We start from the raw sequence: 60948 nt of genomic DNA on the forward strand, positions 1-60948 counted from the left end.
ATGTTGGTCTTGTCAGAGAGGAGAAGAAAGGGTCTCAGTAGCATCAGTACCATTCCCTCAGGTGTCCTCTAGGTGTCTGCTGTGTGATAGGTGGGCAACCGCGGTGTGACCACTGTATGAGCAGCTGTGTGACTGGCTGTGTCCAGCTGTGCGACCACTGTTCAACTTCTGTGTGACCACTGTGTGCCCAGTGTGAGACCTCCATCTGTTAATTACCCTCCACAGTCTCACATCTGCTCATCCCTACAGATGAACACAGGCTCTTCGGTATCAGACTGTCGCCTATTGATAGATCTGGGTGTTTTTTCTCTCGCCACCAAGATGACTTTCTGAACATGAACTTGAGACTCTTTACACTGTGAATTTAGCTGAAAGTTCCTAAACAAAAGATTGCTGTGCTCTTCCACCTGGGGGGGGGGTCGTCCCATACTGTGCCGCACCTCCACTGCAGAAATGAGTTCTCACATCATTTCTGAACGTTTCTGCTCCAGCTCCTCGGTGTAACGTGTCGAGGGGGCGAGGAGAGGAGGAGGAGGCACCAAACACCATGAAACGTCTTCAGTTTGACGTCCTCAGTTCTCTGGAGGAGACACTCGGGAGACATGTCACTTCCTGCGGTTTTGAAACCGACATGAATATTTGGTCGCTTCTCATCGGTGCTGCTTCAATACAGCCGTGGCGGCGGCTCTGTGGGGGTCCGGGCGAAGAGGCCATCTGAAGCTGTCCGGGAGTCCCTGGGGTACAGTGGTGGACAATGGGGGGTTTGTGCAGGAGACAGCAGGGACGGGGCTGCAGGGTTAATTGACTCCACAGATTAGTGATCTTTCACTTGAGCTGGAGCTCCAGCTCCAAATCCGCAGATCCGCGCCTCATCTGGTGCTGATGACACGGAGACGACACAGAAGCGAAGGGTCCAGCGACCTGTCCCGCCACTGCACCTTTTCCAGCTCTGCCCGGTCCTACAAATGCTACACATCTCTGTAAAGTTGAAAAACAGATTTTTGTAGGATTTTACACAGTACATAATCCTTTATTCCCGTATCTGGTTCCTTAACCACTCTATTTGATGATCAGATGTTATCACAGCATCCAACCATCACTTGCAAAATGTAACTCCTGGATATGCTGCCTGGAAGCGGTCATCAATGTATATTGTACCGGATAACTGACCGAATGGACACTGTCTCTACATTGTGCCGGATAACGGACCGACTGGACACTGTCTCTGCATTATGTTGGATAACCGACCGACTGGACACTGTCGTCTACGTCGTAGTGGACAAGTGAGCGACTGGACATTGTCTCTTTAACGTCAGTTCAGAAATCAAAACACTGCTTGGTGGAAAAAAACACGAGTCCACAGATTCGCTAAATGCTGAGATGTATGTGAACCGTTCAAGGACACGAGGGGAAGATGACTCGCGTTTGGTTGCAGCCCTTGCGTGAACACTTAGTGCCTGACTGCAGCACAGCAGAGAACTCTAACCCCATAGCACATTTCTCCTGGGGTCAACGGTGAGTAGATACAAGTCTCCTGGATGCCAAAGTCAACACATCCACTTGGGGGAGCTCATACCAATGAGGAGAAAATCTTTAGATTTTAAGAACCGGCTTTTCCATCCTTCACTGTTCTTTCAAGTCGAGAGCCTTCAAAACTTCTCATGTGGTCTCAGAAAACGAATGAAACTCAGCGGAGGAACCTTTTCAAGTGTCGCAGAATCACTTCCTCCTGGGTCTTGGTCTTTTTCTTTGCTCTGGCTCAATGTTAAATGGAGACAACAGCCACTGGGGTGTTGAGGGCTGAAGGAAAGCTCACGTCAAGGTGAAGACTTACCGCTCACCTGCTCCATAGGACATGCTCTCGAAACACATTTGTCTCCGTGGTTTCTTTGGAAGACGGAGAGTCGTGAGAAAAGCGCAACGGCTTACAGCAGGGGAAGAGCGGGAGTAGCAGGGCTGGTGAACCTCAAAGGTACAACAGCAAGACCCAACCCAGGATCAGAATCAGCAGTGTGTGGTCTGCAAGAGCCCGATCCAGTTTTTAATCTCAAAACAATGAATGAGAATGACGAACAACGAGGAGCAGCTGGAATCGGAGACATACTGAAAGCACCAGACACAATGAATGAGACAATGAGCTGCTCTCATCTGGTGGCGGTTTTCTCACTCTGTGTGTATGTGTTCGCTTGGGCATTGAGGTGTGAGTGTGTGTCCTGGGCCCGAACCTCACTGCAGTGTGTGGTGTGTGTGTTTCTGTGTGTGTGCACTCCTCTGATGCGTCTGTACACATGTGCACATGTCCATATGAGCTGACCTGTGATCTCCGGTTGCTGTCGGAGACCACGGTGTAATGAGGCTCCTTCACCACTGTAGTGCAGGGACTTTAATGTGGCCTTCCATTGTGGCTCCTCTGGTCCCTCTGGCTCCTCTGGCCCTGAGGGCCTCATTCCTTCTCATAATTTGTTACTCTCCATCTCTCGGCTTTCTGCGCTCCAGCACCTGCCACAACTACTTCAGGGATGTCTTTGTACCATGGTGTGCAAAGAGAGCATTAATTATTTACATGGTCTGGGCTGTTTCAATGAATGTTGAGCTGCAGGTGAAGTTACTGCAGACAACTGAGGAATCTGACTAGTCATCGGTCTAAAGGCTCTACAGTGAGGATCCATCATCACTCATCCTAATATCTTACAGCAGTGAGCAGAGAGCATTAACTCCTTCCAGGTTGATGTTCCATCCATGCAGCGACCAGATGTGCACAGGTAGTGGTGGGCATCCAGGTGACTTTCTTAGAACAGTCCATACGTATAACTTATCAGTAAAAAGGGGGTCAAAGAAGACAAAGAGGAAGAAAACATAAACAAGTGGAATAAAATACCAGAGTTATCACAAGTACCAGTCCCTCTTCAACATTTCAAACCACATATCCACATTCAGAGAAGTTCTTAAAACAGTTCTTTCAAGCACAGACCCCTTTAGACAGCTCTTCCAAGAAGCTCCAGTCTCTAAACTGGCTTCCAAAGTCCACTTCTTTACAAGGAGTTCTGATTTGTTCAGTTGACTGCACCTGCTCTTCGTCTCTTTAAAAGCTGCAGTGTCCCGGTGCAGATGTGTCTGAGGAGCTGGGTGTGATCAGGATCCAGAGTGACAAATTCTCATAGTTCACGATAAAGGTCACACAGCAACGGCCAATCAGCACGAACTCCTCCTTCTTCATTCCGAATGTGTCACAGCAACGGCCAATCAGCGTGAACTCCTCCTTCTTCATTCCGAATATGTCACAGCAACGGCCAATCAGCTTTAACTGCACTTTGTTCACCGTGAGAGCCTGGCACAGGCGAACGGCGTTCTTGAGGAGACCCATTAGTGAGGCAGGACCCATTAGTGGTCCCTCACTCACAGCTCCTTTTCAGTCCCTCTGTCTTCTGCACCGGATGAGCGACAGCGGAGACGAGAGCTGTCTGAGGCATCTCCAGGCCATTAGTGCTCCTTCAGCTTGCAGGTGCACATGCTAACGGGGTCCTGCCTCACATGGCACTAACGGGCCTCATCGATCGCTCTAAGTGCCTCCAGCTAGGAAAAAGCACGGCAAGGACTGGGTCACGACCCGCCTGCTGGGAACACTGCCGATAAACCAGGCTGCAGCTGCGACGCTAGGGGGCTTTGGAACAGCAAATCAAAGTGGGGGCAATCAAGACAGAACTGTTTTGTTAAACGGAGTAATTGTGCTAAAAAGGCACACTGTCTTTAAAGGGTAAAACGTGTCTGTGGCAGCGCCAGTGCGCAGTGCTAATGCGCCCCTCGATCAAATGGATCCAATTATCCCTCCGAGTGGCACGTAGGGCTCAGCGAGGGCTGCAAACAGCGCCCCTGTTCCTCCGGCACCTGCGCCTGCCTCTCATCCAGATCTCGTTCCCGAGCTGCAACAGCACAGTCGAGCCCACAGCCTTTTAATGAAGCCCGTGTCAGGACTGCCTCCTTTCAAGTGGTACAGTAATTAACATGTTGGGTCAGGCAGTTCGCTGGTGAGGGGGATGTGGGGATCATGTGTATTGATTGATTGAAGAGTCAAGTGTATTGACTGGTTGGAGACTCTGTTATTGATTTATTGTGCAATCAAATCGACTGATTGTTCGTGGAGTCAAATGTGTTGATTGGTTGTGGAATCTGATTGCGGACTCAGTTTTATAGATTGACTGGGAGTCAATACTGCTGATTGATTGTTCTTGTACTGACTAATTATGGAGTAAGTTCAGTTGATTAATTTATTGATTTTGGAGCCAGTTCTGTTGACTTTAGCCGATTCATTGTCGAATCACACCTATTGACTGACCGAGGAGTCAGTTCTGTTGGCTGCTTTCACCAGTCTTTCAATGCAACTACTATTTCCCTTTCAGCCACTTCCTCTTCCTCAGCCAGTTTTTACCCCTGAAGTAGTTTATTATAGCAGGTGGAAAGTACGTCTCCAGGATTCCACACCTACATTTCCTCTTATTCTCATATGATAATGTTTGATATCCGTACTTTTGACTGATCACTCCTGGTTCTGCATTTTCTGCTCTTACACTCTCTGGTTTGCATCAGTACATTCATTTTGACTGGAGGAAATTATAAATCTCTGGAATTTGCTAAATTGCCGTTTACAGACTGGTACAATTTTTCAAACCGTGATCTATAACAATGGTTCACTGGCTGCATCGCTGCTGCTGCAGAAAAACATTGAACATGTTGTATGCATCCGGGGCATAAATCACAGAGAGGCACTGGTGGAGGCTGCGGAGGTGGTGGACCACATGGGACGTCATCGAGAAGCACACTGGGAGAAAGAGGGACTGATCAGCACCTGTGTCACCGAAGGGCGGAGGAGTGATTTAGATTAAAATGGCAACTGAGTTAACAGTGGCGATGGATTGCAGATTCCAGGGTGTGGAATCCAGGGGTAGAGAGGACCACACACACACACACGTACAGAGTCATCATACCCCAGAATGGTTCACCTTATTGTACACACAGAGATATTATAGCCTACAAGCAGAGACATCATCACATAGACACAATCCTTTCATAGGTAACTACATATGACACAGATGGAAATATCATATCTGACTACATCATACAGTTATTTCATACTCTATTATGAGACATTACCACACTAACACACACATTCACATGAGTCCCCGAGGTGATTTACATTATCAGAGCAACACACATGCCGACATGCAGACACACACAGTTACATCGCAGCCCAGTGTGTTATCTCACTTTCCTTCCGTTGACTTTCATCTTCAAAGAAAGGCCCCAATATGAGGACGTTTGCACTGTCCTTTATGGAAAGGAAGTTGTATCGCTGTTCTTCCACAGATAACATGACAATGGTTGAAAAGCTTATTTAAAGGTCATCTTCACGGAACTACCCCCTGGCAGAAGGTCACTGAGACTCGTATGTGTTAGTTGAGCCAAGACGAATCTTGACCTTTCTGAGTTTGAACTAATTTAACGCGTTTCATGTGGAGTGAGCTTTAGGTCCTGTAGAGATAAACTCGCAGTGCATTGTTCACAGGTGCGTATGTAGTGAATGCGGCAAACTCAATTAGTGCGACTGCACGACACGACACGGCCCGGCGTGGCTCAGGAGCACACCGGGACAACTCAGCAGAGCACAAACGAGATATTTTTACCACACCGATCGGACTCTGCGCAGGGTTTCCTCACACTAATCCAACACAAGGCCGGGTTTTATTCACTTGTCACAGGGTCCTCAGAACCAAGTTGAGTAGAGAATGTCGAGCTGCCGCAGTCCAACGGCGTTATTATTGTTTCTCCGCAGGATTCCCATCATGCCCTGCTTGGTTTCTGTACCAGAGATACTTAAAAAAAAGTTTGGCTTCACTTTCAGATTGTTTTTCCACAGCGAGCAAGGCGTTCTGTCTCACGGCATCCTGTGGTCCCTGTGGATTCAGTGAGAAATTGATTCTGAAAGGCAGACAATTCCAGGAGCTGCAGCAAAAACACAGCACAGGAGAGTAATGAAAGAGAAATCACTGCTCTGGCAATTTCAGCTCTGCAAACACAAGGGATTTATGTTCTTATGTTTTATGAAATTTATCTTTTTGTTTGATGTGGCCAATGTGTATGTTTACTGCTTGTGTCCATTCATATTTGTCTGCTTCTCTATATCTATGCATGTCCAATTATGAACCCATTTTCCCCCAGTGTGTGTAATAAGATAAATGGCATCATTTGGCAAAAACTTGCTGTTTGAAATTAAAACGGAGTGAAGAAATGTGGATTTAGGGGTCACTTTTACAATCAGCTATAGAATGCTTTGTCAAAGCTTTGCTTTGCTTCAGCAGTCTGTTGTGTTTGCTGGATCTGCTCTCAGGGATGTGATTGCACTTATTCTGTTCATTAATTTCTGGCACACTGACCGCTCAGCAGAGAACAATCTCTTGCAAAAATCAGGGTTAAATATTCCCCCATACGTTCCTTTATTTAAGTATGGAACCTGTAAAGGTTTTTCCATTCAAGGAAGAGAAGATTACAGAATGAAAGTGGGTGTCAATGAGTTTTAAGACAAACCCATTACTTAATAAGAACACATATAGGACACGTTTATGTTCCTATGCTACACACATATTAATCCGATTGCTGGAGGCACCTGTTTACCTTTTCATAAATAAAGAAAGATTTCTGGGCATGTGTGATTTTAACCTACTTCTATTCAGACTCTCACATGCTCCTGTTTTGATAATCTCTAATGGAAGGTTCTGGACAGTTGGTGATGTACTGGTTTACTGGTTTAGGTGCTAGATTTGTGAATAGAACATTAAAAGGAAAAATCCCTGATAGAACCTTTCTAGTGCACCCTTTGATGAAGGGATGTGGCTTAGTTTGATTTCTTACATTAAACAGGGAATGTAGGTACAGCTTGAAAGCTGTAAGTCTCGCGGCTAGCTGCGTGGACTAAACTGACATTCAGGTCAGAAGTGACCATTGATTGTGCCGTCAGGTCACCGGTTCAAGTCCTTAGAGGGGGTCCTGCTGCTGTAACCTTTGCACATGTGACTTAACCTGGATTTTTCCGGTGTAAAATGCTGTTTTATAAATAGGTGAAACTGTCTGATGTTAGAAAAAGCTCAGCTGAAACCGATGATGTGAATCTCCAGAGAGGAGTTTTTGTGTACAGTTGACACAATCAGGGTGGTTAAATGTATGAGGTGCTACAAATCACACCATCGCAGGTACTTTAATGCCAGAGATTCTTTAAAGACATGGATGTGAAGTGTTATCTGCTGACTGCACAATCCATCTCAGGAGCTGCACACATAGCCTGTTTGGAGCCAACAGCTCCTCAATGATCTTACTGCCTTTCTGTCTGCAGGTCGCAATACCAAACAAGCTGCCTGGTCAGATCTTTTTATTTCATTCTTCTTTTTAATTAAATTTGTGCTATTCCTTCAAGAGACTGACTTATTTCACATGAATAACGTCTTATTAATATTTAACTGACACTTTAATCCACGGTTTGCGAAGGAATGATTTGTAAGTGGTCATCAAACAATTTACAAATGGTTTCTAAGACAGCAGACATTGAGTTAATTGTTAACAGGAAGACCTTCTTCTTCTAGTTGTTCATGGGCCACTGCTGGCCTTCTCATGTGCTACCTCTGCTAAAGGAGAACAGTAGTTCTGCATGAGTGTTCTTTCACTTGGACACAAAGCCAAGGTCCATTCTTCCACATTTCTTCAGAGAACATTGCTAGTGATGCTGTGCCTTAGAACATGGTGAACTTCCACATCACAACAATTCTCAGCAGGACTTGGAAACTCTTCTTCCTCTTATCTGTGCCTTGCTGACTGGTATTTTGTTTCCTACTTTTATAGCTTTTCAAAGCCCATATCTTTCGTCTTGTACTCACAGTAGCAAGAGGAACCAGCAACTGGGGACACGCTATGCTTCTGATGGGACACATTAGTCAAGATGAGACATTGCTGAACTCAAGGCTCCTGAAAAAAGCAGTGGCACTAAGGCTGCATGCAGGAAAATATACAGCCAAGGGTCAAAAAGACAATATGTCCTTATGCAATAACTAAATGCAATTAAAGGCTGTTTCTGTGGAAATGATGGACCATAATTAATGTGTTAGACCTTAAACACCTTTCCTTTTTATGTGCCTCTCATACTAAAAATGGGTGCAATTACATTTCGCTTACATTAAACGTTCTAATGGTAATTTAAACACCTCCATGTCACCCTTCGCTGGACAGACAGTTCCAGATGTCCCCCAGGTGTGAACCTGCGAGTGTGTGTGTGTGTGTGTGTGTGTGTGTGTGTGTGTGTGTGTGTGTGTGTGTGTGTGTGTGTAATATATGTTGTTACTGTCATGTTGCATTCAATGTGGGCCTCAGCTGCAATGTGATTAATTTGTTTCTTTTCCATACATTTGCTTGATCCACAAGCTCTGAAGCTTCCAGTGCATAATTTTTCTTGGATGCTGCAGGCCATCGACAAGCCGTGGGACACCGGCCGTCTCCTCCGTCCTCTGTTGTACTGTCCGAACCCATCTCCACCTCTGTGGAGTCTGGATGATCCTCCCATGTTTGCGTATTTCCTCCTGCTGTCCACAGACCTGATGTTGAGGTGAACTGGTGACTGACACCACCTTCACGCTCTTGTGTGTGTGAAGAATGAGTGTGCGCTGGTTTCTCCTTCAGGGTTGCCTTCCAGTGTGCTGCGGGATTCGTTCTGGGTGAGCGCACTTCGCTAGCGTTCCACTGGACTGTGAAAGCCACGATGAGGTCGTCCATTGCTGGTCGGGACCATGGACCTGCGGGGGGTGTGTTCTTTCTCGCTGCTGTGTCTTGGCTGTAAAGGTGCAGCTGCTGTGTAACTGAGGAGCTGTGACCTCTTGTGGTGTCAATGATTCCAACTTGTTCTGCTTCCCAGCGAGTTTGACCCTCACTGTTGCGCCGATGCCTTGTGCGTCTCTCCTCCAGCAGGCCTCACTGTTCAAAGTTATGCAGCCTCCTCATTCACACATATTTCTAAGTTCTCCACTTCTCTCAGCTTCTCCCAAGGTGGGTTACAAAATATACTTTTACTCTTTTCTGCACTGTAATGCACAATTCAGACTAAACAAAAATGCATCAACAACAGACAATGAGCTTTAGATACACACACAGGACTATGGACACACATTTATATTACATTTACATTTATTCATTTAGCAGATGCTTTTGTCCAAAGCAACATACATCTCAGCAAAAGTACAATTTATGCATTACACTGAGAGAAGGAGACATAGCTGCAGACATGAAAGTCTCAGGCAAACCTAGTTTGTTCCCTGCCGCTTGCTGCACTGAGGTTCATCGTTCAAGTGTGTGAGACACCATCATGTCACTGGTTCACATCCCTCCAGCAGCTCCTATAGAAGTGACTTTCAAACACCAAATACACAGTTAATCATAGCAGATGTTGTTGGACTCACTGATGCAGTAAACTGCGGTGAATGTTAGGGATGTGTACGTGTGTGTGCGCACATGTGTGAGTGCACGTGTGTCTGTCTGAGCTCTTGTCTACTGTGTCAGTGTTACTGTTCAAGATGCGGCAGGAGGGAAAAAATCAGACCACATTTGTCATATCGACCTGCTTCTCCTTGGCTCCGAGCTGCTGGATAAGGAAGTGAAAGGTTTCACGGTCAATAATTCCCATAATGCTGCAGTGAGTGGCTGCTGTAAAATGTCACTTGAACAATCACCCATCCAGAATACCTGCATTTACCACATGCAAAGAGTGGTATTTTGTCTCGGCTTTAAGGAACGTAAACCTGTCTGATATGTTCCAGTCGGGAAGGACTTGGCCTGCTCAGGTGGACAACGTGACCCCTCACTCACAGGTCACCTTGACCCCAACCCAACCTTAAGGGTCAGCCGGGGCTGGAGAGCAAAGAGCTGCATTGAAGTGTGAAGTTAAGGAACTCAGAAGTGGGATCAGAAACTCATCTCAGGTGGTCCAGTGGGGGGACAGACAGACATGGAAAGAATGAGAGAGAGAGGGAGAGAAAGTAGAATCGCCTCGGGTTGTTAAAAACTGTTGCTAGGAAACCGAGTCGCCAGCAGCACCATGGCTGCAAGTGTCCACTGTCTGTGTGAAGTGATGCTCTCTACTTCATGAAGAAGGTCAGTTTTCCTGGTGGTGAACTGCAGCGCACAGGATTTGTACAGAATTTGAAGTCTGCATTCATAAATAACAGGAAATGACAGATTACCCCTCCGCGAACCGCCACCTTACCGAGGTGGAGGGGTTTGAGTGCCTGAATGATCTCAGGAGCTATGCTGCCTGGGGCTATATGCCCCTGGTAGGGTCTCCCAAGGCAAACAGGTCCTGGGTGACAGACGAGACAAAGCGCGGTTCAAAACCCCCTTATGACTATTAAATCAAGTGCGAAGCGGCGGGGATGAGAATCAGCACCTCCAAATCCGAGGCCATGGTCCTCAGTCGGAAAAAGGTGGATTGCCCCCTCCGAGTTAGGGGGGAGTTGCTCCCGCAAGTGGAGGAGTTTAAGTATCTCGGGGTCTTGTTCACGAGTGAGGGAAAAATGGAGCGGCAGGTCGACGGACGGATCGGTGCGGCGTCCGCAGTAATGCGGTCATTGTACCGGTCTGTTGTGGTGAAGAGGGAGCTGAGTCGTAAGGCGAAGCTCTCAATTTACCGGTCGATCTACGTTCCTACCCTCACCTATGGTCATGAACTCTGGATCATGACCGAAAGAATGAGATCGCGGATACAAGCGGCAGAAATGAGATTCCTCCGCAGAGTGGCTGGGCGCACCCTTAGGGATAGGGTGAGGAGCTCAGTCACCCGGGAGGAGCTCGGAGTAGAGCCGCTGCTCCTCCGCATCGAGAGGAGCCAGTTGAGGTGGCTCGGGCATCTGTTCCGGATGCCTCCTGGACGCCTCCCTCGTGAGGTGTTCTGGGCATGTCCCACTAGGAGGAGGCCTCGGGGCAGACCCAGGAGACGTTGGAGAGACTATGTCTCCCGGCTGGCCTGGGAACGCCTTGGGGTTCCCCCAGAGGAGCTGGAGGAGGTGTGCGGGGAGAGGGAAGTCTGGGGGGCTCTGCTTGGACTGCTGCCCCCGCGACCCGGTCCCGGATAAGCGGAGGAAGATGGATGGATGGATGGATGGATGGATGGATGGATGGAGGAAATGACAGTGAGAGGTCAGTATGCAGTGACAGTGAGAGGTCAGTACTACAGTGACAGTTAGATGACTCACACCACACCCAGACCAGTGTTTTGCTGAAGGTGCTGCTCTGTTTACGGGGGTGCGGTGGCACAGTGACCGGGTCCTGCTCTCCTGTGGGTCTGGGGTTCGAGTCCTGCTTGGGGTGCCTTGCGACAGACTGGCGTCCCGTCCTGGGTGTGTCCCCTCCCCCTCCAGCCTTATGCCCTGTGTTGCCAGGTTAGGCTCTGGCTCCCCGCGACCCCAAATGGGACAAGCGCTTCAGAAAATGTATGTGTGTGTGCTGCTCTGTTTATCCAGTGTGATTTAGACAATGGCAACTTCCACTCCAGTGTGGTCCAGGTAGGAAGTGGAAACGGTCCAGTGAGTTGAGGTTTGCCCAGCCTCAGTGTAATGCCATGAGGTCCAACAGCTTTTCCCTTTTGGTAAAGGCTCCTCAGATATGTCTTCACCTGGTCAGCAGTGAAAAACAGTCTAGGGTCAATAAAAGTCAGTAAAATGGTCAGTAACAGTAAGTGACACAGTCCATAAGAGTCAGGAAGACAGTAAGTCCATCCGTAGGAACTCAGAGTACGTCCCAGTCAGATTCAAGATTCAAGAGTTTACTGTCATGTGTACAGTAAACAGTTTGTTACACCGTACAATGAAATTCTTACTCTGTGAATCCTCTCAGCAGGTTATGACATAAATTATAAGGACGTAAGGAAACATAAGAAAAACACAAGGCATAAATCACAAATTTACAAAAATTACTATTAGTGCAAAAATCCAAGAAACAAGGTTATATACAGTGTTGTGAAAAAGTATTTGCCCCCTCCCTGATTTTTTTTTTTTTTTTTTCTGCATATTTGTCACAGTTAAATGATTGAGATCATCAAACAAATTTTAATATTACACAAAGATAACCTGAGTAAATACAAAATGCAGTTTTTAAATGATTATTTCATTTATTAAGGGAAAAAAGCTGTCCAAACCTACTTGGCCCTATGTGAAAAAATAATTGCCCCCTAAACCTAATGACTGGTTGTGCCACCCTTGGCGGCAACAACTGCAATCAAGCGTTTGGGATAACTGGCAATGAGTCTTTCACATTGCTGTGGAGGAATTTTGGCCCATTCTTTGCGGAATTGTTTTAATTCAGACACACTGGAGGGTTTTCGAGCATGAACGGCCTGTTTAAGGTCATGCATCTCAATCGGATTTAATTCCGGACTTTGACTGGGCCACTCCAAAACCTTAATTTTGTATTTTTTTTGAGCCATTCAGAGGTGGACTTGCTGCTGTGTTTTGGATCATTGTCCTGCTGCATTACCCAAGTGCGCTTGAGCTTGAGGTCACGAACTGATGGCCGGGCATTCTCCTTCAGGATTTTCTGGTAGAGTGCAGAATTCATGGTTCCATCAATTACGGCAAGTCGTCCAGGTCGTGAAGCTGCAAAGCAGCCCCAGACCATCACACTACCACCACCATGTTTGACTGTTGGTATAATGTTCTTTTTATGAAATGCTGTGTTAGTTTTACGCCAGACGTAACGGGATGCACACCTTCCAAAAAGTTCAACTTTTGTCTCATCAGTCCACAGAATATTTGCCCAAAAGTCTTGGGGATAATCAAGATGTTTTTTGGCAAATGTGAGACAAACCTTTGTGTTCTTTTTGGTCAGCAGTGGCTTTTGCCTTGGAACTCTCCCATGGATGCCATTTTTGCCCAGTCTCTTTCTTATTGTTGAATCATGAACACTGACCTTAACTGAGGCAAGTGAGGCCTGCAGTTCTTTAGATGTTGTTCTGGGTTCTTTTATGAGCTCCTGTATGAGTCGTCGTTGCGCTCTTGGAGTAATTTTGGTAGGCCGGCCACTCTTGGGAAGGTTCACCACTGTTCCAAATTTTCTCCATTTGTGGATAATGGCTCTCACCTTGGTTCGCTGGAGTCCCAAAGCCTTACAAATGGCATTGTAACCCTTTCCAGACTGATATATGTCAATTACTTTGTTTCTCATCTGTTCTTGAATTTCTTTAGATCGCAGCATGTGTTGCTTTTTGAGATGTGCTTCACTTTGTCAGACAGGTTCTGTTTAAGTGATTTCTTGATTCAACAGGTCTGGCAGTAATCAGGCGTGGGTGTGCCAAGTGAAATTTAACTCAGCTTTCCAAAAAATGTGGTTAATCACAGTTCATTCATAATTTAACAAGGGGGGCAATTACTTTTTTACATGGGGCTAGGTAGGTTTGGACAGCTTTTTTCCCTTAATAAATGAAATCATCATTTAAAAACTGCATTTTGTATTTGCTTGAGTTATCTTTGTGTAATATTAAAATTTGTTTGATGATCTCAATCATTTAACTGTGACAAATACACAAAAAAAAATACAAATCAGGGAGGGGCAAATACTTTTTCACGGCACTGTACGTATATGAAGTGTGCAGTGCGCAATATAAGCATGGAAGTCGTACATGTGCAAAGTCCTGCAGAGGTAGATTGGGTCTATTCGCAGTCGAAAGGGGTGTGTATTTGTGTACGCAAGGTATGCGGAGGTAGTCTGTGGTCTCTGATGTTATTGGCCTTGTGGATGTGTATGTGCGTGTAGGAGGCATGGGGGGTAGTTGACACCTCTCAGGCTCAGAGGGTGAACTGTGTCTGCCGCGATGGGTGTCGTTCACAAGCCTGATGGCCTGTGGGTAAAAACTGTTTTTCAGCCTTGAGGTTCTGGCTCTAACACTCCTGTAGCGTCTGCCTGATGGTAAGGGTGTGAAAAGGCTGTGCTGGGGATGACTGTTGTCCTTGATGATGTTAGTGGCTCTCCTGACGGTTCAGGCCGGGTATAGGCTCTCCAGTGATGGTCGGCGATCTTAAGTTAGTTCCTCAGAGTCTCATTGGCTTCTAGTGACCATCTTGTCACTCACCTGGTCACCACCAGTTGTTGCTCTACCAAGGGTGAGACAAGTGGGCAGGAGGTAGAGCAAGTTGTAGTCATATCTGCTGTATGGGGGGCAGGACTGGGGAGTTGTTGGGACAAGGACCTGTGGAGCTTTGTGTCCATGGGGATGAGGACCTGTGGTGCTCTGGACATCAACAAGAAGTGATTGAGTTACACCAATTTTAAGTTTAGCTGTTGTCACCTTGGGCCACAAAGTCAGAAGACACTACAGTCAGTGTAACTACGTTTACATTTACGTTTACATTATTTCATTTGTCAAACACTTTTCTCCAAAGCGACTAACAAGTGCAGGTTGGACCTGCACTACTGTCTTTCAGGGTATAAATTGACTATGGCAATTTAGTAAATTTCTAGTTTTCAAGACCAGTAGAGATGATCCAGATTCTACTCTCCTCTCTTAGTCACCTTGGGATCAAAGGTGTGGCACTAAGATGGTTTGAGTCCTACCTCTCTGACAGATCCTATCAAGTGGTCTGGCAGAGCTTCTGTTCTTCTCCTCTGCCTCCCTTAACCGGTGTCCTGCAGAGCACGGTACTGGGTCCTCTTTTCTTCTCGATCTACACCTCCTCCCTCGGCCCGGTCATAGTCTCCCATGGGTTCAAATATCACTGCTATGCTGATGATACCCAGCTCTTCCTCTCCATTCCACCTGGAGTGTCAGACATTTCCCCACACATCATTGCCTGCCTGTCAGACATCTCTTCATGGATGTATGATCACCACCTCCAGCTCAACCTCTCCAAAACAGAGATTCTTCACCTCCCAGCTGGCCTATCCTTCTGTCATGATCTATCAATCAAACTGGACAACTCACTTATTTTCCTACCTCCTCGGCTAAGAGTCTGGGAGTGACGGCTGACTCAAGTCTGTCTTTCCATTGTGGTGGAATGACATTCCCCTGTCACTCAGAACTGCTGAAACTCTGCGTACATTCAAGAAGGGTCTGAAAACTCAACCTGTTCCGGATTCATTTCACCCATCATCTGTTGCAGGTAGACTTACAGGTAAGATTAGTTAGATGTTTGCAGTCTTTCCATAACGGACTGTTACGCCGAAATTTACATTCATTTATGGACACAGCTTGTGTGTGGGTGACACCACCATGTTGCTGGTCCACATCCCTCCAGTAGCTCCTATATGAGTTAGATTCAAATAGCAAATACATAGATAATCATAGCAGATGTTGTTGGACTCATTGATGGAGCTATCAGGAGATCAGGAGAGAAGTGGCTCTCAGAGCAATGGGTTCAAGAACCTTCTTCAGTGTGGGAGGATTCAGCTGCTCCGAGGGACACAGAAAGCTCATTCCATTGTGTCTGTGTGAGAGTGAGAGAGTGTGTGTGTGTGTGTGTGTGTGTGTGTGAATGAGACTCTGCTGCCTCCAGTCAGTCCCACTCAGAACTCTCTCTCTCTCTCTCTCTCTCTCTCTCTCTCTCTCTCTCTCTCTCTCTCTCTCTCTCTCTCTCTCTCCCTTCGTGTGTGTGAGTGTGCGCTTCTCTCCCGCTCTGCTGCAGTGTGTCTCACTGTTTTTCTATCCACGATGATCCTCCCGCTCGCTGCGCTCCTTGGATCGCTCGTCTGCGGCACTTCAGGTAGGACGGATGTTTCTTGGGTGGTCTCGTCGCGGTCCGTTCCGCAGGGATCGGAACCTCCGCAGGAGAACGTGGAGGCAGGAGGAGGAGATGATGCTGGTGGAGATGATGATAGAGGAGATGACGGAGGAGACGGGCGGTCGGTGGCGCTGCGCTCTCTTTGGCAGTTCGATCACGTCCTTTTTAGCTCAGAGTGTTCTTTTTAAGATGAGCCGTCGCGCTGTGTGTGTGTGTGTGTGTGTGTGTGTGTGTGTACGCGCGCCTCGGACACCCGCCGACCGCTGCGAACCTCAGTCTACTTCCCGAGTTCAGTCCCGGCGGTTCTGATGAATAATCAAGAACACACTCGTGTCAGGGACCGTACGTGACACACACACTCTCTCACACACGTAGACGCACATACAGGAGGAATTCACACACACACATGAGTCTGTGAGTGTCACAGTGTGTGTATTTAAACCGGGAAAGTGTGGGGGGGTCAGGTAGTCTTACTGGGCAGAGTGGGACACCTGAGCGCTGACACCTGTGTGTTACATCACCGCACTGTGAGTGTGTTACACTGTGTCACGGCGTGCCATGGAATGTTATAGTGTAACACTCCTTGTTGTTACACTATGTCACTCCACGTTACACCGTGCTGCTCCGCGTTACCCATGTTACGCCATGTTACTCTGTGTTACACTGTGCTACCCTGAGGGAAGATACGGCCAAACTCCTGAGCCACTGATCCCCGGTCCCGAGACGAACTGCTGTTACACGCAGTGGTTCTGCTGCAGACGGCAGGGGGCGACAAAGAGCTGCACGTGCCGCTGAAGACAGGCGGTCCACCGCTTGTGCAGGACCTTCAGGCTTGGAGGAAAGGCGTAGTGCTGGGTTCAGCCCTGTGGACCACTTACGACACCCTGGAGCAGCGAGGCACAAGCGATCATTTGCGATGAAGTTTACCGTGCTGATACTGTGTGCTACTGTAACCTAACGGTCAATGTTCTGGTGACCAGGCATCGACCGCGCTGCGAATTGAGCCGAAGGTCAGTGTGTGTTGGGTTCTAGGAGAACCTGGGATAGGGAGCGCTGTGTTACACCGACAGAGTTGTGTGTGTGCGTGTGTGTGCGTGTGTGTGCGTGTGTGTGTGCTGTAACTCACTTGTTCTACACTGTCAGTACTGCTTCCCATCTCTTCCTCTGGACTCTGCTTCCTGTTCTGTGGCCCTCGGGGCGGGCCTCCCCATCCAGTGATGCTGCGGGGGGTTAGGTGGCGCACGGCCTTGTGAGTAAACAGAGTGATGCCCCCACCCCCCCACTCCCCATTCAGAAGAGCTCAAACTGTTTTCTTTACAGAAACACCAAGAGCATAATGAGAGTGCAATGTTTGTGCTCCACCTCTCGCTCTCTCTCTCTCTCTCTCTCTCACTGTATTTCCTTCTCTCTCGCTTTCTCTCTCCTCTCTCCTTCTCCCCCCTCTCTTTCCTTCTCTCTCTCTCTCTGTCGCACTCTCTCTCTTCCCCTTCTATTTCTCTCTTTCTCTCTGTCAGCTGAATCTGGTGTCCATTCTGTGGGGACCGCTCACTCTACTGGGACCGCCCACCTGTCTGACCTGTGTGATGTGAGTAACTGTGTGGGTCAGTTGACCAGTGCAGCAAGAGCAGTGGGAGGTCCAGTCATGAATGAGGGACACGAGGGACGTGCCTGGACAGTTTGTCCCGACCCGGGGCTGTGTTCTCACTCACTGTCCTCATAGCTGTGACCCTGTCCACTTCCTGTGTCTCTTTCAATCCTCTAGTGTGAGACTAAGGTTGGTCCAGTTGGTCACGATGAGCCCCAGAACATGCAGCTTAACGCGGTGTGGTCTTTGGGCTGAGTGGGAGAGTGCTAGGTGACATCACTGAAGGTGGGAGTGCAGTGCAGGACTCCCATCACAACACACCAACTGCACTGGCCACACTGACTACACCAGCCGCACCGACGACACCGACCGCACCCGCTCACTCGAGGCATATTAACATGGATTTGAACAGAGGGACGACGTGCTGCTTCTCTGAGACATTTCTAATACCATTGTTGAACCTGTGGTCGCTGCTTTCTGACATAATGGAGCTCCACACCCCCACTGGGGGGTTTCACACACCTTCAAGACGTTTGTGATACGGCTGCTATCGCTCTCTTTACACTGCGGTAAATTCCCTGGGATTGGACAGACACCGGGCCATGGGAGATTGGTATGGGGCTCGGGCAGAGTCATTAATAAAGGCAAGATTGTGTGTGTGTGTGTGTGTCTGTGTGTCGGGGGGAGGAATGTGAGCGGAAAAGTTTTGTTTTGTTTAGCCAATGACACTGTAATCAGGCGGGTGTGTCTCAATTACACACTGGTACGCGGTAGGCGTGTCTCAATGACACACTGTAATCAGGTGGGCGTGTTTCCTGGTCCCGCACTGCAAGCCGGTTGTCTGGCTGTGAGCCCGTCGAGGTGTATGGACACACTCGATCACTTGATCGTGTCTGGGAGTCGGTTCTTGGCACAGGAGAGTGATTTATGGGTTACTGTTCACCAACCTGCTGAAATGCAATTAGACAGCAGCTCTGCAGTGTGTAAATGAGCTGCCGAAGGGCATTCTGGGAAACAATGTGCTGATTTGTCTGACTGGACAGCTGTTTCGGAGCACTGGCATAATGGGATTGTGTGTGTGTTTATGTCATTGCTGCTATGCCAAGCTGGTCCATGGAGATGAGGGGCCATCAGCAAGGGTGTCAGTTACCATGGAGATACACTGGTGTCAGTTATCATGGAGATAAAGGGCTGTCCACAAGTGTGTCAGTTACCGTGGAGGGGAGGGGCTATTGGGCACACTGGAGTGGGGGGCAATCCATCTCCCTGCCATCAGACTGGCGGAGCCACGCAGAACACAGACACATTGTGTCAAGTTAGTGGACACTTTGGAGCAGAAGGACGTCATGTGACGTGAGACTCGAACTCTGTGTTGAAAGACTGATGAGAAAAGCTCCGTTGCTAAGGCAGCATCTCGCCTACTTGGGGGACGAGCAAGACCCCCGACAGCGGTCACGGGTCCTGGTCAGGGAGATGGTCTTGACTCCCAGCATAGGCTCGCTGTTCTGTTGCGCGTGTGTGTGCACTTTCCACGTAGTGACACCTGTCTCTGTTCTTTAATGCCATTGTTAGAACTGGAACAAGACACGCTATTTTCCCTGCTGGAACTTTACTTTCCTGCATTGGCTCTGGGGTCACGAGTATCACATCACTGCGATCCTTTACCCCGAAGGAGGCGACACTGCAGCTGCAGCACTGCGCCAGGGATTTGGGTGCGAAGCTGCGCTGTGATTCGGCTGTCACCACAGTCACTTTATGGCTTTTTTTGTTCTCTGTGTCCCGCAAATGAGCTCCAGAGAGGCAGAATAACTCATCACCGGACAGGTGTCTGCAGCTCACACACAGCTGTCCACACGTCCCCATAAGTCCACACATCCTGACCACCGCTCCCGTCCATCAGCCACACCTGTTACTCAACCTGTCAGGGTGTGGCTGTCAGTGTGGAGCAGGAGTGGGCGGGGAGGGGCCGTGACCACAGCGTGTACAGTTGTGCTGCGTGTCGCTCAGGGGTGTGTCTGTGGACGGAGCCGGAAGGGAAGGACGCCGCCCCCTTGGCCACGGAGGGGCCCTTTAAATGCCTAAACAGAGAACCTGGTAGCTCTGGGCTCTCGACTCAAAGTGCTAATTTTGGGCTTCATTGCAAGACAACGTGTCATGAGGAGCGCTGTGGGGTGCTCTTGGCTCCAAACACCCTCCTTCCGCTCTGCTCTGTTTCACACCTCATTTCAGAAACATCTTCTTCAGAGAAAGAGCTGCATCCTCCACTACAGCAGGGCAATCTGTTCGCTTCTTCTTGCAGTTAAACAGCACAGTGCAGGACTCAATCCCACAACCACACGGTCGACAAGAGCTGTGGTGCGGCTTCTGCTCCACTTTGAGTAAGGAACATGGGATTCGATGTGACCCCAGTTCTGTTTGTCTTTTCCTTGTCACTGTTTCTCTCCCGCTCTCTCTCTCACTCACACACACACCATTCTTTCACCTTTTTACCAGTTCACCATCCTCAGGATCATGGTGAATAGGTTCATGACAGGAATCTGTATTTGTGTGTGTGTGTGTGTGAGTGAGAGAGAGAGAGATTTGTCTCTGCTATTGATTTTTCCTCACAACGCAAAGGATGAAGACTTCTCTGCCTGAAATTTGCAGGGAAAAGATTGCATCTCCTAATACAGGGTTTTGAACCCATGACCCTCCATGTGCTGTACACACAGTATGGCACGTTGGCCTAGACAGGTACCTGTGATTCCTGCTGCTCCCCCTGGGTCCCCCATCCTGTCTGGAGCTGCTGTGCGTTGGCTGACTGGAGAACCACATGCGGCGGCTGACAAGAGCAGAGTCTCCCTCATTTGCATAATGTCGAGTCGAGAGCCTCAAGAGCATAAATATTTATCCAACCTCTGCGAACGGCTGCTGAGTCTAAGAAACAGGAAGAACTTGAAAGTGACACTGTGGGCTGTGATGAGGGAGCTCCTCGTGAGCATCACGCCCACAATGTAAGATGATGCTGACTACGATGGTGATGATGACATAATGGTGGTGATGATTATTGCATTCCTCAGTTGAGCCAAGGTGACTCTTGAACTCAGGGCTCAGTTGAGCACAGCACAGGTATGAGCCACCACACACACACACACACACACACACACACACACACACACACACACACACACACACACACACACACACACACACACACACACACACACAGAGAGGCCTGTGGGGGGGTGAGATCTGGGTTCACAGCCACACACTGTTGGCTTTAATACTTTAAAATTGTAATAATGCAGAAATGGGACAGTACTGAAAACGCACAGAGTGTTACTGAACGTAATATATTAAGTGAAAAGTAAATTATCTTCATTGCTCTTGAACTTTCCAGTAGACGAGCAAAAGCACGATATTTAATCCTTATGTAATTTAATATGAAGGTGTTACAGCTACTGAAAGGCTCACAGGGCATTCTGAGTAATGCAGGTGCAAAGTCCAATGCCAGCACTCTGGGGTGGACCGACACCGACATGCGGATGTATCGCTCACACACACGCACACACACTTCAGGGACCTCCACGGAAACACTGTGATGTTATACACTGGAGACGCAGGATTGGCTGGACAGCTGGGGGGTGGAATCTGTTGTCCTGACAACCAAACACTTGGAATTGTCCATCCATTCTATCCATCCATTTTTTATCCCGCTTGTCCTAATAGGGTTGCAGTGGCAGTAGGGAGAGCAGAGAGGCCCAGCTGCCCCTGTCCCCCGCAACTTCCTCCAGCTCAGCCTGGGGGATCCCCGGCCGTTCCCAGGCCAACTGTGAGATATAATCCCTCCAGCGGGTCCTGGGCCGACCTCGGGGCCTCGCCCCAGTTGGCCGTGCCCGGTATACCTCCAAAGGGAGGCACCCAGGGGGCATCCTTATCAGATGCCTGGCTCCTCTCAATCTGGAGAAGTAGCAGCTCTACTCTGAGCTCCTCCCGGATGTCCGAACTCCTCACCCTGTCACGGAGAGTGAGTCCCAGCACCCTGCGGAGAAAACTCATTTCGGCCTCTTCTATCTGGGATCTTATTCTTTCGGTCATTACCCAAAGTTCATGAGCATAGGTGAGGGTAGGGACGTAGATCGACCGGAAAATAGAGAGCTTCGCCTTATGGCTCAGCTCCCCCTTCACCACTACAGTCCGGTACAGCGACCGCATTACTGCTGCCGCTGCTCCCAGTCTGTGGCCGATCTCAGGACTCAGACTTTGAGGTGCTGATCCTCATCTCAGCCGCTTCACACTCGGCTGCAAACCGTTCCAGTGCGTGCTGGAGACAACCCTCTGACGGTGCCAAAAGGACAACTTCATCTGCAAAAAGCAGAGATGTCACCTTTCAACTCCCACATAGAATGCTCTCCTGACCCCGACTGTGCCTTGATATCCTGTCCATGAAAACCACAAACAGGAGTGGAGACAAGGCACAACCTTGGCGGAGTCCAACACCCACACTGAACAGGCTTGACTTAATGCCAAGTATGCGGACACAGCTCTCGCTTTGTGTGTACAGGGACCGAATGGCCCGCAGTAGTGGCCCCGGTACCCCATACTCCCGAAGCACCTCCAACAGAATTTCCCGGGGAACACGGTCATAGGCCTTCTCCAAGTCCACAAAACACACGTAAACTGGATTAGTGAACTCCCATGTTCCCTCAATTACCTGTGTGAGAGGGTAAAAAGCTGGTCCACTGTTCCACGGCCAGGACGGAATCCGCATTGTTCCTCTTCAATCTGAGGTTCACCCTTCGGCTGGAGCCTCCTCTCCAGCACCCTGGCATAGACTTTCCCAGGAAGGCTGAGAAGTGTGATGCCCCGATAGTTAGCACACACTCTACGGTCCCCTTTCCTAAAGATAGGGACCACCACCCCAGTTTGCCAATCCAAGGGCACTGTCCCCGAGATCCATGCAACATTGCAGAGGCGTGTCAGCCATGACAGCCCGACAACATCCAGGGTCTGAAGCAGTTCTGGGCGGATCTCATTCACCCCCGGTGCTTTGCCACTGTGGAGCTTACCAACTACCTCAGTGACTTCCACCAGGGAAATGGACTCTGATAGCCCAAAAGCCTCGGGCCCGAGGTATGTCACTTGGGTTTAAGAGTTCTTCAAAGTGCTCCTTCTACCTCCTGACAATGTCCTCATCAGAGGTCAGAGTTTCTCCACTCTTGCTGAGCACAGCCTGAACGAAGTTCCTCCAACCCCTTTTGCACGGTTCTCACCTCTTTGAAGCTGACCAATAGTCGTTTTCCATGGCCTCTCCAAACTCCTCGGGATTTTGCTTCTGCAACCGCAGCTGCTGCTGCCTTTTTCGCCTGCTGGTACCTGTCTGCTGAGTCAGGAGTTCCCGGAGCCAACCGGGCCCTAAAGGTCTCCTCCTTCAGCTTGACAGCTTCCCTCACCACCGGTGACCACCAGCGGGTTCTTGGTTTGCTGCCATGACTGGCACCAACATGCCTTTTGGCCACAGCTGTGCCTGGCTGCTTCCACAATGGAGGTTTTGAACAGGGTCCATTCAGACTCCATGTCCCCTACCTCCTCTGGGACAAGGGAGAAGCTCTCCCGGAGGTGCGAGTTAAAATCATTCCGGACAAGGTCCTCCGGCAGTTGTTCCCAGCACACCCTCATTAAACATCTGGGCCTACCGGGTCTGTCCATCAGTTTTCCCCACCATCTGATCCAACTCACCACTAGATCACAGGACTTAATGATTACATACCTGTCGCCTTAACATCTGTGGTCATGAAGTCATTTGAAAGACTGGTGTTGGCCTACCTGAAGGACAGTACTGGACCCTTACTGGACCCCCTGCAGTTTGCTTATCGAGCAAACAGGTCTGTGGATGATGCAGTCAACATGGGACTGCACTACATCCTGCAACATCTGGACAAACCAGGGACTTATGCGAGAATCCTGTTCGTGGACTTCAGCTCAGCCTTCAACACTATCATCCCACACCTCCTCCTGTCCAAATTAACCCAACTCTCTGTGCCCACCTCCATCTGTCAGTGGATCACCAACTTCCTGACAGACAGGCAGCAGCTAGTGAGGAAGGGAAAATGTTCATCCAATACTTGCATGATCAGTACCGGCGCCCCCCAGGGATGTGTGCTCTCCCCACTGCTTTTCTCCCTGTACACCAACGACTGCACCGCTAAAGACCCCTCTGTCAAGCTCCTGAAGTTCGCAGATGACACCACACTCATCGGCCTCATCCAGGATGGCGATGAGTCTGCTTACAGACAAGAGGTTAAAGAGCTGGCTGTCTGATGCAGTCATAACAACCTGGAGCTGAACATACTCAAAACGGTGGAGATGATTGTGGACTTTAGGAGAAACACCTCAGCATTATCCCCACTCACCATCATGAACAGCACTGTGGCAACAGTGGAGTCATTCAGGTTCCTGGGCACTACCATCTCACAGGACCTGAAGTGGGAGTTCCACATAGACTCCATTGTGAAGAAGGCCCAGCAGAGGTTGTACTTCCTTCGCCAGCTGAGGAAGTTCAACCTGCCACAGGAGCTACTGATACAATTCTACTCCGCAGTCATCGAGTCTGTCCTCTGCACTTCTATAACTGTCTGGTTCTGCTCAGCTATAAAATCAGACCTCAGAAGATTACAGCGGATAGTCCAGACGGCTGGAGGAGTCATCGGCGCACCCCCCCCCCCCCCACACACTCTCCAAGAATTGTACTCGTCCAGAGTGAGAAAAAGGGCTGGCAAAATCATCCTAGACCCTCCGCACCCAGGCCGCTTCCTCTTTGAACTTTTGCCGTCTGGCCAGACGCAGGAGAAGTTTCTTTCCTCAGGCCATCTACCTCATGAATAGCTAAATGCCCCCTAGGGAGTAAACTGGTGCAGTACACAACGCTATTTATAATTACATCTATTTATCACATCATATCTCTTATTTACTTTCCCTTGCATTGTATATAACATACCCATACAAACATATAATGTCTAGTGTCTATTTTGTATATTGGGTACTTTAACAAATAAAAAGAAAAATAGAGTATAATCTTTTAAACCGCCCACTGTACTTTTATTATCTGTGTCTTGCCGCTGTCATTCTGTCTGTGCTGTGGAAGTTTCTGTCACCAAGACGAATTCCTTGTATGTGTAAACATATATAGCAATAAAGCTCATTCATTCATTCATTCATTCAGATGTTGATCAGTTGACAGCTCAGCACCTTTCTTCACCCGAGTGTCCATGAAATGACTACAAAGTCGATTATTGACCTTTGGCCCAAGGAGCTCTGGTACCAAATACACTTATGAGCATCCTTGTGTTCGAACATGGTGTTTGTTATGGACAAACCATGAGTAGCACAGAAGTCCAATAACATTTCACCATTCGGGTTTAGATCAGGCAAGCCGTTCTTCCCAATCACCCCCCGCCAGATTTCCCAGTCATTGTCAACGTGAGTGTTGAAGTCCCCCAGCAGAACTATGGAGTCTGTAGGTGGGAGCCCTGTCCAGAACACCACCCACCCTCTCCAAGAAGGCCGAATACTCTGAACTGCTGTTTGGTGCATAAGCACACATGACAGTCAAAATTTTACTCTCTGCGATCCTAAGTGGTATTGAGGCGACCCTTTCGTCCACGGGAATAAACTCCAAATGTACGGCAACCAGCTGGGGGCTTGTGAGTATCCCCACACCCGCCCGGCGCCTCTCACCTCATGCAATTCCTGAGTAGGAGAGGGACCACCCCCTATTGAGGAGTTTGGGTCCAGAGCCAACACTGTGAGTGGAGGCGAGCCAACTATATCTAGTTGGTATTTCTCAACCTCCCGGACCAGTTCGGGCTCCTTCCCCTGCAGTGAGGTAACATTCCACATGCAAAGAGCCAGTTTCTGTCGCCATGCGCCACCCTGCCCTCCCCCGCCACCTGGTACACATTGCACCCAACCCCCATGATGGACCTTGCAGGTGGTGGGCCCACATGGCCCCCCCCACAATGCCTTTTCGGGCTGAGCCCGGCCAGGCTACGTGGGCTGCCTGGCCACCAGGCGCTCACCTAGGAACACTACCCCCAGGCCTGGTTCCAGGGGTAGGTCCCGGTGACCCTGTTCCGGGCAGGGTAAACGTTCTTTTGTTCCCATTTTCCATAGGGGTTTTTCGGATCGTGTTCGTCTGGATCTTCACTCCAGACCTGTTTGCCTTGGGAGACACTACCAGGAGCATACTGTTCCCGATGACATAGCTCTGGAGATCCCTAATCACACAAGCCCTTCCGCCACGCCAAGGACCCAATCCAGGAAGGAGTTGTGATCCAATTTATTCCCTTCTCATTGGGTGAATTTGTACAGAGGCCCAGTCTATGTGGACTCCCCTTGGCCACACTCACAGGGTTCTTCCAGAAAGTTCTGTCCCCCACTGGTGTCCTCAGTGTTAAAGACCTATGTCAACTCTCACTGTGGTTGAGTCCATCCATCTGGTTGCACCTCCTCATGACATGTCCAAAATTTGACAATGTCAGTCTCATCAATGGTGCTTCCAGTTCTGGACTCACTTGATCCAACATCCACCTGTGTCCTTACTTCCCCTGACCACCTTAGCATGTTATCAAGCCCTGAATTTAGGTGTGTTTCTTGCCCTCTCAGTGTTCCTCTCATCCACAACTGCTGGTTTGGGACACTGGCAGTGGACAGACTCGCCATTACATTTCTCAGACGCTATTCTCTAAAGGTATTTACAGCTGTTTACCCATTCATACAGCTGGGTAACTTTACTGGAGTAACTGAGGGTAAGTACCTTGCTTGAGGTGGGATTTGAACCTGTGACCTTTGTGTCCAAAGGCAGCAGTTGTAACCAGTACAGTACTAGCTGCATAAAAGGTAAAGTGGGTAAAGAGTAAAGTAGAGCCTCAGGAGCCCCTGTTCTAGTGGCCCGAGAAGGTCGGTGACTGTGGCCATGAAGGTCAGGTGGAGAGGAGGTGTGTGTGACCTCTCCATGCCTCAGCTCAGCTCTTCCTCCACTTCCTCTTAGCTGTACTTTACCGCAGTACTGTCATGCTGCTGTCAGAGCTTCTTCTGCTGCTACAGCTGATACATGACAAGCCCCCCCCAGCACCCATCCGCACTCATTTATATGTTTCCTGAGCCGTCTCAGCCAGGGAATCGGCACACACACACACACACACACACACACACACACACACACACACACACACACACACACACACACGCACACACCCATAGCCCTCAGAGTGGTCTCCGCTGATCTCCTGCTGAACTTTCATACTGCACCTGCAGAAGAAGAGCATTTTGGAGCATTTTGGTATCCCAGAATGCACGTTTCCATGGAAACAACCTCCCGCTTCCTGTAGAGTCACCAGTCTTCTCAAGGTCAGGTCACGTCAGGTCAGCTGAATGGCAGATGGCAGCGGGTTCGACTGGCCATGTGGAGTCCAGCTCATCACAATGGTTATGAGCTCATCAGTGCGGAGACATGTAGAAGTGTATGACGGTCGGTAATGAGTCCGTAACACCATCTCTCGGCATTTCTCAGCATCACTCAACATCTCTCAGCATCTCTCAGCATCACTCAGCATCACCCAGCATCACCTGACATCTATCAGCATCTCTTTACATCGCTCAGCATTACTCAGCATCATCCAGCATCACCTGACATCTATCAGCATCTCTTGACATCTCTCAGCATCACTCAGCATCACCCAGCATCACCCAGCATCTCTCAGCATCACTCGACATCTCTCACAAGATGCAAATGAGGTGCGCAGGGGGTTCCACTCTAGACCGTGTGACCTCATTGTACTGGTATTTATAAATATTTCCCACAATTCCATACAGCACTTCTCTCTCTTTCTTTACACAGGGCAGACAACTGTGCCGGACAGACACATGCACACACAGACACACAGACACACACTCTCTGTTGTGAATAGCTTTGTAGAAAGCAGACCCGTCGTGTTTATGACACACTATTTTCATGAATAATAACTAGGGTGGGGTGGGGTGGGGTGGGGTGGGGGGGTGTTGTACATCACATCACATTAAGTTGTGCTGTGAACTGCAGCACCACAGAAGCCAACCGGGGGGCACTCCACTCAGCAGGGTACGCCTGCACGAGTACCTCATGAACCCGCCCGTCAGGGTGTAATTCCACATCACGGAGAGGTAGGACAGAAGTGTGCGCGCTGCAGGCTGCCGAGATGAAGGAGCACACTTCACCGCGGTACATTTACCCCAAAGACCCAGCTAACCTCTGATGTCATTTTCCCGCTTCTTCATCCAGAGCAACTTTTCATCACTTTCCAGCTTTCCTTCTTGTTCCTTTAGTCCTTTAGACACTGCCCAGATTAAGTGTGTGTGTGTATGTGTGTGTGTGTGTGTGTATGTGTGTGTGTATGTGTGTGTGTGTGTGTGTGTGTGTGTGAGATACACTCTCAGGTGCTTTCAACAAGACCCACAGTGCAGGTTTTATTAACCACGCTGTTGAGCTGCCCGCAGGTAAAGACAGTACAGGAGTACCAGTGTCCTCATGGGGACCAATTACCGTGTGAAGGTCCTGGTGCTGACAGGTGGTCCTTGGAGTAGCGGCAGCGCTGTCCACCAACGGTCATCTCACTCATCGACTCTTCTCTCTCTTTCCAGCCTGGAAGCATCTCCTCTTCGAACCCACAGCCACACGACAGCCGTCCAGAATAAAGATGTTTCTCTGTGACGACTCAGTTCAGCTCAGTGTATTTTTATAGAGCTCCTCTCTCACAGTGACAGAGAGCTGAATGAAGGGAGAAAACAAGGAAACAAATTAGAAACTTTGCTATATAGTAAATTACTACAGTATCCATGCAGGTATTAAAGGTATAAGTTTGTCTACTGGCCACGGAGGGAAGGAACAAAAACTACCAACTGAAAGTCGAGGGAACAAAAAACCTCTGGGGTCAAAGTGCCAGTGACTCTTTGACCAGTTAGCCAAGTTTGACTAGTTACCCCAGATTGACCAGTTAACCCAGTTTGGCTAGTTAACCCAGTTAGACCAGTTAGCCCAGTTTGACCAGTTAACCCAGTTGCTCAGGTACAGTGTCTGGTGAGAGGGAACACACATGTCTGAATTGAGGCGTCACATAGAGTCGTGTAACTGGTGTGTTTTCTGTGCTCGTTGTGCTGAAAAGGCTCGAACCCTTTGCGCAGCGATGGGTAACACCACTGATGCTGGTCTGGCTCCTGGACCCTGGACCTCAGACCGGCCCGCAGGCCAGTCAGTCGATCACAGAGACGTGAACGATTCCGAGGAAAAAAGCCTTACTTTCCCAAAGTGTCAGTTTTTACTGTTAACAGTGTTTCTGATCGGTGCCATTTCTGTTTTATACTCTTTCCAGGTACATTTACTTGTTTTGCTCATGCTTTTTCACCAAAGTGACATACAGCTATTTACGCATTAGGGTAGTTTTTTGGAACTGGAGTAAGAGAGGGTGAGTACTTTGCTCAAGGGTTCTAGAGCTAGGGGTGGGTTTTGAACCCGCAGCATTCTGGACCAAAGCCAGGAGCTCTAACCACTGCTTTACCAGCTGTCCCTGCATCAAGTAAAGAGCTCCTCCCACCTTCCTGCGCGTGTGCGTGTAGCCGTGCAGGGGAACATCACTGACGGGAAGGTCATAGGCCCTGCGGTTACTGCGGCAACCAGACTGCTTCACAGAGACATGTTCTCCTTGCCGCCGTTGCTCATTTCTTGCCTTTAATTTCCGGCAGCTTCTATCAATATGGAGCCATAAAGATGTGTGGAAACATTCTGTTGGACGAGCTGCGACGGTCCCACACCCACACTGAGCTCATGGTGCTGCTCTGCTCTTGTTCTGGGAACCGATCCAACATCCAGCTCATGCTCCCTCACGTCACCCAGACAGATGCAGCTCCTGTGATCGGAAGACGACCGGCTTGGTGTGGTCAAACCACTCTGATGTCGCTGAGTTGGCGAAGATCCGCAAATGTGCACAGCATCGGTCCGAATTCCACCAACAGATGGACTGATTGTTTTGCTGGTTGGTCACTTGGTCGCTTGCTGAGCGGTCGATTGGTTGGTCGGGCGGATCCTGCGCCGGTCCGTCGAACCTCCCTTTTGCCTCCACCGCTCACGTTCCAGGTTGCACAGCAGACACTAGAGACACATTGCCATGGAAACTCGGCGTAAATTAAGAAAGGAGCAGAAGAGGAACAGAAAGTGAAGGCTCAGAGTTTGGAGAGGAGGCAATGTGTCAAGAGCACGTGTTCACCATCCCACGCAGTCCAGGGAACCACACAGTCCATCAAAACCTGACCACATGGTCACGTGGAGCTCCACTGTGCTGTCCGTGTTTCTCAAAGCACCGCAGAGATGTTTAGAGCAAGTGGTACAGACTTCTTGAGACAAGGGTCCTGCATCCACAGTCTGTCCATGTTCCTCATTTGGCCTTCGGCTCGCGAGCTGTGACCAAGCTATGATCGAGACATGACCGAGACGTGACCAAGCTGTGATCGAGATGTGACCGAGACGTGACAGAGACGTGACAGAGACAGGATGGAGCTGTCGGCAAGGGCTCTTTTTGCACGTCTGAGGCTCCACACATCTGACAGCCGCTGTCTACCACACGACAAGAAGGTGGTTCATCTTGTTCACGGAAAAAAGCCCACAGAAAACGGGCTTCATGTTCGGAGTTACAGTTACTCAGTTTAGTAATTGTTTAACGCTTTTTTTATGGGTAGGAGAGAGATGATGATCCTCATATTTAAATTGTGTTTCCTGAAAGCACAGCCAACGCTGACGAGGTTTCACACACACAAAACACCGGTGAAGATGATTAGCGGAGCTGCGTTCACTGGAGTCACATGTTCACCCAAAGGTGACCGACAGTGAAACGCCACACAGGCCGAGGAGTCGCGTCGGTTACCCAGCACTGCGCCGGAAGAGTCGAAAAATGATACTTCATAGAGTGGAGGGGACCCTGGTCGCCCTTCCGAACAACAGCTTGAGCTGCGCAAATTAATTTAAATGTAAATTGAAATGTGAAAGAGGGCGAAATTGGACAAATAAAATGAATTAAAATTAAAATATAAAATAAACTCTTTGCAATTCTACAATGACTATTTTAATTCAAATCTGTGAGGCCTTTATTAGCACTGAAGGGATAAAAGGCTCAAGCAGATTATATGTGACTTGGCTGGGAGTAGAAGGTCATGTGGAAGAGGTGTGCAGTGGATCTCGCACGCACGCACACACACATACACACACACTCATTATTCTACCGGACACTGGGTGCTGCAGAGACACGGGAACATCCTCAGTGCCGGTACCTCTCAGCATGAGGCCGAAATTGTGACCCCGTGGAGAAACGCAGCTCCACCGGCTGTGGTCTCCAGCTGCGTCCCCCTGGCTTGTAGACTTGACCCTACAGGTCACATGACCACAAACGCGTTTCGAAGGTCTGGTTGGCACGCGGTCGCTTAATTAAGGGCTCTTTATGAGCGGCGCCACCACTCCTTTGTAACTGGTCACCTTGTTCTTCCCTTTGAAGGTTCTCTTCTCAAAGACTTTGTGTTTAAAATAAGTGTTTCTCTTTTATTTAATTGTTGTTTATTTATTCATTCAGTAGGGGGTGCGGTGGCGCAGTGGGTTGGACCACAGTCCTGCTTTCCGGTGGGTCTGGGGTTCGAGTCCCGCTTGGGGTGCCTTGCGGCGGATTGGCGTCCCGTCCTGGGTGTGTCCCCTTCCGGCCTTACGCCCTGTGTTGCCGGGTAGGCTCCGTTTCCCCGCGACCCTGTATGGGACAAGCGGTTCTGAAAATGTGTGTGTGTATTTATTCATTCACTCATTTCTTATGCTGTTTTATTTAATGGCCAGCGTACGGGAGCCGGAGACCTTTTCCCAGCTGAAAAAGGTTCATTTTTGGCTCTCGCCAACCACAGCTCCATCACCTACTGTCACCCACCAAAGATACGGAAACCTTTCTGTCAACTTTTCGCAGCTCCATTACCACGATACTATGAGAACCGCACTGAGTCATATGATCATTTGAAACCGTGGTTACTAAGCATCAATCAATACTGGCATGTGGTTCTCGGCTAGCGAGTGTATAGAGGTACGGTCATTCAAGTTGACAAAGGGTGTAGGACCACTGGCAGTCAAGTTGCTCTTGGAACAGTCACGTATTTACTCTTGGGTTGGTGTCTAGTTGCTCTTGGGTTGGTGTTCAGATGGTTTTTTACTGGTCTTTGGTGTTGAAGTGGTTTGGGTCTGAGTTTGGGGTGATCTTCAAACACTCTGTGATGGATTTCTTTAACAACCAAGACAGCAGATCTCTTCCTAGGGCTTAACCTGCAACCTACTGGCTGTCAGGTCATCTCCCTTGTTATCTCTGCAGTCTGTGATGACCCTAGTGAAATACATACAGTACATCGATGGGTTCCATGTGATGGGCTAATCCAGGACATTTCAGGTGAGATCAGCACCTTCAACTGGATTTCTTCCATCATTGCGAGCCAGTGGACCCAAGACCACCCCAGTCCTTCACTGCATTCTGCCCTACCCACCTCCAAGGGAAGGGGAGAAGGTGCAGTGTGGTGCCCAGGCCGCCTGGCAGGAATAGGGAGAGAAGAGAGGAAGCAGCTGTACAAGGGTCTTGAAACCCCAAGGGCTTCCTGGGTAACCCTGTTTGCTAAAGAGATTTGGCCCCAGAGGCCCCAGCAGAACCAGCCCAAGGGCCATTTGCTCTTGGACCCAAACCGGTCGCTCATGTGCCGGAGACTCTGTTCTCCTCCACACGTGGAAGTGACATTCTCACTATGACACACACTCATCAATGGGATGGCACAGCAGTGCTGCTGGAATGTTCCGAACTCCTTGCTGGTCCCATCGCTGTGGCCTTGGCCAGGTGTCCGGGAGGGGGAGGCTCTGGAGCACAGGGGGCTTCCTGCTGTCCACATGTAAAGCCCCCGGCAAGCTACTATGAGTGACAGCGGCCAGAGCCAGGTCACGTCGCAGCTCTTAGCACAGCGCTTTCATCTGGAGCCGTTTCCATGGCTCATGGGATCACAGTGGACCCGAGGCAACGAGAGGGAAACTCCCCGAATTACACCAGCTGTACAGCTAAATATGGAGGGTACCTTCTCAGGGTACAAAACAGGGCCCCCCTGGGTCTGTGGATGAGGTCGGTCGGTAATCGTTGCTTCCCCCAACACACTGTTCACTCTTCACACACACACGTGTTCTCCCGTCACACAGGAGGTTCCACATCTCCGGAGAGCACAGCAGCCTTCCAATGTGGAGCCCTTATATAGCACCTCTAGTGCACATTAGTCAGATGGGCTGCAGTTATGGTAACCATGAACCGTGGACCATTAGGCACACTATGATCATTAGCCTCACGGGCTCTTTTAGGACAAAATGCCATTATGGCAGGAAACATCAAACCTCATCTTTATCTCCATTACTGGCCAGCGAAGCCAGTGCGAAAATCCCTGCTGTGTTTTCAGTCTCTTCAGTCTCCTTGCACAGAGATGGGTCTCTGCTCTTCAGCTCGGTCAACCGAGCACTGGTGATGACCTTCTTACCTTATTTTCCCGCGGTTGTGGCTGTTTTCATTGGAAAGAGGAGGGAAACGCAATGAGAGGGACGAGATGCCTGGATGGTGTTTTGCAGATAACACATCTCTCCAGTCCAAAGTCTTATTGATGGTGTCTGTGTCGCAGCTCGGGGATGTAAATCTTCTCTGGATGCCTTATTTATCATTCTGAGCATTTCTGATTGAAGGGGAAACATGCTTGATATGTGGACAAAAACATAAGAATTCCTCTGGCACCAAGAGAGCCACAAGCCGTGGGGCAATTAGTGTGCAGAGACGATGCTGACCGTCGCAACATGGAATGAGCTCTTTGAAGAGGAAGAGTGGAGCTGCGGCTAATGAGGGCACCCTGGCATTTTGCCCTCTTTCCCCTGGCGGCGGCGCCCTTCTCTCTGTCGACCCAGGGGTCTGGCAGCGGTGCATTGTCCTCAGAATTTGGGACAACCTGTCTCGGTCATTTGGCAGTTCCGTCTTTCTGCAGATGCCTTTGCTCCAGGGTCGCCTTGGGACATGCTCATCCTTCTGCATACGCACCTTCGTCTGTCTCAAACGGGCATCTGCAAACAGACTCTACACTTGGAGACAGTTTCCCACACGTTTGTCCAACTATGGTGCTACCTGACGACTGGGGGTAGGGGTGTTGAGGATGCATCAGAAGGGACTGGCTGTGATTTGTTCCCAGGCCCCTCCTTCGATGTCCGTTTGTGTGCTGAGGCCCTGCCAGGCTGACACTGTCTTCCCACCCTCCTGTATCTTTCCACTTCCCTAAAGTTGCTCCGGTGGGAGCCGTTCATTCTCTTGAAGACCAGGATCACAATTGACCAAACACTCAAAGCTACGCTTCCCTCCCTTCTCCTTTTCCCTTCTCCATCAGTCTCTTCTTTCCTTTGTGTCTTTCACACCTAGTTTTCAGTTAGTGCCTTTCAACGCTTCGATTGGACACCTTCCGTCTTTTGCTCCGTTTGTCCATGCTGTGATTCAGCACAGTGGGTGATACTGTCCTAAATTTGCAGGAATACTTGATCGGAGTTTGAGATGTTGGACGATGAAGGGATGAGCCACCCAAGGAGATGCTCCCATCCCCAAACTTGTCCATGGGGCCCTTGACCACCCCTCAGTGACATGTTCAAAAACCATGTGAAGTGTGCTGTGACATGTTTTGGTTACATGAAGATAACAGAATTCATGAGGACCTTCTAGGGGTTCATAGTCGCGGTTCCATAAGGAGCCACAGCTGTCTGTGGTTGTGTGTGTGAAAGAAACCAGCTATAGAATTAATAGGCTTGGAGTGTGAGGACGTGAGCAGATCCTGATCAGAGTCGTCATGAGAGGTTGAGGAGTACCAGCAGTCCCAGCTTCTCCTGCTCCTTGATCCCATACACTTGTGTGAGGAGAGGAAACCCTACAAGGGCTTGAAAATCTCCTTTAACCATCCAGAGTCTGAAGCCCAGGGCGTTTTACCTCAGTCCTTCAGTCTTTCAGTTAGATGCTGCAGGGTGTCCAGGAAACTTGAGGGAAGAAGAGGCTCGAGCTCCATCAGGGGGTCATGGTGACTCTCAGGAATTGCAGACTTTCTCTTTTTTAACTCTTGGTTGGAATGTGTGCAGTGTTGACTTCATGTGATCAGTGTCAAGAGGTCACACTTCCAAAGTTCTGGTTTGACCATTAACACAAGGAGTTGATGGGCAGAGCTGTACTGAAGGCTGCTGTTGCCGCTGCTTCTGCTGGAGTCACTTAGCTTCAGGGCCACCCATGGATGCCAGGTCACCAATTGACATGGAGTAGGAACCAAACCCGGTGACAGCTCAAGGACAGTTGGCACACATGGTTAATTTGGGTCCTCTTCTCCAGGACCTTTGCATGTTTGTCAACCTGCTCTGCATCAGCATGGTGAATTACCACGAAAACCCTGATTCCTTGTTGAGTGCTCATGGGAATCTGTGGCAATCTCAAAGAAATGCCGCTTTTACTGCAGCATAGTGCAGTGACTCCAGAGCCTGGGTTGTGGGGTGACTCCAGTCACTGGGGCGGCCATGACGACGTGGATCACAACTAGCATTGTCCGTTTTCCGCCCGCAGACAATGAGCTACGACTGCGAAAGTCAGACAGAGATCTTCCTCAACCCAGGCTTTTGTTGCTGCAAGGAGATCTCCACAAGCCATGCAGCCCAGTGTGCAGAAGCAGAAGAGGACATGCTGGGCATAATTGAACCCGGGGAGCTCATTAGCGAGGCTCATTACGAGCACAACGAGCAACATTGTCCATTCATAACGGAGGGAAGGTCAGGAGGGCGCGAGGAGACCCCGCAGGCCGCTGCCCACACCGAGGGGTCTGGATCCTGAAGAGTCCTTGAGTGTAAGGCAGGGGTACCGAAAGGGCACTGCTTTAGCCGGGCGTCGGGGATCGGCCCTCGCACCTGGACACATGCCCGGAGCAACTGGATGATATTAAACCCTGGTGCAGAATTTAAAAAGTCAATCAATAAGTCAGCCAATCCGTCCACCAGGATGCGATTTAAAACTCTTTTTCACATGAGCTCAGCCAGCAGCTCGAACCCTCATTAGCAGCAGCAGCTCCAGGCATTAGCTGGCTCAACAGAACAAGCACGGCACACACTCGTCACACTCATTAGCGTTCCGAGTCCAGGAATCTGGCGCTGAGCAAACAAGGACAGAAAGGGCCCGGCTCCTTGATTACTGTTCCTGCAGGGTCCCGAGCCAACGGCCGCATGGAGGAGAGGAGGGTGGGATTGAGGCACCGCCCGAATGAGAGGACCCCCATTCTGTTACCGTGGTTACCAGGGATCACCTGCATGGGAGGAGCAGCTGAAATTCTTTTTTGCATCACACACACACACACACACACACACAGATGGCTTGGGAGCACAGTCGTTCACAGAGGGTTCCCACCTCCAGCTGAAGTACCCTGAAGCAAGGTACACACCCTAAAATTAAAAATTACCCAGCTCTTTGGGGGAAAGCACCAACTGAATGAATACAAGTAGAGACGGAATGTATGTGTAGAAGACGAGGCACAATGGCTGTGCTGCAGCAACGAGCTGGACCAGGGCTGTCTGACACACAAATTACTAATACTGTACAGAAAGTGTCAATTCTGTGGAGTTACACAACAGGGCAGTTAAGGTGAGAAACACACACCGAACATGGACAAAGCAGGCGTAGATAAATCAGAGTTTTTCAGTTAAGACATGGCCCTCAGTCGTACCTCCTTGGTGTTTTTCATGTCCTCTTGGGGCGACGGGGTCTTCTGCATCCAGCCACGGTGGGGCTGATTGTGGTGACGGTCCTCCGTGGACCATGTCGCCGTGCAGCTACACCTGTATCTGTCCGTCTCCACACCGAGGACAGGAGTACGAAGGACTGTCAATACGGTCCGAAGGAGGACGCGCGCGTGAACCGAGTTCTCGGACGAGGCGGTTGAGCCTCCGGCAGCAGCAGTGCTTTATAACGTACATTAAATAATGGGCGGAAAATGTTTTATCAAAGTTTCACGAGACATATAAGAATAGAAATAATGGCAGAATATAACCGTCTTTGGTAGCTCAGCTTCTCTATGGGACCGTTTTCATGTATTGTCTTATTTCCAGAAGCACACATGTTCCCGTGACACGATGCGCTCGTCCTCTCATGATGGTTTAACTCTGCTAACGTGATTAATCCGTTAAGACTTCTTTTAAAATGTCGTTCCTTCGTTCTCGCCCTTGTTCACGTGCGGCGCAGTTTGCTTCTAGAACATGTGTTGGAGTCCTTGATGTGAAAAAAACCTGGAACACGTGAAGTAGAGCCTCAAGCTCCTTTCACTCTAAAACTCAGTCGGTAGAGAGGATGATGATGATGATGATGATGATGATCACATGTAGCCAATTCAGAACATTCTATTCTGTACATTTTGTAACATCCACCTGTTACATGTAGTCAGTGTCTCTCAGACACGCCAGTTACACGCATGTTAGTGGTATGTTTCCAAGGAAAACTTCAATGTATAAATCATATTTCATACAAAGTAAAACGTCTTCAAGGAGGAGGAACTCCCGCTGCTGATTGGTTAGTCAGGTGAGGAACTCCCACTGCTGATTGGTTATTCTATGCAGGAGCTAGAGCTGCTGATTTTCTGTGTCTAGAGAAGTTTCCCATTGGCTGACCCGACAGGTTTGTAAGAGAATCCACTACTCCACCATGGACCTTAAAGGACATAAGGGAGCCGTTTCCATCGTAACAAGGCGGAGCCGAGATCTGTATGTAGTGAGCAGACTCCTTCACCCTGTGATTTACATCACTTAACATTTTGTTATTTCACCAATTCATATACAGGTATATTTTATTGAAACTATGCAGGCTCCTACTCAAGGCGTCTGCCGGGTACTGACCTTGCAACCTTCTGGGCGCAAATTCACTACCTCTGGGCCACGAGTAGCAGGAGAAGATGGGAAAGGTGATGCTCGGGTTACATGAACGTTCCCTGAATGCTCCGCAAACGTTCTGAGAATGCGGCTCCTGCCGGCAGCACAGCTTTATTACTTCGTGTGGAACGTTTACGGTTCTGCTCTTCCCCGGTTGCTCAGCGCAGAGAAAGCATCATGTCAGCATTCACATTATTGTGGTAATCATTTCATGGAGAGCACAGGAACACTTTGCTGGGCGCACTGACAGTCCTGCGGTCCGTACTCAGGGTTGTGTGTTTGAAAGGGGCTCAGGGGCACCCCCCCCCTTCCCCCAACCCTAACCCTAACCCTAACACTAACCCTAAAGCCCCCTTCCCTCTGCTTCCCCCTAACCTTAACCCTAACCTCCCCCCCTTCTCTTTACAGGGGAGCTTTTGGTCACAGCGGTCAAAACACTGACTCATATTCATGAAGAAATGTTGCATCGTATTTTTACCACGTTAACGCACCTTGATCGTCACTTAGCACAACTAATATATGAGTTTTAATACGAACCACGTATTCGAGGGATGTTTGTGTGCGAACTCTTCTACGCAGCGGATGAGTCTCGTGTCGAACCCCTGCAGTGAGTCGAGTAGAAAACTGAAGTGTCAAACTTTTCTGTTTTCTTCATTTCTCTGTTTCATAAAATCTCTGTCTGGAGGGACATGAAAACGTTCATTCTTCGAGCCAACATTTACCAGCCCGTACTGCATACATCGCGCACACACCTCACTCTCCACACACACCCCACGCACAGCCCACAGCCCACACTGCCACCTGACACACACACACACACACACACACATTAAGGAGGAAACCTGCTGCTGTGCCACTGCTCCTCTTGTCCGTCAGTAAATGTAAATGAATGCGTCTCGCAGCAAATGATAATGATATTTGCAATGAAAAGATATCATTTGCGAGCTGCAAATATCAATGAAACACACCTTTCTGTTGTTTCATTTTTCCTGCTGATCAATTCAGATGTTTTCCAAACACCACCAATCATCCCCACCTTTTTCTCTTGCTATCTGTCACATCTTAATTATTGAATATGGGGCAAGATATATTTCGTATTTATCTTTCAGGGACAATGGATCTCATCACGCTCATTTCCCTGCGAGTGCGTGAGTGTGTGTGTGTGTGTGTGTGTGTGTGTGTGTGTGAGATGTGCAGTGTTGGCTGTGTGGACGTGTGATGGACAAACCAAGCGATAAATAAGCTCATTGTGTTCCTGTGTTCGCGTTGCTCACAACGTTTGTTTGTTTTCTCGTTGTCCTCGTTCCTGTCTGGTTTGCTAGCTGCTGCGCCGCTGCAGTCCGACAGCGTTTTCCCAGTACCTGTATGGCTCACAATAAAGGCCTGAATTCCCCGATGGCCTCATTAGGCCATTTCCTGGAAGCCCTGGTACACATGCACGCACGGCGCACACGCGCACACACACACACACACACACACACACACCCCACGCGTCACTCTCCAGACGTCACGATATGTAAATGTCTCGTCGTTACGGAACTCGCTAGAGGACGCGGCGACTGACTGTGTGGTTCCTGTGCACCAACTACAGTTCAATTTCAGGGTTAGGGTTGGGCACCTGCGGGGAGGGCGGGGCCAAAGGGTGCTGCACAGTGGACTCTGAGTCTGACGGTGGAGTCTGGCTGAGATGAAGCTGGACGCACTATGGAAAGCTGGCCAGCAGGTGGCGTAACGGTGATGCCGACTTTTTGAAATTATTCCTGACTGGGATGTTTGACTGACCGCAATTCTAAGAGTTTACTGGCGCTGAGATCGGATCCCCTCCTGCTGCGGAGCCATAATCGAGGCTCTCAGGGGAGAGAAAGGATGCGGAGGAGCAGGTTCAGTTCATAATCACCGCGTGCTCAGCTGGCTCTGTTCTTCAGCATGTCTTCTCACTCGGGGGGCGCTGTTCCCCGCACTTCGTCCGTCACCGTCCCTGTCCGATGCGTCGCAGCTGCAGCCTCAGCGGGAGGTCGTACAGCAAAGCATTTTCATACGCAGTAGCGCAGGTGTGTATTGTGGGCAATACAAGCAGGAGCTTCACCTGGAACCCGCTGAGAAACGTTCAGTGGAACACATGGAACAGGGCAGCAGAGCTCCACCATCGGCGTGTCTCTTACACTTTGTCCCAAAGTCACGTAAAGGCCAAAGGAGGCGCCGTCCTCCTACATATAATGAACACTTTGAAAAAGGGCCTTTTCCCTTCAGCGTGTCATCGCCACGCTCCATGTCGGGTCACGGCCCACCTCCTCACGCCAAGGGACATTAATGTTGGCGCGTGGCTGTAGACCGAGAGGGAACAGGTAGGACTCGCGCTGTGCCGCTCTATACGCTTACCGAAGGCTCTCCAGTGATACCTATGCAGGTGGACAACGGCGCCTCCTCTGCCTCTCTGTGTCCTGTATTACCCGCACACTGTGTTACTTCATGGTAACTTTGCTACCGCGACGTTTGCAGCGATTCACTGTGATTTAACATGATTTACACTGCCTTCCAACGAGACCGCAGGCCCTTAGCCATGTCCTTGAGGGTGAGCTGAAGCTGCAGAACCGGCTCCGTTGGCCCCGTCTCCGGGCGATGGAGTTTACCGGTGTGAATAGCAGGGCTGAAAGACACCTTTATGTGCACATGAGTAAACAATGTGCTCAGATTATAATGTGTCTCATTTCTGAGATGAGAAACGTTTTCATGGAAGTACGATGTGGAAGCATTTGCCTGTCTTCTGTATTTGGACTCTCTTACCTTTAGGGAATTTCGTAAAATTTGGGGTAAAATAAATTAGCATTGCTGCCGGGGGAGGGCACGACATGGGGGGGCGACACGACGGGATGGTGCGGAGGTGGGGCTGTGATCGGCCACCGGAACAAAAGCCTCACTGAGCTCATGGGACCTGTGCCTGAAGGGTCTCCACAGCGCCCTCTATGGGCAAGAAGGGCTGCCTTCCGAGACGTTAATGACGCGTTTCTGGTGCTTCATTTCATTGCAGTAACTCCAGTGTTACTACGGTACGCTCTTTCAGCTCTCCTCCGCTCATTCCCTAAACCATGTCACTCAACTCGCAGTCAATGAAAGGACCTTTTCCAGATCTTTCCTCATTCTCGTGGTTCTTCTACACATTCCTGTGCGTGCAAGAGGTCGAGGGTCAGGTTGCAGGTTCGACCGCGTCGGCTGACGTGACGCGTCTCCCCCTCACTCTCTCCTGCAGCTCTCCAGCTGTCCATCTCTCTGAGCAAAGTGGAGCTGAGCGTCGGAGAGTCCAAGTTCTTCACCTGCACAGGTAAGTCCTGTCTGCGGCCTGTCCGGCTCCCCCTGTTGCGCAGGAGGTGTTCCTGCAGTGACGCAGGTAGCTCATCCTGGAACATAGAGCACAGAATGGACACACACACACACACACACACACACACACACACACACACACACACACACGCATACAGTGGCTCCGAAAAAGCAACACAGCGGTCCAGTGTGAGTGTTTTGACCGCTCTGACCCGACCCTGTGTGTCCGCCAGCCATCGGCGACTCGGTCAGTGTGGACTGGTACAGCCCCCAAGGCGAACGCATCGTCTCCTCCCAGCGGGTGGCGCTGCACTCGGAGTCCGGCCGCTCCAGACTCACCATCTACAATGCAAAGGTGGAGGACGCCGGCATCTACCGCTGCCAGGCCACGGACGCCAGTGGCCACACACAGGAGGCCACCGTGGTGCTGGAGATCTATCGTGAGTGTCTGTCCCGCACACACACAGAGACACACACACAGAGTAACACACTTGCAGGTGGAGAGATCCAGTGAGTAAACATAAGTGTTTATACATTTATATTCTGCGTAACTTGATGTCTTCCAAAAGCACTTGTGTGACTTCTGTTTCCATGGAGACAAGCAGAAGATGCACTGTGGTACCACTGTGTAGGCTGTAGTCGCCACGTCTCTGAGGTGTTGCAGCATCGCATCTCGCTCCCAGGAGGTGGAATAAACACAAAGAGCAGGAGGAAGATAGATGGATTCTATATGGTCAGATACACTAACCCCACGGAGGCGTCACGGAAAGTTCCGGAGCGCCGAGTGTCTGACTTTCAGTAGATGGAAAGGGAGGTTTGCCTCCCTAAAGAGCACAGAAATGCTTTCGTGCTCCATGACCAGGAGTCGTGTGATAGCTGCCCAAGGCGGCGGAGGTGACGCTTCCATTCGCTCTTCAGTGACCGAGTCGACACAAAGCCGAACAGCGTGTTTGCTTTGGAGCAAAGTTACATTTTAGCATGAAAGATGACAGTTTATGTGTCTACAAAATAAGGAGTATTGGCCTGTAACATTTGAGTGTTTTTGTCCTTCATTGGCGTGCTTTTCATTTCGGGGTTTTAGTCGCGCACAGCCTCAAGGGGAATAATCTCCCTGACGGCCGAAACCATGTAGAACAGAAATCGGCAAAGATGAGAAATCATCGCCGTCGCGCTGCAACTGTGTCACATGTGCTTCTGCTGTATTCAGAGGAGACAGCGTACCCTTCGTTACGGTTTTGACAGCGAGCCGCTGCTGATGTTGTAGTGATGGAATCGCTGCGCCCTCCACCTACTGCATTACTGTGCTAACTGTGACATGACAGTGTTATGGTGTTGACTGTAGTAGGATTCACCATGAGTCATACAGCTGTGTGTATTAAAATAGAGAAAGAACAAATGAAGTGTGTCCCCCCTTCGTCTGTCATACAGTAATGATGTAACTGTCTGTGCCATTGTGTTATGCTGTTGACAGTCAGATGTCTGACCGCCATGTTGAGCGGTCATTTTCAAGGTGCTGATAATCACACGTTAAGCCGTGTCTCTGTTATGGCGATGACTGTCTATGTTATGGTGTTGATGGTCACCCGCTAAGTTCTCTCTCTGACTCGCAGAGAAGCTGATGTTCCGCGACGCAGAACCTCAGCAGGAGTTCCGTCAAGGCGACATGGCCGAGGTCATCTGCGATGTGACTAGCTCACCGGTGCCTGTTGTGTCCTGGTTTTACGAGAACATCGAGATCACTGAGGAGCACCACGGTAAATCCACCTCAGAACATTCACCTGTCATTCATTGCCTGTGGAGGCTAAATTTTAGGAAAGGAATTAATGTATTCAATATTTGTATAAACCCGAAAAAAACATAGATGTCACCTGCTGCATCACCTGTGTTACCTGGGGAAGAAGTAATGGTGAGTTTCACTAGGACCCGGTCAGTGAGCGTTCATTTCTCACCGGGGTGCATTCAAGGGGCTCGAGGGAAGGAGGCACTAAAACAGTGAGTGTGTGTGTGTGTGTGTGTGTGTTTGTGAGTGCTGAGAGCCGCACTGTTTTCTACTCGTCATCCGCTCCAGCAGCGGAGCCTCTTTTCCGGTTGTGTTTTGCCGCATGTCAGTTGATCTGAGTTGGGTTGATCTGAGTTGATCTGGTTGAGTTCACCATGTTTATCAATAAAGTTGGTTCTTTAAATGAACCAACATCAGTGAAGTTTTCGGAAACCACTGAAGTTCAAGTTCATCGAAGCGGGGCGTGGGGGTGCTCTCGAACCCATGTGGTTTTCCCGGCAAACGAGAGTACGGACGTGCGTCACCATGGCCTCCCTCTGCACACTGCGTGTGTTAGGACCGAGGCGGGACACCCACAGCCACCCGGGGAGAAGACGACACAGACGACACACAGACCGAGTCGTGGTCCGATCCAAACACCGGACTGATGTTCTGTGTCTGATGATTCACTGACACTAACCTGGATATTCACTTTATTCGCTGGCCATCACTGCAGCATTTCCAAACTGTCTGTCATCCTCATCGATCTTTTGCGCCGTAGCGGTTCCAGCAGCTGCCTTGGGCTCAAAGGACCCGACGGCAGCATTTCACTAGCGGGATCCCAGGAGTTCGCACAAAGAACTCATGTAACATTAGTAGGACTGTGGACGCGCGGCGTGTCTCGGCTTTGGGGTTCTGGGAGCGACGAGGCGGTGAACAGAAATGAGAAATAACAATAAGTTCAGAGTTAGAGTCTCTGATCTCCCCATCTTAAAGAGGTCAAGTGGCTGCACCTGGTGCTCATTTCCTCCGTGAGTTCCAGGCATCTCCAGGCATCTCCATGCATCTCCATGCATCTCCAGGCATCTCTAGGCGTCTCCAGGCATCTCCAAGCGTTTCCAAGCGTCCCCAGGTTTCTCCAGTCATCTCCAAGCGTCCCTGGGTGTCTCCAGGCGTCTCCAAGCGTTTCCAGGCATCTCTAGGCGTCTCCAGGGGTCTCCAAGCATCTCCAAGCATCTCCAGGCGTCTCCAGGCATCTCCAAGCGTCTCCAAGAGTCTCCAGGCGTCTCCAGGCATCTCCGAGCGTCTCCAAGCTCATCTAGTACCAACAGAGCTCATCCAAAAGATAGAGAGACCTTTCACCAAGCCAGCGCAACTCTTTCAGCTCCATGAGAAGGTCCCTCACAGGCGAGCACAAGGTCTCACAGGGAAGCCCAGCCCCTCTAGCGGGAGGTGAGCGAAACAATCATGGAGAGGTCAGCAACTGGTCTGTGCTCAACAGAGGGTGTCCTGCCAATTTCATAGGTGGCCTTCAGGCACAGAAAGGTCTCTGGTTTGGTGGAGCTGCAAAATGACTTTTTCACATTTTCTATCAACAACTTTCTTGTCTCAACCGAGCTTTTTTGTTCTTTAGCAAAGTGTGTGTGCTGGTGGAGCTTCAGTGTTTCCTGCGTAGCGGTCCTGAACATGAAAATATGTCTGATTTTCATCCTGTGTGTGTGTGTGTGTGTGTGTGTGTGTGCGCGCCCACAGACAGATTCCAGGTTCTCAGAAACAACAACCTGCAGATCCACCGAGTGAGCCAGGCGGACGAGGGTGTGTACCGCTGCGAAGCGCGCGTTGAGGCTCGGGGAGAGATTGACTTCAGGGACATCGCTGTCGTTGTCAACGGTGAGTGTTGACCACAGACCCCCTGTGGAAAGTGGACACACTCTGCCTTCCCTACCCCGGTTCAAGACCGGACGAGCAAGAAAGGTCTCTGCGAAACCACTAGACCGTGAAGTATGACCTGCTTCAGTCTCACTGATGACATCGTGACAATTTAAATTGTCGAGTTGTCGCTGTACACGTCAACGGTTATTAACAGCGCTTATCCATAGTGACCATTGACTTGACCACTTGACCATCTTTCAAAGGTTCATGTGACTGTGACACACATGTAATGTACAATGTAAAATATGAAAGACACCACTGGTGCAGTATGGTACATTTGGTCTCCGACTGGTCACTGGACGTTCAAGTGCCAAACTTTTCACCAATACAAACTTCTCTGACAAGTGGGCGGCACAGTGAGTAGCGCTGCTGTCCCACAGCGCCTAGGTGGTGCGGGAGGATGTGGGTTTGGTCCCCACTCGGTCTGTGTGGATTTTGCATGTGTTCTGGGTGCTCTGGTTTCCTCCCACAGTCCAAAGACATGCTGTTCAGGTTCATTCATAGTGTGTGAGTGACACAGAGAGAGTGTGTTCCACTGATGTATGGATGAGTGACCCAGTGTAAGTAGTGTATCTAGCAGTGTAAGTTACCACGGTGAATAAGGTGTGTGGGCTATAACATTAAATAAAGTTCATTGGAAGTCGCTTTGGAGAAAAGTGTCTGCTGAACGACACCATCATCCTCCTCCAGTTTCCTGCTGTTACAGTTGCCTTAGGTGTTGGTCAAATTCAGGTGATGTGGAGTTAAGAGAAGTGATCGAGGAGCCACAGCTGAGCACCGACACACTGGGCTTGTACACAGGTACTGCTGCCAGGGCACTCAGGAGGCCCAGGTGTGTGCATGAGGCATCCCAGCTCACCACAGGGAGAGACTCTCTTCATTGCTTAATGGGGCGAGAGAGAGAGTGAGAATGAGAGAGAGAGAATTAGAGAGCGAGAGAATACCAAACGTCCCGCTGGTACCCCCGACCCTATTGAGCCGTCTGGGTTGCTGACGTTTATCTGTTGCTCAGACTTTTCTCTCCTAAGCGAGTGAACACAGAGGAGGGATGAAGAGACGGGCGACTGTCCAAGCGCAGTCAGTGCGTCCAGAGGCCCATTCGAGGAGCACGCATTAGAGCAGAAGCTCCACCCACCACTGACGAAGTAGAGGCCACAGCACTAGGCTGCACTGCGTCACATTGGACTTACGAACATCTCGAGTAACGAACAAGCTCTCGATCCCCAGTAAGTCCAATAGCAGGGGACCAAGTGGATGCGGCAGTTCAACACGAATTCCGGCAGCATGATTCCAAAATCCGGATTGCACGCAGTCGTCGGGTAGCTCCGACTCGACTCATTCCGGGCGTTGCCTTGCACCTGGACTCCTGGTTCTGCTCACTGCCTTTGGGACCCTGTTTCTGGTGCAGCCCCTGAGCACATGTGTCTCTCCTGCCGCAGTCCCCCCCACGCTGTCCGTGCCCCAGCTGATCTTCAACGCCACCGCCGACTACCAAGAGTCGGTAATGTTCACTTGCCGGGCATCCGGCTCCCCTGAGCCTGAGATCACCTGGCACCGGTGAGTTTATACATTTACCACATGTCCAGGTGTTTGTACTCTCTTTGTACTCACCTGTATTCTCTGTAACATCCAGGTGGTCTGAGGGCCACAGTGCTGTGAGATGAGATGTTCTCCAAACTGCAGGCTGCGTGGTCCTAGTTCACCTCTGACATACACACACACACACATACACTCTCTGTGTCATGCAGGAGGGGGAAGCAGGTCCACGAGGGGGGGCAGTATGTCCTGAAGGGGCGAGGCAGCACCCTCACCATCCGTAACATCAGGCAGGAGGATGGAGGGACCTACGCGTGTCGTGCGAGCAACAAGGCTGGGGCGGCTGAGCAGGAGCTCCTCCTCAAGGTGTTTGGTAAGGACCTTACTCACACACACACACACACACACACACACACACACACACACAAACACACACACACAGTGCCCTCCATTATTTATACAGTGTAGGACACCCTCTTCATGAAGAAGAGTCAGTTTATTCGTTGATAAACCTGCAGACATGGTCACAGAGAGTGGTAGAGTGGTGCTGTATGTACTGATCACGTCACAACACAACGAGTCAGGCTTGCAGGTCGAATGCAGCAGGGAAGGAGAATAATCGACCAAGCAGATGACAAAATGGAACTTTTGGACAATGACGTGCAACAGTCTAAAGTTCCAGTCTGCTGCTGCAGCAAGAGTTTCTCCAGCTTGCGAGGTTGCACATAGACCAGTCTTGTTGGTGCGCTGCATACAAGCAACGCAAGCTTTCCATGGAGGCCAGTAAGTCGATTCATGGGAACCAGGTCCAGGATAAACACCGTAGTGCTCAGGAACCCATAGCTGATCAGCGCCAACTCCCCTGTGACACCCCCAACAAGCAAAGGGTTAAATGGCTCAGAAGCAGTGACATCTCAGCTTGAGCGGACATTGACCGTGAACTTTCGGTGAACTTATGGCAGTGTCTCCAGGGCCCTACCAACAAAAAGCTGCTCTCGTTCTGTGTCATGGTTCATGACTTCTGCCTGGATAGGCTGGGTCAGAAAGACAAAGAGAAGAGTGTCACCATAGAGAAAAAGCCCAGCAGATGACAGGTACAAAAAGGCCAACTCAGAGCACATCAGCGACCTCTGAAGAACAACTAAAGACTGTAACCCAAGATGGCCAACCAGGCATCCGGGTTCTCCTCGATGACATTAAGAGAAAGATCCTGCTGCTGTCAAGAGCTGAGAATCAACACAAGAAGCAGAAGAAGAAGCGAAGAGCAAGGGACTTGTTCTACAGGAACCCGTACACATATGTTACTTGTGGAGGCTAAGAGTGGAACCCTGGATGTGGCTAAAGAGGACCCACAGTCCCATCTGCATTCTGTGCACTCTGATCCGTTGAGAGCTGTACCCATCCCACATACAGAAGGCATTCCAAAGCCCTCAGATCCAGGGATCAATCTCGATAAGTCAGACTCTCGATTCAGTGAAGTCCAGGAGTTGTCAAGAAGGCTCAAGTTAAAAGTGCACCAGGCCCAAGTGCTATTTTCTACAAGCTCCACAAGAAGTGCCCTCCTGTACTTCGCCTGCCATTCAACCTGCTGAAGAGAGCCTGGAAAGAAGGAGTTGTCCCACAGTGCTGGTGTATATGGTGTATGGTAGATGGGATATGGATCCCCGAGGAGTGGGCATTGGTCAGTTCCATCCTATCTCTCTGTTCAACATCGACGGGACGATTTTCTTTGGTGTGCTGAGTCACCGCATGACAAACTACCATCTGAGCAACGGGTTTATCAACACATCCGTGCAAAAACCAGGTGTTCCTGGATTCCACGGATGTCTAGAACATGCCCAGATGATCTGGAATTCTATTCAGACAGCCAAAGAAAGCAAAGGACTAGAACTACGTGTCATCTGGTTAGATCTTGCTAATGCATCTTGCTAATGCATATGGGTCAGTGCCTCGTGCTCTTGTCTGGAGAGCGCTTGATTTCTTCCATGTGCCTCGTAAAGTTCAGAAGATTTTGAGGGTCTGCTTTAACTCCGTGTAGATGCGCTTCACTACCAAGGATTGTACCACCCGTCAGCAAGTGTCACACCCCCCTCAGCGCAACGAGGAGCACCTGCGGCGGCTCAGGTAGCGATCACATAAAAAGACACCCCGGAGCACACGCAGGCGGGGAACCTTGTTCAGCCTCATCGATCACTTGCACTCCTCGCTCCTCGCTCCTCGCCTCTGACCCCTTGGTTTGCTTCGATCACTCGCCTGTCTCTTGGATTACGATTCTTGGATTTGCCCCTTTGGTTTCTGTTTGCATATCAGTGACCCTTTGCCTGTTTTCTCACAGCTTTCAGTTTCCCAGGGAGGGGAATCTGGTCAATGAGCTTTAGCCCTTCCTGTGTCTGCGCCTTGACCTCTGTTCCTCGATGACGGTCAATCAAAGGGATACCATACCAGCGGCCCAAGCTCTTAATGTCTCTTGGTGTCTCTCTGACCGTTGGAATTCAGTCTCCTCCAATCTCAAGTGGACCTCCGGAACAGTCCCCCCGACCACAGAGAGACTCCGACTATTCTTTGGTTTCAGTTTCATTCGAGCATAAGCGAAAGCTCCAAGAATCTCTGAAGCATCTTCACAGCACCTTCCTTGGATGGAATAAGCAAGGTGATGTCATCCATGAAGGCTTGGTGGATGAGTCGCCCCACCCTCAAGCGCCTCACCCTGGGCAGCCATTTAAGACCCTTGCGGCAGGAGCTCCATCAACATCACAAAGAGGAGGGGGGATATGATGCACCCCAGCATGATACCTATCTCCAATGCTTGCTGTCATGGTGTTATCCCGGCGCGGTTGCGTCAGACCCAAGTGCGGAGCACAGGAAGCTTGGTCATGGGGCGGTTCAGTAGACATTGTCAGAAAACAGGCAAAGGGTCACTGATATGCAAACAGAAACCAAAGGGGCAAATCCAAGAATCGTAATCCAAGAGACAGGCGAGTGACCGAGGCAAACCAAGGGGTCAGAAGTGAGGAGCGAGGAGCGCAAGTGATCGATGAGGTTAAAAGAGGTTAAACGCCTACGTGTGCTGCGGGGCGTCTTTTTATGCGATCGCTCCCTGAGCCGCCGCAGGTGCTCCTCGTTGCGCTGAGGGGGGCGTGACAGTACCCCCCCTCCACGGCAGCCACCCAACAATGTTCCTCTGGTCCATATCCCTCCCAATCGACAAGGTACTGCAGGAGTCCACCTCGCCGACGGGAGTCCAGCAATACCCTCACTCTGTAGGCCGGCGCATCGCCATCATGGAGGAGAATCGGAGGAGGAGCGGCTAGCTGCGGCTGAAGTCCGTGTAATATACGTGGGGCAAACTATAAAACATGAGCTCGCACTGTAGGAGAAAGCCCTCACAGCGAGCAGGAATGCTGTCATACCTGGTAAGCGGGGCCAGACGCAGGTCTTGTTGGAAGCCCGCTTCAGGGAAGAGAGAGGGAGGCGGTCGTGTGAGGCGTCCTGTAACTGGTGCTCGGCGTTCGTTTCGCAACACGTTAGTGAGACCCTGCAGGCGAGAAAGGGATTGCCCATGTGCTCTTAACAGTGCGTCCTGAGCTGCGAACGAGTGGTGGAGGCGCTCGGAATCCGCTGGGACCGATGATGAGGCAGAACCTTCTGTCATGGTGTTACCCTGGCGCGGTTGCATCGAACCCAAGTGCAGAACATAGGAAGCTTGGTCATGGGACAGTTCAGTAGACATTGTCAGAAAACAGGCAAAGGGTCATCGATATGCAAACAGAAACCAAAGGGGCAAATCCGAGAATCGTAATCCAAGAGACAAAAGCCTGGTGCTTTCAATTTGGTCACCTGCCTCAAGTGCTGTGGCCTCTACAGATCTATTAAGTCTCTCTGTCAAGAGCTGAAATCATCCAAAGGCACGTTAGCAAGTGCCTGAGGAAGTGGCTTGGGATTCCACCCTCCTCTTCCACCGTGGGACTTTACATGAAATCTGGACGGCTGAGCCTACCTGATGAGGGATTCCCCTGATCAAGTTATCCGGGCTGTTCAGCCTGACATTCGCACAGCTAGGAAGTGGTCTCCTGGAAGTGGTCTACTGCATGGGCAATGGGAGTTGCTGAAGCCACCCTGCGAACCAAAGAGGTGATGGGCGCAGTGCAAACGGGAAGAGGTGGTCTCGGCAGCACAAACCACAAGTGGTTCTCAAAGGAAGGTCCAGCATGTCGCCGTGATCTGATAGTCAAAGAATTACGTGCACTCGAGGAGGAATCGCGTCTCACAGTCTCAGCAAGTCATGTCAAGCTGGGTGCATGGACCAAGTGGGAGGCAGTGGAGTTATGAAGGGTCATAAGGCCTGTGCCACAGGCCTGTGATGACGACACATCCCTCCCAGATGCACTTAATGAGTTCTATGCACGGTTTGAAATGCAGAATGACAAGTCTGCACACAAACTACCCACACCTCCCAATGACCAGGTGCTCTATCTGTCTCCAGTCGATGTTAGGAAGACCCTATCTAGGGTTAACCCACGCAAGGCTGCAGGTCCTGACAACATACCAGGCCGAGTACTGAGGGACTGTGCTGAACAGCTGACTGATGTCTTAACAGACATCTTTAACATCTCATTAAGCCAAGCAGTTGTCCCCACATGTCTCAAGTCCACCACCATCATCCCAGTACCAAAGAAGTCACCTGTGTCCTGCCTGAATGACTATCGTCCCATAGCACTGACCCCAATCATGATGAAGTGCTTTGAGAGGTTAGTCATGCACCATATCAAATCCAACCTCCCCAACACACTTGACCCGCTCCAATTTGCATACCATCCAAACCGCTCTACGGACGATGCCATCTCTTCCACTCTCCACCTGGCTCTTACCCATTTGGAAAACAAAGACTCTTATGTTAGATTGCTGTTCGTCAACTTCAGCTCAGCATTCAACACAATAATCCCACAACAGCTCATCAGCAAACTAAACCTGCTGGGCCTAAATGCCTCCCTCTGTAATTGGATCCTGGACTTTCTAACCGGAAGACCTCAGTCAGTCCGTGTCGGCCACAACACCTCCAGCACTACCACAATGAGCACAGGTGCCCCACAAGGCTGTGCGCTCAGCCCGCTGCTCTTTACGCTGCTGACCCACGACTGCACTGCCAAGTTCAGCTCCAACCACATCATCAAGTTTGCTGATGACACAACGGTGGTAGGTCTCATCAGCAACAATGATGAAACACCCTACAGAGAGGAAGTGGTACAACTAGTTGAATGGTGTGGTGCAAACAACCTGTCCCTCAATGTGAGTAAGACAAAGGAGGTTGTGATGGACTTCAGGAAGAACTCTGTTGACCACCCCCCACTGACCATTGACAGCTCGACTGTGGAGAGAGTCAGCAGCACTAAATTCCTGGGAGTGCATATTACAGAAGACCTCACCTGGACCACCAACATTACATCACTCTCCAAGAAGGCGCAACAGCGGCTCCACTTCCTGCGCCGACTTAAAAGAGCAAGTCTCCCTCCTCCAATCCTCACCACATTCTATAGGGGAACAATTGAGATTGTGCTAACCAGCTGCATCACTGTCTGGTACGGGAACTGCAGTGCAGCAGACCGCAAGACCCTACAGCGGACAGTGAACACAGCTGCAAAGATCATCGGTGCCCCTCTCCCCTCCATTCTGGACATTTTCCTTGCACGATGCTCCAGAAAGGCCACCAGTATCGTGAAAGACCCCACTCATCCCTCTCACAGTCTCTTCCAGCTCTTGCCATCAGGAAGACGGTATCGGAGCATCAGAGCCCGCTCTGCCAGACTGCTCAACAGCTTTTTCCCCCAGGCTGTGAGAGCCCTCAATTGCAATCACCTTGCCACCCTCTGAAACCTCATCCACAACCTTAGCTCCTGAAACCAGGATCCACTCTCCCCCCCGCCAACCCACCACATCACACGCACCACATGTAAACTGTTGGATACCTCCTGTGGAAACACACTCTTTTCCTTTCCATATGCAAACCAACTGCTTTTTCTTTTCTCTATATGCACCAGACACTTTCTTATAAAACCTCCAATGTTACAAGGACTTAACAAGATAACACAAATGTTTACTTGTGAATGCACTACAAATCATATTGCACTATTCCTTCTTAAATACCTCTACTGCACAGTTATTATGTAAGTACTTGTATTGTATAGTTAACTGTTTATAGTATATGTATATTTGCACTAATTTCAGATTATCGACTTAGTAAATTAGTTATGTAGGTCTAAAAGCTGTCCTTAGGTCTAGTGTTGCATGTTTATATTTATGCTTATTTTACACAGCACCGTGGTCCTGCGAGACACGACATTTCGTCCCACTGTATGTCCACACATGTAGTGGAATGACAATAAAGCTTGACTTGACTTGACTCATGTGGACAGAGCTTGGGACAATGGATCAGCCTTCCATCTCATTCCTTCTGCACTCAGTGTATGATCTCTTGCCATTCCACTAAATACCAAGTTGTGGAGATATGTGGAATCTGACCAGTGTGCCTGCTGTGGCTGTGAGGGTGGGTCACTCTGCCATGTCTTATCTGCTTGCAAGCAGCTTCTAAGGATGTACATTTGGCAACATAACTGAGTACAAACTTACATACATATATGAAAGTAAGAGAAAACTCTGAATATTCCATAGGGTTGAAAAGGCATCATCTACCCCATCATCCTCACCCTCTCACTGGCAAACACATTTAACCAGAAGGATTATGGTTCAAGCCCTACTTTGTACTTCCACTTAGTAGCCTTGATCAAGGTACTTTTCTCCAGTAATTTAATCCAGCTTTATTAGTGGGTCAAATACTGTAGGGTGTTGGATTAATAATGACCCCAGATGGCAGAAACAAGTGTCTCATCCATGCAGAGTGTTCATATGTGTGTGTGTTTCTGTGTGTATGTGTGTGTGTGTGTGTGTGTGTGTGTGTGTGTGTGTCTGTGTGTTGCAGTTCAGCCACACATCACACAGCTGCAGAACGTGACGGCCATGGAGGGAGGCGCTGCGGTCATCACCTGTGAGGCCGATGGTGAGCCGCTGCCTGACGTCTCGTGGCGGAGGGCAAGCGACGGAGAGAGCTTCGCCGACAGAGACAAGGTGTGTGTTTGTGTGTGTGTGTGTGTGTGTGTGTGTGTGTGTGTGTGTGTGTGTGAGTCGCATGAGACCAGGGAGGCGTAGCGGAGTGTCAGTGTGCCATCATCAGGATGCTGAAAGTGGTGCAGAGTGAAGATGACTGGCTCTTCAGCTTGTGAACACAAGGGGGTCCAGAAGTGTGTGTAGTGTGTATAAGTTGTGTAGTTTGTATCTCCAAAGTGACTTTAGCCACAAACCCCAGTCAATGAAAGTTTCATAATAGAGATGTCACCAGGGTTATGGCCTCTTTAGGTTCACTGACAACTTCACACACACCTAGATTAAGTGAGAACAGTTTTTATTCCAGTGTTTGACATGTCAAAAATAAAAATTCTTGGTGTCCACAGACCGCAGTTATTGACAGATTCCAACATGTACAGCATTCCTCACCTTCTTATTTATTGCCGACACCCAGAAACATCACACAGATGCTGGAAACACTGTGGCTGAATTGCTGCTCTGTTTGTGGGCTCTTTACCGCCACCTATTGGCTCGGTGGGTAAACACAGGTTTCTTTCTCCCTGCTAAAGACAGAACTTTGGGAAAATGAGACAAGAAAATGTAATTAACAGTAAATGCAGGAAACTGTTGTGATCTTTGACTTGGGCATTCATAGTGGAAGGAGGTGGTGAAGCACGAATGAAGGGCACCTGTAGAATACTGAGTACTGACTACAAAGCACTGCTGGAACACACGCACACACACACACACACACACACACACACACACACACACACACACGCACACACACGCACGCACGCACACCGCGTGGACTAAAATAAAAATAAAAAACTTGGTGTTCTTCAAAGGTTGGCAGCAAAGAATATTTCCTGTGGTGATGCTGGTGCACCAGCTGGTAGAGCTCACCAACGAGAGGGTCATGTGACTCTCTCTCTCTCTCTCTCTCTCTCTCTCTCTCTCTCTCTTGTTCCCTGTCTCACTCTTTCGCTTCTTTCGCTCTCACTCTCTCTGTGCCCTCAGAGCCACGACGGCCGTGTAGAGGTACAAGGTGGCAACGGCAGGTCCGTGCTGACCATCAGCAGCCTGCGGCTCTCCGACTCGGGCCGCTTCGACTGCGAGGCCCTCAGCAGGATCGGGGGTCACCGAAGGAGCATGTTCCTCGACATCGAGTGTGAGCGTCTGCACACACGACCACACACACCGCCGACCCACCTGCGCAAACCACCTCTACACCCAGCCTCCACACACACACTTCCATACGAGTGTCCAGACCCATCAAGTCTTGTTCTGCTGCCCACACTGGACTCGAGTCCAAACCGATGGTTCTTCGTCTTGGTTCAGACGCCCCCAAGTTTCAGAGCAATCACACGACCTACTACTCGTGGGAGGGGAACCCAGTGAATATCAGCTGTGACGTCGTGGCCAATCCCCGCGCCGCCATGGTGTGGGGTCGCGATAAGCTCACCATCTCAACAGAGGGCGGCAGCAACATGCGAGTCTTCAACACGGAGGGGAGGTCCCTCCTGGAGGTACGAGGGGTGGCACACGACATCAGCCAGCAGCAAGCAGCACACTTTTACTCTACACGCACAGTAATTTAAAGTCCTTGTGAACCACACTCCGTAAGTGCAGCTGTTGTCTGTCCTTAACCGCCTTGATACACGTATTTGTAAAGTTTCAGCCCAAGGTACACCACATCAGAGTGACTGCTGTTGTTAGAGCCTCTTGAGAAAACCTCTCCACGCTTCACTGCCCAGATCTTTGGGGTTCCATGCAGGTCACGCCCTTCTTGGACCAGGACTTTGGATCTTACAACTGCACAGCCAGGAACAACATCGGAACCCGGTTCCAAGTGTTCATCCTTGCTCGGGCCGGTGAGTGTTTGGAGTCTGACCACTTGTTCAAGGTTTAGCTGGTAGAAGTTTGGGGTGTAACAAGGTCGCTGCGGATGTGGACCGTGGGTGTTTGGGACATGACCGTCTTTGGATGTCTCCCTGCAAGATGTTCTTTCTACTAACCTCTCGGTGCGTTTTTGTGCATCCAGTCTGTTAACTATCAAGATCTCAGTATCAGTCTGTTGGGGTTACAGTCTCATTCTCAGTGTCCCTCCATCTGGGTCTGGCTTTGTCTCCGCATGGGTGTCCATCTGTGTCCATCACATTTCCACTTCAAGAGCTCTGGCCCTCTTTCAAGGGTTCATAAAAAGACACACCTGAGACTTGTCCAGTGTGACTCATCTGCTGAGAGTGACTTTAGGGGAGGACACTGAGGTCCACCTCCCGCTCAGGAATGACCGTCCATGTCTTAACGACAGCGAGCTCAGAATGGGGACAACTAAGAGTGCTGCTCACTCGTACGCACAGGGAGTCCCACACACATGGGGCTCCCCACACACACACAGGGCACACGAAAGCGCCGGAGAAGGTGAAGAATTTCCCATTGAGGCACCAACACAAGTGTGAGACCACAGATGTACCCTGGTCCTCCCGCCCATGACACACGAGTGATGAAGCCTCAGTACAAGGGCCACTTGCTGCTCTCAGTCTTTAACGTTAACAGAACCATCCGGATCTTCTGCTCTCGGGGTATTAATAGCTCCACGCTGAGCCCTCGGAGACGCCGTCAGCCCCTCGCTTCTGATGAAACCACAGGCAATCACTGGGCATGCAGGGGACTCGGGGACAACTCGAGGCCCTCTGATACACTCTGCTCTGGACACTTCGCTCGCAGTTTTCTCCCTCGCTTGAGCGCCGATTGCCTGCGAAGCTCGCAGAAACACGGCAGCGATGAGCTCAGCAGCGCCACCTCCAGGGCCCCTTCCAGCATCTCCTCGACAGCGTCCATGTTCATGTTCACGGAATCGCTGTCACTCAGCACTCGTGTGACAGGAACCTGCCATCGATTTGACAAGTCTGGGCTTCCTGTCGATGTCTCCCTACGACCGGCTGGTGGTGCTGATGGGACAGCGCTCGCTGGGTTATCTGCGTGTAAGGGTTCGACAGGGGTGACCTTCAATATGTCCATCTGGGTCCTCATTTCAGCCGTGTTCTTAATGTCAAAGGATTGCCAGGCCGCCCGTGTGTGTGTGTTCTATTTACCCATTTATATAACTGTGTCACTGTACTAGAGTAATTTATGGTAAGTACCTTGTTCAAGGGTACTACAGCCAAATGAGGGATTCAAACCTGTGACTTTTGGGTCGGAAGGCTGCAGCACTAACCACTACGCCACCATAGTTGCCACGGAAAGGCATCGCTGTGAGTCATGTGCAGTTTGGCAGTTGGAAAAAATCCCCCGAACACAGTTCCACACACACAGTGTTTCTAACGCAGAAAGCGACACGGCGCTCCGGCGGCTCAGGGTCCGACCCGCGTGTCCATCAACACACACGCCGCAGCGCTTGGGTCACGACTCTCAAATATCACTCCTACAGGATAATTTCCTTTCATTAACGGCACAGCAGAAGAGAACTGGGTCACAAAAACACGAGAACAAGGAGTGAACTGAAAGAACACACACACACGCACGCACATACAGATACGCATGCACACACACACACACACACACACACACACACACACACACACACAGAGACACACGTGGGGAGGACGTGTGCATGTAAAACAAGTGACCCCTTCGGGTGCGCACCCGTCCTCCCAGGAAGGCTTCCTGCGGCCGACAGGTGGTCTTTGGTCCACAGCCCCCACAAGCCCTGGCATGATAAAAGCCCCAGTAAACACCACAGTCCAGCCTCACACTTGTTGTGTGTGTGTGTGTTTGTGCACTGATGAGCGTGTCCGTGTTCACATGTGACCGTCAAACTGCCTTGACCTGTAGTATGATGAAGAGCATTAGGAAGAGCCGTCATGGCCGCCGAGCACCACAGTTTCCTGCTCAGCCATACATTTTCAAGAAACTGCTTTCACTTCTCCCACTATTGCTTCTTCCTGTGTTGCAGATGTGCCTTCCAGCCCATACGCCGTGCAGACTGATGCCGTGATGCAGCGCGTTGCCACGGTTACCTTCACAAAGCCAGAGTCCCATGGCGGGGTCCCCATCAGTCACTACTTGGTCAGATATAAGGATGCTGGCTCAGCACAGTGGAGGAGTGTAAAATCCCATGGTGCAGAGAGTGAGTGAAAACACTGTTAATGTCACACTGCACGGTTTGCACACGCAGTTCACACACTTCAGCACAGCAGTGCCATCAGCAGCACCCAGGACCTCCATCATTATGAACCATCTCGCTGTCAGCAAACACGAGTCCCTCAGCATGACACACCCTCCGCTCCTCTCACAGCTGTGGCGCAGCTTTCGGGTCTGGAGCCCAACACCACCTACGAGATGGGCGTGGCAGCAGTTAATGGGAGAGGCCAAGGGGAGTTCAGCCATACGGAGATCTTTCAGACGCTACCCATCCGTGAGTCTCCCTCTTTGTCGGTTCCTCTTCCTCAGGGGGCGTGCGTTTGTGTGTGCATGTGCGCGCGTGCATGTTTGCGTAGCAAAGCGGGACTAACAGTGTGCCCCCTTTTGCTCCCAGGAGAGCCCAGCCCCCCCCAGGTGCATGGTCAGAGGGCTGTGGGTGGGGCCTACAGACTCTGGCTCATCCAGCAGGATGATGGGGGCACGCCCATCCTGGAGCACATCGTCAAGTACAGGCCAGCGAGTCCCCAGGTGGGCACGGTTGGGGGGCTGGGGGAGTGGAGTGTGTTCAGCGTGTGTGTGTGTGTGTGTGTGTGTGTGTGTGTGTTCATGTGTGTGTTTCAGCAGGGAGAAAAGGAGGAGCACTGGACCACTAAGCTCGTTCCTGGAGGCTCCGACTTTGTGTTGCTGCCACACCTGCAGTGGAAGACACAGTACGAGGTGGAGGTCGCAGCCCGCAACGTCAAGGGCCTGTCTGAGCCCACAGCCTTCCACTTCTCCATGCCACAGAAGCCCAACATCACAGGTATGTGCACCTCCTTCTCACCTGTACAGGTGTACACTGACTCCATTCTCACCTGGTACCAGTTCCATGCATAGATATACACTGGCGGTGGTGGGCTGGACAGAGCGCATCAGTGGGAAACATTCTGTAGGCTGTGTGGTCCAGGGGCAGGTCCAGTGGGGTCACAGGATCTAGACTCAGGGACTGTAAAATATTACCTGGTTCGCAGGTCCAACATGATGAGGAAAATGAATCAGGAACATTTTGGGGCACTAAGCATGCATGAACACAGTTAACGTGGCCGTAATTCCCACCACGGTTATGACTTCACCACTGGGGGTGGGGCCGACCACAGCTGGTGTCGCTGGCCACTTTACCGCGGTGTGACTCAGGTGATCAGCCAGAAGGTCCCGCGCATCTACTTCTGCTGAAATCTTCTGCCACCAACCATCTGGCAACAATGTTTGTGTGCAGTGGACCATCCTCTGCCTTCTTATCCTATTAGGACGGCCCGTCCTTTACCACGGTAAAACGAATGACAACACGCTCTGACATGTTGTGGGCAGTGTGTCAGGGACAGTCTGCATGGCGTAGCTGGTGACCGTGACCGTGTTCCCGGCCTGTCTCAGCAGACTCCCTGTTCGGTGGCCTGGGCTCAGGCGCGACGGTGGGACTCGGCTTCGCCGCCCTGCTGCTGCTGCTGGTCGCTGTCGATGTCGGTTGCTTCTTCCTGCGCCAGTGCGGCCTCCTCATGTGCCTGAGCCGCAGGCTGTGCGGCAACAAGAGCGCCACCAGCGGGAAGAGCAAGGAGCTGGAGGAGGGCAAGGCTGCCTACCTGTGAGTGCCGCCCATGGGTCGTGAACCAGGTATAGCTCTATTTCCATGCTCACTTTACAGTGTGTGTGTGTGCGTGTGTGTGTGTGTGTGTGTGCGCCTCGCAGGAGGGCTGAGGGCTCCAAGGAGCCAATTGTCGAGATGAGGAGGGAGGAGGAACGAATAACGACCCAAGATGATGGAAGCCCTGCGAATGAGCCTAACGAGACAACGCCCCTCACAGAGCCAGAGTAAGTGACCGCAGTAAACCCGTAACCACAGTAACTCTGGGGTTCCCATCATGCACCAGCCCCACTGTGTCCAGGGAGTCTGTTGCCAAACTATAACATCATCTCTGCTGAGTAACCGCTGAGTTACACTACAGCAGTGTAATTTTTATTATCCCAGATCAGGGTGAGTAATGCTGATCGAGGAGGGGGAGGGGGACGGGGAGGGGGAGGAGGAGGATGAGGAGGAGGAGGAGGAGGAGTGGGATTCGAACCCGGGTGTATCTACTGCCAGAGGACCGGCTATAGCTGAGCAGGTCTCCAGTGAGGCGTTGCCCTTGTTCTCGTTTCCTTCCTGTCTCTTTCTGCAGAAACGCAGAAGATGAGAAACACAGACCTTCCGTTGTCAGTGGTTGTCAGTGGTTGTCAGTGGTTGTCAGTAGATGTCAGTGGATGTCAGTGGTTGTCAGTGGATGTCAGTGGTTGTCAGTGGTTGTCAGTGGATGTCAGTGTTTGTCAGCGGTTGTCAGTAGATGTCAGTGGTTGTCAGTAGATGTCAGTGGATGTCAGTGGTTGTCAGTGGCTGTCAGTAGTTGTCAGTGGTGTGAGCGGATGTGTACAGATGTCAGTGGTGCCCTCCGTGCAGTGCCCCCTGTGTCTCTGTCCTTCGCCTTCTCACCACAATCTGTCCACAGGAAGCTGCCGCTGAAGGAAGAGAGCGGCAAAGGGAGCGTGCAGCCGGATGAGGTCAAAGGTCACGGCGAGAGCGGCGTCCAGACGAAAGAGGAGGGCGGCAGGGCGTAGCGTCACGGCGGCGCCCCCCCAGCACACCACCCTCAGAGCAGCCAGATGCCACCAGAGAGGAAGCGTAAAGAGCGGAGCGCGTTGTGTCTTCGCACGGACCGAGTGTAAATAGGGCGGGAGAGGCTCCCCAGCAGGGCTTGTGGTCGAGACCCGCGGCACTCCTTCGGAAGGCATCATCCGTCTCTAGATGTTCTTTCTCTTCTTTCGTGCGGCGCCTTGGCTGTCGCCTCCACTCTTTGGTTCTCCACCTCTTCTTAGACCAGCTGCTCCGGTAGGGCCCCCGGGGGTCCCTCCTGGCCTCTCGTTCACACAGCCCCTGGCGCACGGGACGTAGCGTGCCGCTCGGTTCCCCCCACCGATGGACTCTTGGGCTCTGTGTGCGTGTGCGTGCGTGTGCGTGGGTGTGCGTGAGTGCGTGTGCTTCCTCATTACGCTGATCTGCACCCGTTAAAAATGAGGTCGATGACAACATTTCCCAGTAACACACAAACCTTAAATATCATGTGTGGGTCACTGAAAGGTTATCTTTGCATCATTCTGTTCTGACGATATTTAAAACTTTGAACTTTTATTGATTTCATGTCATACTTCTCGGTAAAACAGATTCAGAGGAACCAGAGGAAATGGGGGGCGTTGCCATGACAACCCATGTGTTTTGATGTTACTGTGGAGAGCATTGGTGCAAACCTGATATCTGTGTTTTGCATCTCTGTGTCTGAACGAGAACGAGGAGGGCAGTTGACTCGGGTGAGAGCAGCCGTGGGGGTGAGACACTGGGGGGGGGGGGGGGGGCAAATGAATAATTAAGTGGAGTCGTACACTTATGCCACTGAAGAAAGCGTGAGCAGTGAATGAGAGCAGCCCTGGTCCAGCACAGTGCCATGTCAGAAACATGTGTGTGCGTGTGTGTGTGTGTGCGTGTGTGTGTGTGTGTGTGTGTGTGTGTGTGTGCGTGTGTGCGTGTGTGTGTGTGTGTGTGTGTGTGTGTGCGTGCGTGCACTGAGCACAGAGAGAGGGGATGTGCCACATCGTCACGGTACACATCATGGTCCGTGACTCACCTGTGCAGTGGGACCAGTTTCCGACTTCTGCTCCATAAATGTCACTGTGAAACTGTGTG

General features: G+C 50.4%; 1 protein-coding gene across 4 annotated transcripts; it reads left to right on the forward strand.

Annotated features, from left to right (window-relative positions):
* Window positions 1–15658: 15658 nt before the first annotated feature.
* On the forward strand, window positions 15659–60586 carry LOC108931725 (neural cell adhesion molecule 2-like). 4 transcript variants are annotated; one of them, XM_018747709.2, is made up of 18 exons: window positions 15659–15773; window positions 40644–40715; window positions 40948–41154; window positions 42325–42468; window positions 44226–44363; window positions 45845–45962; window positions 46154–46314; window positions 52915–53060; window positions 54078–54228; window positions 54399–54586; window positions 54835–54931; window positions 57016–57189; window positions 57358–57477; window positions 57598–57731; window positions 57825–58005; window positions 58617–58821; window positions 58926–59048; window positions 59720–60586. In XM_018747709.2, exons 1-18 carry the CDS (start codon window positions 15722–15724, stop codon window positions 59826–59828), a joined length of 2520 nt encoding a protein of 839 aa, XP_018603225.2. In that variant the 5' UTR covers window positions 15659–15721; the 3' UTR covers window positions 59829–60586. The 4 variants fall into 4 exon arrangements, with proteins under 4 accessions (XP_018603225.2, XP_029113658.1, XP_029113657.1 ...); XM_029257825.1 differs by lacking the exons at window positions 57358–57477; window positions 57598–57731; window positions 57825–58005; ... (1 more) ...; window positions 58926–59048; window positions 59720–60586 and having other exon boundaries at window positions 54815–54931; window positions 57016–57112; XM_029257824.1 differs by lacking the exons at window positions 57016–57189; window positions 57358–57477; window positions 57598–57731; ... (2 more) ...; window positions 58926–59048; window positions 59720–60586 and having other exon boundaries at window positions 54815–55343.
* Window positions 60587–60948: the final 362 nt, after the last annotated feature.

Source organism: Scleropages formosus, chromosome 14 (genome assembly GCF_900964775.1).
Source record: "Scleropages formosus chromosome 14, fSclFor1.1, whole genome shotgun sequence".
NCBI lineage: Eukaryota > Metazoa > Chordata > Actinopteri > Osteoglossiformes > Osteoglossidae > Scleropages > Scleropages formosus.

What these genes read in the sequence shown, in the direction of transcription:
- LOC108931725 (XM_018747709.2), top strand. Translation starts at nt 15,722, where the DNA reads ATGATCCTCCCGCTCGCTGCGCTCCTTGGATCGCTCGTCTGCGGCACT. An exon ending in GCTCGTCTGCGGCACTTCAG is followed by an intron (nt 15,774 to 40,643) that starts GTAGGACGGATG and finishes TCTCTCCTGCAG; the next exon opens with CTCTCCAGCTGTCCATCTCT. An exon ending in GTTCATCCTTGCTCGGGCCG is followed by an intron (nt 54,932 to 57,015) that starts GTGAGTGTTTGG and finishes CCTGTGTTGCAG; the next exon opens with ATGTGCCTTCCAGCCCATAC.